This window comes from Psammomys obesus, unplaced genomic scaffold (assembly GCF_907164565.1).
Source record: "Psammomys obesus unplaced genomic scaffold, mPsaObe1.curated_primary_1811, whole genome shotgun sequence".
Lineage (NCBI taxonomy): Eukaryota > Metazoa > Chordata > Mammalia > Rodentia > Muridae > Psammomys > Psammomys obesus.
Window position 1 is genome coordinate 2390583 of NW_026596240.1, and position 71554 is coordinate 2462136.

The window sequence follows — 71554 nt, forward strand, 5'->3', positions numbered from 1 at the left end:
TATGTGGGTATTCTGCCAAATATATATTTTTTAATATGCTCATCGTGTGAAGCTTTGCACAAGGCATTCTGGACTGCACTCTCCATTTCACTTCCATGCTCACTGGGGTTATAGGTATTCAGCAGCCAGACCAGCTTTAACCTCTTACAAACCTTCGCAGCTCAAACAGTTTGCCCTTCTGTGACTGAAGATGTGTGTGTGTGCGGAAGAGACAAACAGAGACAGTGGAAGGGGTCTCTTCCTATGTAGCTCAGGCTGTCCTTGCACTCCTAATCTGCCTGCTTCAGTTTCCCAGATTCTGGGATTACAGTCATGCTGCGCTGTGCCTGATGTGTGAGTGAAAGCTTTTAAGTAGGATGACACAGCAAATACTTTCAAGTTCTTGTTCCCATCTCATGGAAACACAAATCCAGAGGTCAGAATCTAGGGAGAAAGTCAGGAATACATTTTACATGGCCTGAACTCTTTGCAGGCCCCACAGCTGGCAAGTGGGGGCTACTGTGGAAGGTGTGCAAAGTCCACGGAGGATTCCTGTTTAGTGGGAAGGACGGATGGACGCTGTTCTGAGACTGGCTCTGAGCGTGAAGGGAAACAGTTGAGCTGAACCCGGAACTGGGCCAATGAAGAGTTTAAGTTAGCCTGGATATAACTCCATTTTGCAATAAAGAGCCATCTTGACTGGGAGCTGAATTCAGGTACCAGGAAATATCACAGAATGTACACTTGGCAGAGAACAAAGTTAACTCTCCTAGCAACAGTCTCCAGGAAATATCACAGAATAAATACTTCATAGAAAATAGAGACAATCTCCCCGACAATAATCAATAGGTTGGGAATCGAGTGGGAAAATTCTCCCCAGTGTTTCAGATATAGTTTAGAAGAAGAGCAATTGTGATTATATGCCTTAGGCAATTGTGATTATGTGCCTCAGAGGAGGTCACCTCACCCCTCTAACTTTTACATAAAGGCATGAAACCCCCTGCTCGCTGTCATGGAAACCTCCTGCTTGCAGTATTTCCCTTTAAAAACCCCTGCTCACTCAGGGCTCGGGGTCCCACTTCTCTACTGCTGCGTCAGTGAGACTTGGGTCCCAAGTTCGATTGCTCTCGTAATAAAACTCTTGTTCTTGCATCAAGTCGTCTCCTGGTGGTCTCTGAGGGTCCCGTGATCCTGGCATTACACCATCAAACAGGCATCAGGCTTGGCAATATGCAAAGTTTCACTTTTGACTGAAAAGAAAAGAAAAAAAAAACCCGTGAGTGGGAAGGGAGGCTCCCCTTCTACACAGACAGTGCTGGCGCCATGCAGCACAGCCTCACTCAGTCTTGTTCCGCCTCTTCTTGGTACCATCTGTTGTCAGATACTAACCCTAGCTCCAGTGACATAACATAAACCCAGAGCCCAGAAGACCATGCAAATCCCTTCTTCATTGTCCTGATCAGCAGCCCTTAGATGACCAATTTTTGCCGCCAAAGGAGTGGGAGAAATAAGGAAGCCTCCCCCCAAAGGTGTCAGTAATGTTAGCCTCCCCCCTCACTGGACAGTCACAGGAGTCTTTCCACTCCCATCCCAGGGCAGGTGTGCTGAGGTGTCAGAGGAGGCCAAGCGTGAACCAGACACTTTCAGCACAGTAAGGGGACAACTCCCACCTCCTGGGAATTCATAACTTTTCCTGAAAATCTATAATTTGTTTTGCTTCCTGTAAACCTAGTATTACTTCAAAATGAAAAGGTTTTTTTTTTTTTTTCACTCCTAAACTTTGTTGTCTTTTTTTTTTTTCAACCCATCAAAGTTAAGCTAGGTGACTGTGTATGCTGAGAAGGGGGAGTAGAGGGGAGAGAGGAGAGAGAGAGAATTCAAATGGGCTTGAATTTAGTTGATTCACTCTTGGAGTTGTGCTGTGGCTCAGTCTGCCTTTCTCTGAGGCCGTACTTGAGATGAAAAACAATCTTCCCCCTTTCAAATTCATCTCCTCTTTGTTCTCCCAATGTTGAAGCTCTGTCTGGGTTGAGGTGTTAGTGATTTGTGTCACAGGGTGTTCCTCTTCTACACCTGAGGCCAAGAATACCAGCGCTTTCTCTTTCCCTTTGTTTGATATCTGGATTGGTGATAGAGACAGCAAAGCCTGAGGGCTTAGGCTGCTTTCTGAACCCCAGAGGCCACAGATTCTCTTGGCTGCAAACAGGTTTTTGGTTTTTTGTTTTTTCCCTAGTGTGCATGAAACACTGTTGATAAAGCAGTTACTAGCTATTATTTTTCTTAAATAGCTTATTTTATTTATTTATTTGTTTTGGAAAGTGAGTCTAGATGATTTTTTCATTCTCATTCCATGTGGTGGACATTCTGGAAGAGTACACACAGAAACTTTAGTGTACCCGTTTCATAGGAGGAACATACTCCGTAATGTGAATAGGTTTTTTCCCTCCACTTACTTTTTTTTTTTTTTTTAACTTTCCCACACTATTAGTATTTACTTCTCTGTTCCTCACCAACTTCCTTCTTTTTTGGCGGGGTGGGGGTGGTGGTGGAGGTGGGGGATGGGGAGGAAGTTTGTATGTATATATCTGTGAGAGTATGTGTTTGTGTCTTCACTATGGTGAAAGGGAAGGGATCTTGTATAAACTGATGACATGACCACTTCATGGGGTTAAGGGGAAGGTTTTACTGTACATAGAGAGAGAAAATATACAGAGGCATCTGGAAGGGTCCAGGGCAGACAGAGAAAGAATCAGGCAGAGCAAGAGTCAGACAGAGCGTAGCCAGCAGACTGGACATGGCCAGGGCTACCTGCAAGAGACGAGAGTAGCAGAGGCTAGAGAACGCATAGCAGGAGAAGCAGGAAAGGGAAATGAAGAAGGGTGTAAGAAGGATGAAAAGCTGGGGCTGGGAAGCCCGTGAGCTGGAGGGAGTTTGGATCAAGGAGGCAGCGGGCAGCGCTGGCATGCTGTAGTTCCCACTCCACTCCCTCTCCCTTATCGGCATGGTTATCAGGTATCAGACCTGTGGCCTGAGAGAGAAATCAGCAGGAACGGCTAGACGGTGGTGAGACCTCAGGTGGCTGTGAATGCAGGCTCCATTGAGCAGCCCATTTAACTGTGGGGGAGGGGACACAAAAGCTATTTAGACCTTTGGGGGTGGGTAGAGGCTTTCAGGGTGAGTGTACATCACTGGCCAGAGCCAAGGTGCCTGGGATGCCTTATTTGCATGAAGAGGAATTCCAGGTGCTTGTTGTGACCTTATAAGGAGACAGAAAGTTTAACCTGTAACCTGTTTGCTGGGCTACATGACCACTGCAAGGGTGGCAGAGGTGGGGAGGCTACGTGGGCCAGGGTATGCAGGCCCAGAATAGGGAAAGAACTGTCCTACTCCTACCAGTCTCAAGACGAGATTTTTTGGGGTTTGGACATGCCTCCACCTCACTCTTGTTCCAGGCTGGCTCCTTGGTCCACAGGATTTTAGCATGGTCTTTGAAATACTGAAAGGAACCACAAGTATATGTTAACTGGGGAGTCATTTACCTTATCATAGGTATATGTTAGTTGGAGAGCCATAGATGTCTTTTGCCAGAGGAGAGGGGACATGGCGCCTTTTGGTAGACGGGAACTGGCTTCCTAAATTCTCAGAGTGTTTTTGTCTAATCTCTGGAAATCCTCTTGTGGTCCCAGCTGAGCTGAGCCTAGACTCAATTTTGGACACTCAGTGGACCTGCCCTTTTTAGGAGTACCCTTTGGGCCTGAGAAATCTGAAATCCTGGCAGAATCGGGGCTTATAGTAAAAACCAAGGTAAGATATAGAATCCTTTTATTGTTCTTACATGTAAAGACCTGGAATCTTTTAACCAGTCAGAAAGTTCATCTGACCTGATTACAAACTTCATTCTTATGCTTACCTTAGAGCTCTTTCTCCTTTTTCATAGCATGAGCTATAGCAACACACTCAGGCTGGGGAGGGATCAAGCTCCCTTTCTTTCTCCTCACTTTTTTTTCTCCTGACCTCACCCTATCACCCTCAGAGCCTCCAGGAGGATGGTGAAGTTAGGATAAGCCTGCTTGGTCAGTGCTGTTCATGGTCCTTTTGGTCTATACTCAGAGTGCCACCTCTCCCTGTGAACTTAAGGGTTTTTCATCTTTGATTCCCCTGCGTAAGAAGCTTCATCTGCACATCACCTTCACATGAGTTGTGCGCTCTTTGGCTGGCCTCTAGAAAGCATCTGTTTGATGTTATTCCTTGTTTTTTGAGGCATGGTCTTTCTCGTTGACCTTGAGATTACCAGCGGGGCTAGGCCGGCTGATCAGCAAGCCCCACTTATCTTACCTGCCTGGGTCCCTGGGCTATCTAGACTCTGGTTCTTGACACCGAGCAGTGTCAGGTATGGGTTCATCTCATGGAATGGGCCTTAAGTCAAATCAAACATCAGTTGGTTTCTCCCGTAAGGTTTGTGCCACCATTGCTCTAGAATATTTTTCAGGTAGAACACACTGTAGATCTAAGGTTTTATGGTTGGTTTGGTGTTTACTTTTCTCTTTTGGTAGCCTGCATAGTACTTTTCTGTGTCATAGTGTTCTGCCCAGTTCATGAACCCCAAAAGACCAGGAATAAACAGACTCCACTGTAAATACATGAGATTCTTTTTATTGTAAATTACAAGCTGCAGCCGAGCACTCCATGCTCAGGTTAGTTGGGTGATTTAAAGATTCTGGTCCTTCCCAGCATGCCCAAGGCAGGGGCAATTCCTGCCTGGCAAGCATCTATTGGTCAAATGCTACATTTTGAATTGATTGGCTATAGGAAGGTCCCCAGACCATTAATGATCTGGTGTCCCTCCCTAGGGGGATGGGCCAGTTTCCTATCTGTCACTGACACCTTAAGTACCGTTGGGTCTGCTGGATCATATGATCCAAATGGTAGCACAGCCCACACACAAGGCTGGGCCTGTTGAGGAGCCTTCTCCTGTTCCAGGCCCCACACAAACCATGAGCTTCCCAAGTGAGTTGGTAATATGGGCTGTGAGGAGTGTGCTGTGTCTAAAATTCAAATAGGCCCAGGAAACACTGTGCTTCTTTCTGATGGTGGGAGGGGTCAGGTGCAATAACATATCTTTCACCTTAGAAGAAATATCTCTGCGTGCCCCACACCGCTGGACTCCTACAATTTTTGCTAAGGCAGAAGGCCCTTGAATTAGATGTGTTACCAATGAGTTCAAACTGGCTGTTACCCTTACTCACTTAGTCCAGTCAATATGGTGCACACACACAAGACATAGACTTATTTACTTTACCCTGATTTTACATCCTGATTGCAGCTTCCCTTCCTTCCTCTCTTCTCAGTCCCTCTCTCTTCCCTCTCCTCCCCTTATTGTCCCTTTCTCCTCAGAAAAGGGAAGGCCTCCCATTGCCATCAACCTCCTGTGGCATATCAAGTTGAGCAGGGCTAGGCACATCTTCTCCTATTGAGACTAGACCAGACAACCCAGTTAGGGAAAGGGATCTAGAGGCAGGCAACAGAGTGAGCGTCAGCCCCTGCTCCTGACATTAGAGTCCCACATGAAGAACAAGATAAACAACTGTGACATATGTGCAGAGGGCCTAGTTCCCTTCCATGCATGTGCTCTGGTTGGCACATCAGTCTCTGTGGGCCCCTATGGACCTAGACTAGTTAATTTTGTAGGTTTTCTTGTGGTGTTCTTGACCTCTCTGGCTCCTTCCATCCTTTCTTCCCCTCTTTCACAGGATATTTTTTAAAATATACATTTTGTTAAATAAACGGAACAAAATATTTAGTTATTAAGTAAGTACTTAGTAAAAAATTTCCTCTTTAAAACCAGTGTTCAATCTGGGTGTGGTGGTACATGCCTTTAAACCCAGCACTCAGGAGGATAAGGCAGGTGGATCTTTATGAGTTTGAGGCCAGCCTGGTCTACAAAACAAGTTCCAGCAAAGGTAGGCCAGTTATACAGAGAAACCCTGTCTCTAAAACAAACAAACAAAATAAAACAAAACAAAAAACCAAACCAAACCAAACCTAACTTTACCACAAGGTTAAGTTAAATCTCAAGACAAATGAGGAGCTTGTAGACATGTCTGAGACTGTTACAAGTATTAACTACGACCTTAGTGAACTAGAATAACTTTATTGGTGATAATGATAAGAAACCTTAGGTTTTAGACAAGAAATCTTGTGTTTTGGCCTCAGGACTCAAAGAATAGATTGTTTCAATTGGGCAAAACTCATATTTGATCTCGAATTGTAGTCTTTAGGATTTTAGAAAGAGGCAGTGAGTCAGTTCAACAAAAAGATTCCTGCTTGAGGAAACTGTCAGCTATGGGGCTTTAAGGCCACAGTCTCCTTTCTTTTGCTGGGCCACTCACTAGTGCGAATTCGGTCCCTATTACCAGAGTTAATTACTGGGAAGGAAAGGGAGGTGTTATCTTCTCTGTATCAGGAGAGGAAAATGCAGGTGCGGGCCCACTGTCTGCTGTATGGCATTGCTGATGGAGCCTCCCCTAGGTATTAGTCACTGCTTTCCTTGGGTGTCCACGCCACAGTTTAAGTCTCACCCTATCACTTCCCTTTCTGCACGCGGCCTACTCTAAAACTACATTTCCCACAACACCACGCGTCGACCGGGCCTCGCGTGGCCTGTCCGCAAGTTTGCCATTATTCTTATGGGTAACCAAACCCATATTTTGGGAAGAATAGAGCTATTGTCTGCTTTTTAAACGGTGTTCATCTATTATTTTTCCGCCCGTGACTTTCTCTGTTTGAGAAGAGACTCCGAGAAGAGCAATATAGTCAGTCGACTTCTCTGGACACCTTTCTCCGCGAGCCTTGGCTCATGCCAAGGTCCCTGGGGCCTGGGAGTGTCATTGGGGGATGACCGCGGCGTTAGTAGCTGCAGCTGCGACCGCGACCATGGTCTCCGGCAGCAGCGGCCTCGCTGCTGCCCGCCTGCTGTCGCGCACCTTCCTCCGTGAGTCGTGCCAGGGCTCTTCCTCCATGTTTCCGCAGGCCTAGGGCTCCCTGTCCTGGACCCGGGGGTGGCCCCGGGAGGAGCGAGGAGCCACGGGGCCAGACCCTAGTGGCAGCTCTCTGGGTGGAGGAGGCTTTGTCCAGTGGGGCCGCGGATCAGGGCAGGGCGTCTTGCAGACCCGGGAACTTATTCTGGTCCCCGCGGTAATGAGTGGTGGGGTGAGGTGGCGTCTAGGCTGGCCCGTACTTGGAGCCGAAGGTGAAGAGGTCCAGGATGGACTCTGCTAGGAGAGTGAGCGTCCTGGTTGAAGAGGCTGTATCCTGTTACTGAAGGGTCCTGCACTTGGAGTGCAGGCACAGCTTGACCGTTGTGTCGAGTAGTAGTAGGGCCAACGGAAAGGCGGTTATGCACCCGGAGTCAGCACCGCCCTGTAGGCGCGGAGTAGCTTAGGGTTAGCAGGCATTTACTCCTTAGGAGGCTCTGTGAACACTTCCATGTCTGAGGTCTTATCTTCGGGAGTTGCTACTCTTTCAGTAGTGCTGACTCTAGAAAATTATTGCTGCGTCCAAAGTCTCAGATATGTTAGAACACAACGTTGGGACCAGTAACGTCCTGTTTGAAGTCTGGCTAATCCGTTCATATTTGTATAATAGTCCTTTAAAAAATGACTTTTTGACAAGTGTCGTGGCCCACGCTTTTAATCCCAGCTCTTAGGAGGCAGAGGCAGACAGGTGGATATTTTTGAGTTTGAGGCCAGCCTGGTCTACAAAGTGAGTTCCAGGACAGTCAGGCCTGCATAGGGAAACCTGTCTTAAAAACCAAACCAAACCAAACCAGGCCTACGTAGGGGAAACCTGTCTTAAAACCAAACCAAACCAAACCAATAGCACCATATTGCAATGAGTCTGAGAGAGTGTGGTTTGTAAAGCACAGCGTTGACCTGCCTATCACTAACAGGAGAAATGATTGCCAATTAAAGTTGTCAGATATATCCAGATTTAAGAGCTGTTAGCAAGTGATGAGTGGTTTGGTTTCATTGTGCAGAAAAAAATGAGTCAATTTACAACTCATGAATAAATATTCAAGTAACTCTATTCCTTGTTATGTGTTGTTTCTGTTTCTTCTTGCATAAAATAGTAGGTGGGCCTTAATTCCTTTCTTGAATATCCTGAAAATGTTCAAGGATAAGTGTTCATCCAGAAGCTGTTTTTTGCCAAGCCTTTGAGGACAAAGGTCTGACTTGATAACTTTGCCAAATAGGAAAGAGTTGAGCACATTTGGGAAAGTTTTCTGGAGCTCTTCCTTGAGTGATTAAAAGGATACTTGAATGTGTTGTAGATAGAAGGGCAGAAAGAAATTAGCTATGCCAGTGATTACTGTGGTCAGTAGAGTTTAAAAACTAATGTGTTGGTTATGGGCCTAATCTAGCTTAATTGGAATAGTTTGTGGGTTAAGACGTGGGACGCCTGATGTGCACGTCAGCCAGTGGGTTAGGAACATCCAGCAAAGGGTGGCTAACCGGTGTACCGGTGTAAGTAGCTGCTGAGGTGCTCCCTGTAGATCTGTTGTGTAACAGTTTCCTCTGCAATTAAAACATCCCATCCTGCAGGAAGCTTTTAAAAAGGAAAACAAACATCTCTAAATAGGTCCAGGAAGTCTCTAAAACTGACCAGATTCACTAGACCGGTCCCTGTCAGAGTAAGCAATCAAAGCTGAGCCCCTTAGACAGAAAGAAGCCAAGCTGCCAAGAAGACTCTCAGGCCTGACCAGCTGCTTGGAAGAAGCAGAAACAAGCCAAGCTGCTTGGAAGAGATTTAGACCAACCGGGGTACCAGAAAAGGGCACTGCCCAGCCTGTTCAGCTGCCTGCAGACTGTGCAGTGTGCTCCAGGTTCCTAGCTTTGTGGGCTGTCACTCGTGCTCTGGTGGACGTTGGTGATGCAGCTGTCTTTGAGTCATTTCTGCTCAAGTCAGTAACCCCAGTACAACGTATTGGTTCGCTAAGCTGGACTTCGTTGTTATTTGTACTTTGGTCTGTTTTGAGCTCCGTGTGTGGGGTATGTAGATGTGTGTGTTGCATCTCCCCGGGAGAAGTTTTGTCACACAACAAGCACAACAAGGCCTCTTCATGCGGGGATCACAATAGCCTTTGTATATAAAGCTTTGCTTAGGACGGGTTTGGGTGTGCCCCAAGAGTTCACATGCTAGGAGTCTCCAGTGTGCTAACAGGTGAGGTGGTAGAACTTTTAAGAGGAGTAACGGAAGGTGTTTAGATCACCCCAACAGTGTGCCTAGAAGAAGTCCGTCAGGGTTTCTCCTCCTAGAGTGAGTTACCAAGCATGGCTGTCGCGTGGACTTGGCTAGCACCTTGGCATCCTGTTATTTCCCATGTTGCTCTTCTACCATGTGGTAGTACAGGCAAAGCGGTCCTCACCGCAGGCTGGACAGATAAGGCTCAGTTTGTGAGCTGGACAAATGGTTTTCTCTGTAATTAGTTTCTTTGATAATCCAGCTGCAGGTGGGCCAGAACAGTTAGTAAGTTTACATTATTGAATTCATCATAACGTATACCTGGATAAAGGAGACAGTGACATAGTTTTCAGGGTTGACTTGAAGAGTGTTGTCACGAATAGAGTCAGGTCATTGGTTAGGGGTACTGGTCATCAAAGGTTTGAGTCTCACCTGACAGCCATTCTTCGCTATGTATTGCAACATTAATGACACCAGCCATCTTGTAAGTGGTGTAGGTGCTACCTGTAGGAGAAAGGACTGGCTCTGTGGATGTCTGACAAACCTGACTGTGGAAAACAGCTTTCTCAGTACCTGGTCCCTTCGTTTGGCATCTTACTTATTTCAGTCTATCCTTTTGTAGCTCTGAGCTTCTTTGCTAAACATTTGGTTCTGTTATAGAGTCAGGAGGCTTCTGTGCGAAGGATCCAAGTCTTGTCTTAAGCTCTCATGGCCTCTAGCACCTGGTGGATAGCTGCCACACTGACTTCTTACAGAAGTTTGCTGTGCTCAGTCTGCAGCAGTGATCATAAGGATAGCAAGAGGAGATGAGGGATGCCGCACATACTGTACCGGAGCCGTTTTACATGCTGTATGCAAACTTACTTAATCGCACATTAGCGGGTGAGGCACATGCTTATCTGTATTTTTACAGTGAGATTACCCCACACGAATGTTTGTCTATGTAGTGAATGCCACATAGTACACAGTGTAGCAGGAGGTTAGTTTATTCGTGTATAGTAGAATGTACGCAAGGACAGACCAGTGAGAGGGCTCAGTGGGTAAAAGCACTTACACACAAGTCACACGACCTCAGTCCCATCCGTGGAACCCATATGAAGGCTTAAGGAGAGAGCTGACCCTACAGTGTTATTCTCTGACCTCCCATGCTGGTCCATCCATCCACCCTTCTCTCTCTCTCTCTCTCTCTCTCTCTCTCTCTCTGAATGTTGGACTTGCTTGATTGTGAAGTGTGAACTTTCTATTTTCTAAAAGGGCAGTGGTCCTCAACTGTCCTAATGCTGCAAACCCTTAACGCAGTTTTTCGGGTTGTGGTGACCCCAACTGTAAAATTATTTTCATTGCTATTTCATAACTAATTTTGCTACTTTTGTGAATCATAATGTAAATACCTGTGTTTTCTGATGGTTTTAGGTGACCCTTGTGAAATGGTCGTTCAATCCACAAAGAGGTCCTGACCCACAGGTTGAGAACCACTGCTTTAGGGGAAGAAATATCTTTGTGCTTATAGAGGATTTCAGGAATGTACCAGGCAATTTGATGCCTAATCCACAGGCATCATCTTAATACCATTCACTCACTGTGAGCAGCTGTTAGCCCATTTACAGACAGAAAGACTAAGGTTAAGAAGATCAAAGCAATGCCCTGGCTTGTATTGCTGGAGACCAGCAGACCATAAACACTAGCTCAGGCCTGTCTGGCTTCTGAGAGTGATCTCAGCTGCTTCTGGGAACAGTACCAAGGCTATGTTGGCCAAGCCTGTGGAGGTGGCCCATAGCTCTCACCATCAGCATATTCTTGGTGGCCGTCTTTAGGCTGTTCTCCTGGCCTGCAGTTTAATTTAGTGTGTTCGTTTTCTCTGTGTCGGTAAAGTTCAGTCTCTCATTGCTCTATCATCGTCATCTGCTGTGGTTCTTGTTTATGGCCTTTCTCAGTGTGTCTGCGATCTGAGTAACATCCCTGGGCTCTGCTGCACAGTGCAGTGGGGTCAGCCTCATGGGCCTGGAAGCCCTGTCATGATGTCTCTTGGCTGTTCCCTGTGCCAGCTGCAGAGTGCCCCCACAGCCCTTGCTCAGCATAGTCTGGTTCAGGAGTGCGGCTGTCTGTTACATGCAAACACTTTCCCAGAGGATCAGGCTAAAGCTGGTCCGTGCTTCTTCAGTGGTGGGTGGCACCTGAGGTCTGAAGACCAGGAAGTGTAAAAGTGTGCAGGGTAGGCGCTGAGAAATACACGCGGAGAAAGCTTTGTTCTGGAGCCAACTTTCATGGGCTCCTCTGATGTAGGTAGAAGGCCTTGCTGCTTTGAAGAGGCCAGGATGGGCCATAGAGAAGACAGCGTAAGTGGCTCTGTGGAGGTTTAGAAGGCGCTGCATTGTTGTGAGGCATGCATGGTTCTTTGCTCTGGCTGTTGACGTAGGAGTTGGGTGTTGTAGCTACTTAGATTTCTCAGTCTTCCTTGAGATGGGTTGCCAGAAATGACTTAGGAATGTGACTTTTTATTTGTTCATTTTCATATTTCTCTTATCTACTTTGGAGCTCACTTTATTTTCTCTGTTTTATATGTGAGTTTTGAATCCTGCATCAGAAGGGCTCAAAGTAAGTCAGATTTATTCCAGGACTTAGAATTCTCTGCATTGCTCTAACTGAGGAATAAACTACAGAGTAACTCTCACATTCCCAAAGTGTGCCTCATAGCTCACCTGTGTTCACAGGGGTTCACACTGGAGTGAGGTGCTGCTCATAGCAAACTTAGAAGGAATGATTTCAGATCCTTAAATTTGATTCCCAGGTTCCTTTGTGGGGAATGAAAACTACAAATTTCAGCTTTTCTTTCTCAGTTCAGAAAGTGCTAGAAGACTGTGCTTCTCGGTAGCGAAGGGGGTGCTGGGAAGAGAGCAGGCCCCTTTGTTTTTTTCTGGTTTGTGCCCGCGGTGCATGATGCACCTGTCGATTTAAAAAGTAGTATTAAGTTGGTTCATTACAGCCTTGCTTTTACATTAGAAGATTTTTTCTTTAAAAAAAATGAGTTACTAAATTCAAATCATGCTTCAGCAGTGTGGGGAAATTATAATATGTCATATTTTCTTTACTTCTCAGTGCAACAGAATGGGATACGACACGGGTCTTATACGGCTTCCCGGAAAAATATCTATATTGATAAAAATACGAAGGTTATTTGCCAGGGCTTCACAGGCAAGCAGGTATGTGCATCTACATTTTCATTTAAAGTGCAGACCAAAGATGTAAAATTCATCCTCTACTTTCAATAACATAAATAATAATATATGATCGACACAGAATTATACTGTACACTAAGGGGCTGTGTGTTAGGAGGAAGTCAGGTGGTGTCGTGAGTCTGTAAGATGAACACTGTTTCATCTTAGCTTGAGAATGCACAGGAACGACCGTTTCGGGCAGCCCCTCCCCCCTCTTTCAGCAAGTACAAGACTCCTGGTTTTCCTCCAGCAGATTACTGTTTCTTTGAATAGCAACAGGTGAATAAACTATAAATAGGTAAATAAACTACAAAGAGAAGCTTGTGTTAAACATGGAATCCATACCTCAGTGTGGAGAAATGCACAGATACAGAAATGTTCTTGCAAAGTGTGGGCAGATGAACCATCATGTGACTTCTCCCATCGAGTGCTTTCTCTGGGGCAAGTGGTCTTTGAAGCAGTCAGAGGGCAAGCTTGCCCTTATGTATCTGAACTGGTTCTCATTCTTTTCTAGTCACACGTTTCCTTCTCCCTACTTCTGCCATAGAATGTGCCCATGATTTGATTCTGCAGTAAAACCATCATGAGTCTCCTTTCCCTCTTTCCAGTCATTCTGCTCACCAGGAATCCTCTGAAAACTTGGCATATGTCCTTCCAGATGAAAACTACAGGTACCCCAGTTTTCTAAGGAATGAGATGGTAAACATCAGTCTTTGTTTTCAGTTCAGAAAAAGCTACACAGGTGTCAGTGAAGAGACAATCCTGAAGAGGACAGGGTTTGTGTTTGCTTTGCAGAGTTGTTTCTGTGGACCCTGTGTCTCATTCAAAAAACACGTGCGAATATTTTGTATTTACATAATGCGTTTTAACAGCATTTGTCCTGTAGAACTGCTCTAATGCAATTCCCAAAGGTAGGTGCAGGCCCAGGCCCCCAGGTAGCTTGCCAAGCCTTTAATCTGCAGGGCGGCAGCAGAGGGCCGGCCAGACACTACAAGCACCGTGTCCACACACAGGTGTCCTCACAGGACGGTCACAGAGGTACGGGGTGCATCTGCCACCTTCTCTCCAAGCACAGCTGACTCTGGCGTATGTCATGCTAGCACATAGTCACAGTCTTTTTTAATGTTCTTAGCAGCTTTATTTGTTTATTTTATTTTTTGATTTTTATTATTAGTTACATTTTATTAACCATAATCACATTCTTGTGGAAGTTCATTACACTTGATTTTTTCCTGTTCATTGAACTATATGACATTCTTGTGACGCTGTAATCTCTGATATCTTTGTAAGAGCTGTGCTTCATGTATAAATAGTATTTGGAACTGACTCTGAGTTAGGAAGCTTTCTAAATTAGGTAATGATTTATTCAAGTCTTTGATTCCAGGGTTAGTTTTGCTATTCTTTCTTTTCTTTTCCTCTCTTTCTCTGAAAGAGCCTCACTGGGTAGCCCTGCTGGCTTTGAGCACATAGAGCTCTGCCTATGCCTCCTGAGTGCTAGTTTTGGGGTCTTTTAGTTCCTTCCAATTAAGCTGTTTCTCACCCACTTTCCTTGTGCTTGCACTTTTAGTAATTGTAAGTCTTTTTTTTCTTTTAATTTTTTTAATTTATTACAGTTTATTCACTTTGTAGCCCCTTTCCTCATTCCCTCCCACCCCTGCCCTCCCTCCCTCTTCTTTCATACCCCTTCCCCAGTCCACTGTTAGGGGAAGTTCTCCTCCCCTTCCACCTGACCCTAGCCTATCAGATCTCATCAGGAGTGGCTGCAATGTCCTCCTCTGTGGCCTGGTGAGGCTACCACCCAAGGGGGAGGTGATCAAAGAGCCAGCTACTGAGTTCATGTCAGAGACAGTCCCTGTTCCTGTTACTAGGGAATCCACTTGGATACTGAGCTGCCATGGGCTACATCTGTGCAGGGCTTCTAGGTTATCTCTATGCATGGTCCTTGGTTGGAATATCAGTCTCAGAAAAGACCCCTTTGCCCAGGTTTTTTGGTTCTGTTGCTCTCTTTGTGGAGATCCTGTCTTCTCGAACTCAAGAAGTAAAACAGCAACAAATCAAGTTATCCAATTAAAAAATGGAGTACAGAGATAAACAGAATTCTCAATAGAGGAATGTCAAATGGCAGAGAAACACTTAAAGAAATGTTTAATATCCTTAGTCATCAGGGAAATGCAAATCAAATTTACCCTGAGATTTTACCTTACACCCGTCAGAATGGCTAAGATCAAAAACTCAAGTGACAATACATGCTGGAGAGGATGTGGAGAAAGGGGAACCCTCCTCCATTGCTGGTGGGAATGTAAACTTGTACAACTACTTTGGAAATCAATCTGGTGCTATCTCAGACAATTAGGAATAGTGCTACCTTAAGATTCAGCTATACCACTCCTAGGCATATATCCAGAAGATGCTCAAGTATACAATAAGGACATTTGCTCAACCATGTTTATAGAAGCTTTATTCATAATAGCCAGAATCAGGAAACAACCCATATGTCCCTCAACTGAGGAATGGAAATAGAAATTGTGGTACATTTACACAATGGAATACTACTCAGCAATTAAAAACAAGGAAATCATGAAATTTGTAGACAAATGGTGGGATCTAGAAAAGATCATCCTTAGTGAGGTATCCCAGAAGCAGAAAGACACACATGGTATATACTCACTTGTAAGAGGATATTAGACATATAATATAGGATAAACATACTAAAATCTGTACACCTGAAGAAGCTAAGCAAGGAGGACCCTGGGTAAGATGATCATCCTCACTCAGTAAGGCAAATGGGACGGATATCCGGAGAAGGAGAAAGCAGGGAATAGGACAGGAGCCTACCACAGAGGGCCTCTGAAAGACTCTACCCAGCAGGGTATTAAAGACCTGGAAGGGACATTATTATTTGTAAATTAGATTTTTGTTATTCTGTCTCCTTTGGGGTCTTTTTTCCCCTTCTGTCTTGGTCATTTGTCACTTTAGATCAGCTGGTCTGCAGCTTGTACATGGATTAGCACTGTTTTAACAGAGTGCAAAGCACTGAATTGTGGCTCTTTCTAAAACTCCATCATTTAGCGTCAAACTGGTTGCTTAATTTGCTGAGGGCTGTGTTTGCTAGTATAAAAACTTTAATTGAAGCTGGGCGTGGTGGCGTACGCCTTCGATCACAGCAGTTGGGAGGCAGAGACAGGTGGATCTCCGTGAGTTTGATGCTAGCCTGGCCTTCAAAGCAAGTTCCAGGACAGCTAGGACAGACAGTGAAACCCTGTCTTGAAAATAAATATGCAAAAAAACTAATAAAAAACAAAAACCTTAAATGAAAAATTTCTAAAGTCCTTAAAGTCATAGTTTTTATGCATTAAATAATTAAGAACTTGAGTAGTTGGCTTAGCATTTTTAGGTTCCTATAGAATGACCACATAAACCTTTTCACTGTTGATTGGTCATTGTTGAGTATATGCTATATATAAAATGTGTTGAATTACAATAAACACATATTACCATAAACACAGTAGACAGAAATCACTACCTTTGTGGAATGTACCTCCCAGTTGAGAGGAGGAAATACATCAACAAAATCCGTGAGTAAGTTGTGTGGTGCACTAGAAAGTATAATCACTGTGGAGGAACAGACCAGGGGAAGGAGGAGGAGTCGGATGTATGTGGAGCCATGTGGTTGGTGTGGGGAGAAGGCTTAATGTCAGCTGGTTAGGGAAGGTTTTCTTTCCAAGTTAGGATCCAAGAGAGATGTGTGCAGGAACCACTAGATGCCTAGGTAGCCGTATTTTATGCACAGTGACTCCTCCAGGCCATCACGGGGGTGGACAGGCAGGCAGGCTGGCGGCATGTAGGCGCCATGGACGCTGCAGTCAGATATTCACAACAGTAAAAGAGGGCTGACAGGTTTGCTGTGAGGACACAGGGTACGTATGATGTATTGACTGTTCTTGTCCATGGTTAATGAACTGGAAAGAGATGGAAGGATTCTCCTCAGGCTTTATAGGGTATCACTTGCTGCTGTGGGGAACAGACTTGAAGGGAGCAAAGACAATAAGCCACTAGGAATTGAGGTGACATCAGCCAACACAGTTTTCAGCAATAGGTAGGAGAGAGAGCGGCTGTTTTGAGAATGGAGTGGTGAGATTTACTGATGGCTCTAAATTCAGGGTTTAAGAGGGAGAAGAATCTAGTGTGACCTCATACTTTTAGTCTGAATGTCTGTGGGAGTGGAATTGCCATCAACAGATGGAGCAGGGTTGAGGTATGTTCAGTCAGACACCTACTTCCTTTGTAGGGAGAGGTGTTAGGTAGGCAGTGAGTGTGTGATCGTAGGCAGAGGTCTTGGTTAGTTGTGTGACGAGTGTGAATGGCAAGCGTCAGCACATAGAGTCTACCTGCTGCCTTGGTAAGGGTGGCATCCCGGAAGGCATTGGCTGAGATAAAGAGAAGAAGAGAGGAGAACAGGAGGAAACAGGCATGAATGTTAGTGGAAAAGCATCTCCCAATCTCCAGAGCCATTGCTCTTGTTACAGCTGGGTGGGCTTGGGGGAGGGTGTGGTGTGGCCTGTCAGGGGAAGAGTTTGGGAATACTGTTCAATATGGTGCCAGATGGCCTCCCATGACAAGGAAGGCCCTTGTCCCAAAGGTCAGGAAGGCTGTCAGAGAAAGTGGGTTACAGGGAATGCAGGAAGTGGCAGGGAAGTCGGAAAGACCCAGTGAGGCTTCACTGATCCTTAATTAAAGTAACAACAGTGAGCAAAGCTTTGGGCTTTCTCTAGTTACTATTTGTGTGTGTGTATGTGTGTATGTGTCACAGTGGGTGGTGGTGAATTAGATTAAACCAAGTTGTGCTTTTGCTGTATATGTAATTTAAAGTGAAAGAGCCAGAGTTGGACAGATACGATTCGTAATGGATCTGAAATTGGTCCAAGTGGGGTACAAGAGATGAGGAATAGGGAAAATGGGATGGTTTTTCAAGCCAGCAACAGGGTTTTTCAGTCAGCAGCCAGTTACAGAGAAGGGACTAGAATCGGACTCTTTCCTGGTTCTTCTGCCTTTGCAGAAGCCAGTTTTACTTGAGGGTTGATGGCGGTGCTTGCCAAGCGGGTGAGAGGGCGTGGCTTGGGCTGTTGCCCAGGAGCACTCGCTGTGCTTTTCTCTTCCCAAGTTGCTGAGGTTGCCCTTCCCAACTGCCTCTGTCTGCCTCTTTTATGGGTATTGTGCTTTTTCTTCACAGGGCACCTTTCATAGCCAGCAGGCCTTGGACTACGGCACCCAACTCGTGGGAGGAACCACGCCAGGGAAGGGTGGCAAGACACACCTGGGCTTACCCGTCTTTGATACTGTGAAGGAAGTAAGTAATGGTTTCTGAGAAAAAGCAAGGCAAAGACAGGCATTCAGTGGGTAGAGGTCTTAGTTTTGTGCCTTCCACGTTGCTTTCTGGATATCTAGTAACCTAGAGAAATTGGGACTGTGGTAAAATCCAGCAGTGGGTTTTCCTAAAGATGTGTATAGTTATCACATATAACTATGGGGCTGTGGCCTGGCTTCTGTCAGCAGCTGTGTGAGAAACTGTTTCGAGTGCACACTGTGAGCGGTGCTGGGTGCCTCATGCACAGTGCCCGGCCGGGCTTCCCGTACCCTCCACAGCAGGTGCCTTTACACGGAGGTCCAGGATGCTGCTGCTGCAGACCCCGAGGCTTCTGCCCTAGGTCTCCCAGCCAAGAACGGGCACTTAGAGTGTTGTGTGCCAAAGACAGTATTTAGATCTGCTTTCTTCACCAGTTGCTGTTTCTTTAAAGTGATTTTGCCCCAGAAAGTTTAAAATGTAGAAAAAGTTACAAATATGGGATTTTAGGTGAATCAGTCTTTTTTATTTTTTCCCCCTCTCAGTTTTTAGGCTTTGTAAACCAATAGTTTTGTTGAATCAGGTTATGTGTTATTCATTGTGACACAGGCAGATGGAATTTGGAGATGCTGTAAGGTCCTTGACAGATACTGTTCCTTTCCCATTCAGCTCTTACAAAGAACTTTCTGAATGAGTAAGAATAATATTGATTTTGCATTTGGCTCCCCTGTGCACAGGACTTGTTGCCTGTGTCTGGAAGTGTTTGTAGTCGTAAGATAGGAGAATTTGGGGATTTGTTTTTCAGTAAAATGTGACATGCCTATGATCTGTTGGTTCTGACCTTGATTTCCATCTTTTCCTTAGCTCCCTTTTATTATTGCTTTCCCCTGCCCCCAAGTCTTGTCATTAACCCAATACAGTCTTGAACACACGATCCTCTAATTCAGTGCTTTTAAACCTTCCTAGTGCTGCGACCCTTTAATACAGTCCCTCATGTTGTGGTGACTCCTATCCATAAAATTATTTTCGTTGCTGCTTTGTAACTGTAATTTTGCTACTGTCATGAATTGTAATATTTGTGTTTTTCCATGGTTTTAAGACTAATCCTGTGAAAGGGTCATTTGGTCCCCAAAGGAGCTATGGCCCACAGATTGAGAACTGCTGCTCTAACTGGTGTCTGAGGCCTGAGGGCTGGGATATCTGCAGGCATGTACCGCCACAACAGACCTACTGTTACATCTTTCTAACTAATAAATGACTTCTAATCCTTCACCTGATTGTAGGTAAACTGTCAGTGGGCTCTGACTTTGTTATCTGGACACTGGTGAGATGACACTGCTTATTGGGAACATAGTGGTCAAAACTCAGTCTCTGGCAGCATGAACTCATTCAGGGCGGATTCTTCAAGACACTGTCTTTTACTTGTGCTTTTTCCTCTACTTCACCTATATATTCTGCATTATAGTTTGTATAAAATCCTTTGGTACAGCCTTCCAAAAACATTTTGATTCCTGTCTTGATTACAGAGAGTGGCCTGCTGTAGCTGCAATGAGCAGATGTTTCAGAATCAGAATCCTGATATACTCAAGATTAAATATTAGCTCTGCCCCTTTCTGACTATGTGACTTTGTAGTTATTTACTATATTTTGTTTGGTGGTTTGTTTTTGAGAAAGTATGTAGCTCTGGCTGTCCGGGAACTTGCTATGTAGATTAATCTGGCCCTGAACTTAGAGATCTGTCTGCCTCTGGAGTGCTGGAATTAAAGGCATGTACTACCATATCTATGTCTTGATCCCAACATCTTCTTTTCTTTTAAAAAATTCTTTGGCAATTTCATTCACATACACAGTTAAAATATATGTATATACACATATATACACATACACAGGTGTGGGTATGTGTATATATGTTAGTCATTCTCACGCCCCATCTTTCTCACTGAATGGAGCTCTTCTTCCCCAGGAATTTCCCTCCTGCTTTGAGTCTTCATGTTTGTGACACACTTAGGTTTTTTGGAGTGGCTTGCCTGTGCCTGGTTTGGAGGCTACTTGAGCAAGGACAACTTGCCAGTGGCTATAACACTGAAGAAAATGACATCCATTCCTGCCACAAACATTAACTACTGTTAGTCCTTCGGGGAGGAGGCCTCCTGAGCCCCTCCCCCAGGCTTCAGAATCCTGATTTGTAAACTGGAATACTCTGGTTCAGGAGTCTCCGGAAACCTGGCTGATTCCCGCTCAAGTCTTCACAGGCCTGTTGTGGAATAGGTGCTGCTGCTCTTGTAATCAGAGCACTTGTTGTCTCTGTGGCTATGGGACTTCCATTAGAGTAGGAGGCATGGCCACTCAGAAAGGTGGATGGAGAGCTGGGCTTGGTGGTATACACCTTTAATCCCAGCAGAGGCAGGTGGATCTCTGTGAGTTCTGGCCAGCCTGGTCTGCATTGGGAGTTCCAGGACAGCCAGGGCTCTATAGAGAGACCCTGCCTCAGAAAAACAGCAATAACAAAATCCTGAAACAAAAGATGAGTCGAAGAATGCATATGTGCCAAGGCCACATATAGAGCAGGTTATGGCCACATAGAGAGCAGTGGTCAGAGGGACACTGTAAATGGCCATGCATTGCATGGGTGACACACGTGTAATGCTTATTTAATCCACTTCTTTGTTTGTGTATGCACTTGGTTTGATTTATTGGTTCCTATTAAGTATGCATGAAGTGAGAAATATAACGAAGGACACCCCAGTTTGGCATGGGGGACTGGCCAGCAGTGGGCTTGAGAGCACTTGCTGCTCTTGTAGAAGATCTGAGTTTGGTCACTTTCCGGCACCCACACTGGACTCCTGACAACTGCCTGTAACTCAAGTTTCAGGGGCTCCAGCGTGCTCTTCTGACCTCTGAGGGCACCTGTATGATGTCAGCGTGAGCACACATGCATACACACACACACACACACACACACACACACACACACACACACACACCATAAAGATAAATCTATAACACTACTTTTACTGTTTGTTGATGATATTTACCATAGATTTAAAACAAATGCCTGAAGGCCAGATTCTGACCACTTGGGCTCCCTGGCCTTGGGTCTTCTAAGGAGGAGCAGAGTTTGGATCCTCTTAGTGAGACTGGGAAGAAGAGTGAAGCTGTGCAGTCTCAGGGAGGAAGAGCACAGGTGCACGTCGGGCAGTGTCTGAGGTTTTCTGTCCTTTGATCGGGTGAGATGTACAGAAGCTTTTATTCACAGTGGCCTTCGGAGAGGACCGAGAAGACTGTGTCCTGAACTACAGAATGGAGGCAGTGAGGAGAGCCTGACTGTGGCCCCTTCCTAGACAATATTCCAGTTAGACTGTTAAATATATTTCCCTGTGACTCAGTCAGCTGTGATTCACGTTTCAGGCCAAGGAGAAAACAGGCGCGACAGCGTCCGTCATTTATGTCCCTCCTCCTTTTGCTGCTGCTGCCATTGATGAAGCGATTGACGCGGAAATTTCCTTGGTTGTGTGCATAACGGAAGGTATCCCACAGCAGGATATGGTACGCGTCAGGCACAAACTGACACGCCAGGGAAAGACGAGGCTAATTGGGCCAAACTGCCCCGGAATCATCAATGTGAGTGCAAAATCTGAAGGAAGCCTGTATTTAGCATTTCATGAAGTGAAATGGTCAAATTAGTTAAAATGTGTGTGTGTGTGTGTGTGTGTGTGTGTGTGTGTGTGTGTGTGTGTATGTATGTGTGTGTATCTGACTTAGGAGTTAGAATTTTTCTTTCGAACTTTTCTGAAAGCGTAATTTACTTTCCTCCAGCCTGGAGAGTGCAAAATTGGCATCATGCCTGCCCATATTCACAAGAAAGGAAAAGTAGGTGAGTAAATTTGTTCCTCTCTGATAGATTAAAAAACAAAAATTCCATTATTCTGTGCTTTCTGTGTCTGTGGTGAACACTGGCCTCTTGCTCAGCAGCTGTCTGCTCTATGCAGCTTTACAGCTGTTGTTTATCCATTTTCTTAGTGGTCATTTGGGCTATTTTCAAGTTTGAGCATTAGGAATAAGACTAAAATATAGGCCTTGCTATGGATACACTTTGATTTCTATTGGGCAAAATTGACAAGAACACAAGTTAAGTATGTTTGACTTTTAAAGAAGTTGCCAGATAGTTGTCGGAGATGACTATGCCATTTTGTATTTAGTGAGGGTAGAGTCCCAGTTACCTGTCCTCCTTCAGGGCTCTTCAGCAGACTCGTTCTTGTTCTTTTGGGGATGCATTGGCTTTTATTGTGGTGTCCATGACGGCTGAGCTTGAAGAGCACCTTCTCATGTCTTTACTCTTGATCAGGAGGCTGCACGTGGAAGAGCACGCACAGAGACAGGAGTCTGCTTGGCTTTTAGTGACTGTCCTTTCCCTACTGGCCAGGGTCAGACCTCACAGTCTTACTCAGCTGGCCAGTCTGAAAAGAATCAGCACATGGGAATTAAAGGAGGAAGAAAGGGCCACCACTCCAGGCCATCCAGTTCCTAGACTGGACTACAGCTCTGGGCCTGTGTGTAAACCAAGGTTTTCCTGGGTGGGCAGGATTAAACATAAAAACATTTTCAAGGTGGGAAAGATAAAAGGACTTTAATTCTTTGTCCTAAACACAAAGTTTATTAGATTTGTTTGAAAGGATTCATATCTGACATTTCCTATGTATCCCTCTCCTTCCTTCCTTCCTTCCTTCCTTCCTTCCTTCCTTCCTTCCTTCCTTCCTTCCTTCCTTCCTTCCTTCCTTTCTTTTCCAAGACAGAGTTTCTCTGTGTAGCCTTCGTTGTCTGGGGGCACACTCTGTAGACCAGGCTGGCCTCAAACTCACAGAGATCTGCTTGCTTCTACCTCCTAAGACTTACTTTGCTTGCATGGATGTAACAGACTTTCTCAAAATGCCTTGGGAAAACTGTACTGTTACTTAGTTGGTCCCTGAAGGAAATGGCCAATCAACATATCAAAGTTAGTTGCGCTAGGCTTCAATCTGGACTCTCAGCTATACTGTTTCTCCATAGTAATAGTTGGTGACAGTGTTGACTGATCTCTACCTATGGCCATAACTATTAATGCTAAGTTAAACATCACAACCTAATTCTGCAGACTACATCATCAATGATGTCCTATTGTGATAATTGTGTTTACTTAGCATTAATAGTTATGGCTGTAGGTAGAGATGGTTGGCTGATGGTCATGGCTAGCTGAGGTCATGGTTAGCTGATGGTTGTGGTTTTTGTTTTAGTCAGACAAGAATTCTCCTAGCCCTAGTAGGAGTGTGTGACTGTTTGGACAAAGTCTTATGCAGGAGATTCAGAACAGCAACCCATGGATATGTCCAAGCTCTTCAAGCTTCAGAGTAATGCTCTGAATGTTTTAGTTAACTTAAAATTTTGATATTTTGTAACAACTAAAGTTAGTTATTCTTGTATGGAATTAGGAATCTCTGTTCTGCATGGTAGATCTGTAAAGTAAGTACTGCATGGATTGCTGCATGGGACTAGTTGTCTTTGGGCAGCACAGGGGAGCATAGGCGAGCCTGATGAGCTGCTGTTCTTTTCCCATAGACCTTGGTTATGAAGTTAGGCATTCTTAACACAGGTTTGATGCAATAAGGAAGTTAGGTGGGAGACTGGCTGAATCCAGAGGAAATGTGCCTATATGGTGTGAAAATTCTTGGAAAAATAGCTGTGGGGAGGGTAGATAGTGTTTCTAAATATAATTAATGCTGTTTTTATGGTTTAGTGATAGAGTACCTAAAGCCAATTCGTTTCACTGCCCTAAGCAGGATTATGTCTACCAAGTTTATATTAATATTATCCTCTCCATAAAAATTCTCAGAAGAGGGATTTTAAGGTTTTCTTGTTTATTTGTCTTGGCATTAGTTTCAGAGTCAGAAAACAACCCTAACTAATGCCATCCTTCCTTTTTTGTCTTCATCATTTGGAGATAGTGTTGATCTCGGTGGCAAAGCATGACATGACTTTGTTTACCCCATTACCGTCTGGCAGTGCGCCATCCCCACTCTGACAGTCTCGCTCTTCCTTTTAAGGCATTATATCCAGATCCGGCACGCTGACCTACGAAGCAGTTCACCAGACAACCCAAGTTGGACTGGGGCAGTCCTTGTGTATTGGTGAGTGCTTTGGCTCGGTAGAGGGTCAGCCTCGAGGAAGGCAAAGGACATTGATTTATATTCCCTTGGAATGGAGAGAAAGAACATTGGAGACCTTGGATGGAGGTCAAGTCAAATGTGGCCTTGTGACCTATGGCCTGAATTCTCTCCACTCAGCAAGAGGCCAACATGTCAGCGACAGGGAGGGGTGAGGCCTGGGGTAGAGGGTTCAAAGTAGAAATGTAGAGAACAGCATTGTAGGAAGCAGGGAACAGGATGAGCTCAGAAGCTTGTCCCGTGCCAAGGACATCAGGTGGTTGATAAATAGGCTTTGATACCATTTTAGTAGGAAAATATTATGATCTCATGTTTAGTTTGCTGAAGTGGCGCTTTCTGTGTTTCTCAAGAGGACTCTAGGTTGAGGAGTGCACAGTATAGGACAGGCGCCTGTGGCATGGGCATTGTGCCGAAAGCATCACTTACTTCACATGCTGTGAAGAAATGGCTCTTATATTTGGCATTCTGTTACCACACTTATGTTCTGTGCTTTAGTCACTGAATCCTTTGTCTCACCACCTCTCTCTGGGAGCCCCGGCGCACGTCTGAGCTGAGGCTGCGGTGTGCAGCTCACTGGGCAGAAAGTCAGGGCTGAGGATGGTAACGTGCCGTAGGGCTTCTCTGTGTGCCACACAAGACTGTCTTGACACTTTAAAAAGTCAGAGCAGGGTTTACATTTTGAATTTACCTGACTTTTTGTTCTTTTTTTGCCAAAAACTAGACAAGCTTCTTATTTTTAAATTTTCAAATCCTCAAAATACCACTTAAAAGCCTTTCAAAAATATCTCTTTATAATAAAAAATAATAGAATAGAGCCCTGGAATATTCTTATTACCACCTAAACAAGTAAACTCAAATTGACAACATGAATTGAGCCCTTCTATTTTCAGGACACAATGTTAGGCATAAGATCATGGCATGATGGGGAATCAGAACTGGTTCTGAAATAGACTTGTCAATTCCATCTTCTTGAAGCTCAGTTCTTCCCTTGTAAATGGAGGGAAATGACGCCATTTCACAGAGCTTGGGGATTCACCAGTGGCTGGTAAAAGCAGACAACAGGAGTTGACACCTAGGAGCCACCTAATCAGTAATGTTTCCTTTTCTCACCCTCATTGCGCAAAGCATTGCTATCCTCAATAAGTTTATAACTTAAAAAATAAAACATTGGCAGGCAGAGAGTAGGGAACATTTGTTTGATTGCTATCCAAGTTCTCATTCTTAAATGTCATGTAATCAGAGCAGAGCCTTGGTGCAGGCTCTGCCATTTCCCAGCTGGAATCTACAGGAAGATGGCAAGGGAACCTTTCACCCTGTTGCTCACTGATAGTGTGTCTTCAAACTTAGGAGTTTTTCCGCAGCACACTTGTAAAGAATTTCTCTGTGTGAAGAAATGTGTTCATTGTTAAGCTTTTCCTATGCTGTATGTAAAGCAAATAGCTCTGTCTTTCTGAGCATTGTTTTCAAGTTTGTTAAGGACACACTGAAAGAAATAGAAGCAAGAACAAGTGTTAAGACACACTCATTCCCTAAACACCCATTTTCTTTCAAGGCATGCTTCTAAGTGTGAAATGGTATTATGGGTTATGTAGAGAGGACTGGTTTTGTAAAGATGGGCAACTAATCACCATTTCCATGCATGTGGTATTGTAAAAAGAAACAGGTATCATTTTGTTATTTTTGGGTGTTGAAAAGTGATGCTCCATCTGAAAATATTGAAGGGGTATACAGAATAAAAACTAAGAATATTTCTTAATATAAATTCCTTGGTTCATCTGTACATTTTTTATTGACCTTCTCAGGCATTGGAGGTGACCCTTTTAATGGGACAAATTTTATTGATTGCCTTGAAGTCTTCCTGAATGATCCTGCCACAGAAGGTATTGTACTGATTGGTGAAATTGGTGGTCATGCTGAAGAACATGCTTCTGAATTTCTGAAGGAACACAATTCAGTAAGTCTGTGTTTGGAAGACTATAGCTCTCTGCTCCTGACTGACACTGGGGCTTGTTTTAGAAATTACCCTTCTTTTTTTAAATGGATTAATTTTTCAAGAAAACATGAAAGCTAACTTTAAACCTAGTATTTTTATTCTGTCACACATCGAATTCTAGCTTCGAGCTCATCCTGTTTCCTGCTTCCTACAATGCTGTTCTCTACATTTCTACTTTGAACCCTCTACCCCAGGCCTCACCCCTCACTGTCACTAACGTGTTAGCCTCTTCCCAAGTGGAGAGAATTCAGGCCATAGGCCACAAGCCCTCACTTGACTTGACCTACATCCGAGGCCCTGGTGTTCTTTTTCTCCATTCCAAGGGAATATAAATGAATGTCCTTTGTCTTTCTCAAGGCTGACCCTCTACAGAGCTTTTCTTTTAATCCTTCTCTGTGCTTTTGCCTCCTCCTAAGCTAGAAAGCCCTCTACACCAAAGATCAAGTAGAAAGCTTTCTGTATGCTCCAGGGGAAGTTTTCCTGTTGCCTGTGCCTTAGAGTTAAATATGTGACAGAGCAGTGTGCTGTTGTATTGCCATGCCATTTAGCTAAGGGGACCAAGCTCCTTTGTTGGGCTTTGTTAAGTCACAGGGGTGAGGGAGGAGAGGCCCCAATGCTGGAAGCAGGCTGTTGTGTAGGTCACCCTGGCTGTGCCCTGGTAAATGTGACTGAGAGCTGTGGGCATAAGACCTCAAGTGTGCCTTCACTGCTAATGAGTGGTGTGAAGTGGTCTTCAGGAGGCCAGGCAAAAGGGGACATGGGGACTGGAGAGGCAGCTCAGAGGTTAAGAGCACTTGCTGCTCTTGCAGAGGACCCACATGGTGGCTTACAATCATCTGCAAATTTAGGTCTAGGGGATCTGGTACCCTCCTCTGGTCTCCACAGGTACAAGACACATAATTAGTGAACATGTATACATGCAGGCAAAACACTTATACTAAAAATAAAAGAGGGGGATAACCCCCCTTGCTTGTGAGAGAAACAACATTCTGAGGAGTGAATGAATGAAAAGCCAGACAATAACAACAACAACGCCCTGAGCGAATGAATGAAGTGCCAGAAGACAAATAGAGAATATGGCAGTGTTAAAGGAGCCAGTAAGGTCAACTGTAAGCCTGGTGCACAGTGTTCTTCACTTGTTTGTGCTTTCAGGAGCTTTCAAGGGCTGCTTTTAGTGTTCTTGATCTTCTGTGGAGGTCTGCAGTGCCATGAAGTTATAAGCTGACAACAGCTATCCCCTCACTTCTGCGTCTCTTTCCTTATCCTTCACACCCTAACGACCCCACGCCACCCTGTTTCTTGTTTTGTTTCTGTTGAGAACATTCCTTAGCTTTGCTGTTTTGGTTCTTTCATTGCCACAGCGTGCTGGAGTGTGTGTGAGGGCTAGAGTCTGAATGATGCTGTAACAGGGAAGCAGTGTCAGTGAACCCAGCTGTCACTGTTCTGAGGTTTCACTGAGCTGTCACTGTAGAGGGGGCCTCGTAGACCTCACACTTCCTGTGACATCCTGTGGGGCTTTTCATAGTTGCCTCCTTGTTCCTCCTCCCCGGTCTGTTTCCTGTATCTGTTCTTAACTGTGTGATTATGTTACCTGCTCCCATCTACGGCAGACACTTCAGAGCTGTTTTCACTTTTCTCACACTCCGTGTCCACTCAGTGACAGGTCCAGATTCAGAGCTCTCACCCACAGTTCCCCATGCCCTTCTGCAGTGTGCCTCATCTTGCTCACTTGGGCTGTCCCAGTCATGCCCTCCCTGATGTCTTCACTCCTTCCCAGCCACTAGTTTCTTCCCCAGCACCTGGTGCCTTTGTCTCTAGGAAAAGCAATCAGGGTTTTCACTGCCTGTGTTACACTTTGGATGTGAAGGGTCCCTTTAAGCTCAAATGTGGAGGGCGTGGTCCCTGCTGGGTAGCACTGTAAAGATTCTGAAACTTTAGAAGAGGGGCCTAGGTAGAGGAAGCAGGCCAGTAGAGGCAAGTCCTTGTGGTGTTAACTAGCGCTGCTCCTTCTCCATGCTCTCTCTGTTTCCTGGACACAGAGATGTCAGCAGACTGCACATTGTAGACCAAATGAACCTTCTGAAACAGGGAGTGAAAATTAATCTGTCTGTCGTTTAAGTTGTCCAGTGAAGTGTGGACGTGTGAGTGAAGGCCCACTTGGCACGTGTTCTAGTTACTGGCTGTTACCTCCTTAGATCCGTGCTCCATTAATGTGCCAGGTTGCTGCTTGTCTCCTTGCATAGCCCATACAAAGCATTGATGAGTGCTGATAAATGAGGAGGATAGATTGTTGGTGGCTGCCTTTTTTTTGTTTTAAATCACTTTTATTTCATGTGCAATGGTGTTTGTCTGCATGTATGTCTGTGTGAGGGGGTCAGAAGGCCTGGACCTGGAGTTGCAGACTGTGTGAGCGGCCATGTGTGTGTGAATCCTCAGGTCCTCTGGAAGAGCAGCCGGTGCTCTTAACCTCTGAGCCGTTTTTCCACCCCACTGTTTTTAAGTTCAGAAAAGTTTTTAAGTTTAAGTGAAAACGGATTTCTCCTTAGAAAAAGATCAGATACTGTGTTACACTGTCAAATTGAATATTAAAGTGTATTAGGGTCCAACTCTGAGTTCCTTGAATAGTTTCACAAGTTTAGTGGGAAAACATGCACATTTGTTTCATTTATTATTTCTGGTTGGGTTTTACAGAGCAACTTATGTTTTTTATTTTATTTTGAGACCTGGTATGTACATGGTTCAGAGTTAAGCAGCTTAAAACAAAGATCACCCTGAGTGAGGGATCCCAGGAGCAGAAAGACACACATGGTATATACACACTTATAAGTAGATATTAGACATATAGTATAGGACAAACATACTAAAATCTGGACAAAGTGTTACATAAAAGGGACAACAGTGCCTGGCGAGGAGTAAACAGTCAGTAGTGTGTGCTGAAGGCCGAAGCAGGCAGGTGGTGAAGGACGTGGCAGTCATCCTGTGTACCGAGTGCACTGAGTCTCACAGCCAGTCCTTGTGTGTAGGCCTCTCGCATCTCTTATCACTCTCTGTCCTGTTTTCTTACCACACTTCCCTGCTGTCGGATTCTAGTTTTCTCCACTGAAGAAATCTCCACTGGCTCTTTCTTTGACATTCTAAGCTTGTAATCCTTTCCTTCCTAGTACAGCAGCATTGCCATTTAGGAGCATTAGGGAACAGATGGATAGATGTTAACACCATTCAAGTAGGAGACTCATAGTCTGCAGAAACCACTTGTGAGTGAATGAATGGCTGGAGCCTGTTTGCTTTTCATTCTGTTTCTGAGGCACTGAAGCAGTTTTGGGCTTAGGGAACTGGGGAGACTGTTCAGGGAGCTCATTGCTTAGTAGGAGGACATGGGGAGCCGAGCACACCCAGTGTGCTGTGTGAGAGAGAGAGACACATGCAAGGGGCAGAGCAGGGCCACATAAGCCAGGCACCTGGGAGATGTGGGAGGAAGAGTTGGGCTTCTTTCGCGAGGGGAGTAGTGAGGCAGTCTTAGGTGAAAAAGCTGTGTGTCTGTAAGGAAGGCGAGGAGTGCTTTGAGTCAAGTGTGGAGAAGTCAGTAGTAGTGTTCCTCTAGAGCGTGGAAGAGCCGTGGGGACCAGCACAGGCCAGCGACATCAGACCTGCAGAGCCCGCTGGAGTCACAGCAGTGGGCTAGCTCAGCTGTCTGTGGGTAAAAACAAAGTCAGTTTTACTTAAGAGTGCTCCTGGTGAGCAAAAGAGGATTGTGAGCCTTGTGATGGACGGAGAACACTCTTACGCTGCTTCTGGCAAACACTAACCACTTGGAAGAACAACTGGCAGACAGACTGGTTCTTTGGACTTGGGTGTCTGGCAGAACTTCTTCAGAATGCAGTACAAAAGCTGGCCAAATCAGAAAACCACTGCTGCTACTTGTTGCTAATGATAACATTTGAGCTTTCTAGTGAATGGTTTAGAAAATGCTTTCTGCCACCATGAGCTTAGGACCTTCTGTTTTCTGTAAAAGACTTTTGATGAGATCGATGCTGGTAGTGATGGTGGCCTGTGCTTGTTGGCACTGAATGGTGAAATAGAAGCATTTGGAACAACCTTGGGGTCATGACCCATCTGGCAAACCTCTATCTCCAAAAATATTTACATTGCAATTCATAACAGTAGCAAAATTACAGTTACGAAATAGCAATAAAAATTTTTTATGGTTGGGGTCACCACAACATTAGGAACTGTATTGAAGGGTTGCAGTCTTAGGAAGGTTGAGAACTACTGATTTGGAAGATGTGTATACCCAAAGAACTTATATTTTCCAATTTAACAGTCTGTGTTGCAAAACCACTATGGATCAAAGAATCATTGAGACACTAAGACATGAGGGGATTTCAGGACAGAGGACAGAAGTTCTTTGCTGTTGCCCAGTTTGCAGCATTGCATGTGACCTTTGAGAAGTGACCGCTTGAGGAGGCTTGTATAGTATCAGAGAGTATTCACAGACATCCTGGCGGCAGTTAAAACATGTCATTCTTTTCTGTCTGTCTGTCTGAGGCTGGATTTTCTTCTTGTACTTTAGCTAAATGAGCTTTCACAACAAGCCAGTTGCAAAAGCAATTGATTAATTTAAACAGCCAGAGTGGTAGAAATTAGTTGTAAATTCCACTTGTTTCACCAGCATGTTTTGGACACTATTTTAAAAGTTTGTTTTAACGTGAATTCACAAATATTTATAGAAGTTGGTTTTCTATTTTGTGGGTGTGGGTGCAGCTGTGCCCCACATGTTGCAACATTCATGTGGATCCACTGGTCAGCTTTATGGAGTCTCCTCCCCCTTTAGATGGGCTCCAGGGACTGAACTCACATCACCAGGCCTGCAGGGCAAGTGCCTTCGTTGGCTGAGCCGTTTCACTGGCCCTCAGTTTTAATTTTTACTATAGTGTTATTAGATATCACTACTTAGAATAGATAGCTTAGAATTTAATGCCATGGCATTGATACACACAGAGGTTGTATATTTGAATGGACCTGCTCTCCCTGCATTCATTGTGAAACCTAACCATCTATAGTCAGTGTGTTGCTGAGTGGCATCTCATGATGGATTGATATGTAAACATTTGATAATATCTGATAATATTTCTTGAACTACAGTGCAAGCCCAGAGTTTAGAAACAACTTAGAAGTTTCCTTTGTGTGAACTTTTAAAAAATTTAATGTCAAAATCTAGTAAAATGATAGTTATGTAAATGAGTCTGTGTGCTAGAATTTTTGTTTAATAAAGTCAACCTTAATCATCTTTCTTAGAGTGTAGAATTTTAGAGTGGTGAGAATTAGTGCCTTCTCCATTTCATTTCATATAAGGAAGTCCAGGTCTATACATTAGTAATGTGCCTGTCCACGGACATGCAGTCTTAGTAGGACATTGTGTCTTGTCACTCCTCATCTTTTTCTTTGAGGTCATTTATTAAGGATGAGAATGATAACAACTCCAGATGTGAAGCTGGGTAGTAAAACAAGCCAACTGATTGGTCTTGAGTCTTGCGTTATTGTCACAGGTCACAAAACTCAGTTTTCAGGTGGGTGTGTTTTTTTAGTTATCAAAGGAAGGGTTCAGGTGGGTATCTGTGGAACAGCTTATGGCGTGGTGCTGGTACTCAGCTGGTAAAAGGCTTTGCCTAGTAACTTCTGTGTTGTTGCGGAAGGCTGAGTCTCTTGGGGGAGAATATCAGTCTCTGGATTGAGTGGTGGATTTTCCCTTCCCAAGCCACTTAATGCTTGCAGAAGTTCCAGATTGGAAGTTCAGTTTGACTGGTTTACTCTTCAACTATTTACACTCTCTCTTTTCAGGGTCCAAATGCCAAGCCTGTAGTGGCCTTCATTGCTGGTATAACTGCTCCTCCTGGCAGAAGGATGGGCCACGCAGGGGCAATTATTGCTGGAGGAAAAGGTGGTGCCAAAGAGAAGATCGCCGCTCTTCAGAGTGCAGGTGTTGTTGTCAGCATGTCTCCTGCACAGCTGGGCTCCACCATGTATAAGGTGAGTACACAGTGGCTGGGTTCCTTCTCTCTCCTCAGCCTGCTGTTCTGATGCCGTGATGGAAAACCTTCCTGAGGCAAACATGTAGACCTTTGCTTTATTGTCATTGACGAGGCATGGTGTGCAAAGCATTTCAGAGGCCATGGGTGCCCTGATCTTTAGCCAGGGATGTGGAAGGGTTGTAGCCTTGTGTTTGGTGTTTGGTGCTTTCCAGGAGAGCTCTTGGGATGTAGCCATTCTGACCCCACAGTTGCCTGCTTCCAGAGGGAGGGGCTGCAATTCATTAAAGCAAACAGTAAAGAGGTGCTGGGGTTGGGCCTGAGGAAGGCGGGGCTGTGTGAGGGAGGCGGGGCTGTGTGGGGAAGGCGGGGCTGTGTGAGGAAGGCGGGGCTGTGTGGTGCCCTCCAGTGACTCACAGGTTAGAGGAGCTCATTTCGGCTGAGTGTTTGCTTCTCTCTTCTAGTAGGATACTGTGGTGCACCTCAGTTGATCTGCTCTGGTAGTCCCAGCAGTGATTCCAGAATGTCTTCTTGAATCTCAGACTGTCCCCCTGTCATTTACTGTTTTCCTCTTTATTAGAGTTTTAACCTTGAAAAAGCAAAACAAAAGGTGTATAAGACAACAGCTCATGATGACATTTGTCTCTTAACAACAGAACCCTGTGTCTTAAGCTGAAAATAGGCACAAATTATTTTCCTAGAAGGGAACAGTTTCCAGATAATTCAAGAGTTCTGCTTTGATGTGAACCCTGCCCTCGTTTTAGGGACTCTAAACCCTTATTTATCAAGTCTTTGTGTATCTTGCTTTTGAGTATCATAATTCTTAGTGGTTGAAAGAAGAGTGGAAGATTAGTAAAGTCTGAGCAAGGTGTTTGGAATGCCTTTGTAAGCCTTCCCACTTTGCTCCAGCAGGTGGCAGCCCCACTAACCTTGTTCCTTCTGTCTGGGGCGTTTGTTTGTTTCAGGGATTTCTAAGTTAAGGTTCTTGACGTTTTGTTCAAATTCTAACTAAATCAGTGTTGGATTTTATTCTCTGAGAAAGTCTTCATTGCCTTACTAAAGGGCCTGTTGAATTCGAATGCACAACCTTACAGGTTCTGATAAACAGTGACACCCACAGCAGCAGCAATTCTGCCGTGAATATGCAAGGATTGGTAAAGCCTCCCTGTTGGCTTTGGGGTTTAAAGGGAAAAGTCAAGCTCTGCTTGTTGCTTAGACTGGTGCTGGCAAAGGCTGATTTGAAAATAGCTACTTTTTGCACAAGATTCCTGTTCCTGTGCATTTACCTCTGCAGAGCTGAGGTATTAGAGGAGATGGTTTGACAATCCCTTTCCCATGAGTGTAATTTGCATTTTTCTTCTCTCCTGTTTGTGAAGGAATTTGAAAAGAGGAAGATGCTGTGAAGAACACAACAAGTTCTTTAAAGCTGTGGGAGAAATCTCATAGACATGAGAGCCAGTCCAGACTGTCAGCTACACGTCTGACACTGGCCTCTCGGTACATGGGAAATCCAGGCAAGTTTCAAAATGTTCTAAATTGAGCTATTTTCACTTACTATGTAACAGAGACAGATAATAAAGCTATCATTTGATTTGAACATGCTTGTGGAGACTTTTCATTGTTTTGGTGATGGTAGTGGGAGGTGATGGGCTGGGGAGATAGAAGGGTGTGTGTGCGCATGCACGCGTGTGCGTGCAAACAAATGCTCTGTGGAGAACATCCCAAACTTTTAGCTGAATGAGACTGTACCAACTCTGTACGACGCTTGTCTATTCTAGACATAGACCTTAGGCCTTTGACTCATAGTTAGGTCATATGTATATGTAAGTCTTCACGTCCAGTTCCCCAGGGAGTAGGAGATAAATGTATAAAGTCCCTGGCATGTAGGCATGCAATTTGTCTTCCTCAGAACCTTTCCCATCACCGCCTCCACCATTGGAGACTGGAAGCTCTTGCACTTCGGAATGGAGAGTGCTTATTAAAGTGCTTCACCCTGGCTGGGCACAGGGCCGCCTCCTCTCCTTCTAGAGCCTCGTCCCACCTTGAGGTTTGGACATTCGCTACAAGAAGCAAGAAAGCCATTGGCTATGCAGCCTTGTGTTTAAAAAAGCTTGTTAGCTGGAAATTCCACTGGGAATTTGTCTTTAAATATGACATGCCCAATCCTAACTAACGTTCTGGCGTGGGAAAAGACAAACTCTTCTCAAGTTGGGTAACCACCCTGAAAATAAGCAGTAACTTAAAAAGTTGGGAGAAGCTCATGAAGGCAGGTAGGCTAGGGGCACTCTTCCTAGACAGGGTACCTAGAAGCTGGAAAGGGAAGGCAAGCACCCCGGGGGTGAGGGAAGCTGGTTGTACAAGGGCAGGAAGGAGTGCCGATTTGGAGGTGTTTGGGAAGCAAGGGTACTATGATCTGAGCGCATGTGACTGCCTGGGCTGCTGCTGAGGGCACAGAGCCTGTGAAGACCATGGGAGTCTCCCCAGGCCTAGTGGATGTGCTGTGAACAGCTGTGGAGTATGGTAGGTCATTCCTTTAGGCATGAGTTTCATCACCTTGAACATGGACAGTGACTCATTGCATGGGACAGCTGTTAGAATGAATGACACAGTGTAGGCTGAAACAGGCGTGCTCTATAGCCCTGGCAGGTTCCAACACTGACAGTATTGCCCAGGCTGGTGTACGGCTAGTGTCAGACCTCCTGCCTTAGTGCTGTGAGTTCTGGGATTACAAGGAATCGCTCCGATACCCAGCCTTAATAGTGTCTTTTAATGAGCTAAAGTTTTAAATAAAAAGCAAGAATCTTTTTCTTTTTTTAACTGATTTTTCATCTTGAGTACTGTGTTTCTGTACCATGTTCACAGTAATAGTCTTGCTTTCTCAAAAATCTTATAATTTAAAAGCCTATACATTTAGCACACATCACTCTTAGGCTGATGTGTCCGAATAGCATGAGGTAGAAGCCAACACTGACTTATTCTTTATAGTTCCTTGCCTGGCCTGGTGTTGACAGCTCTGGCCTCCTTCTTGGCACATCTTGACTATTCCTTATCTCTCAGTGGACGTCCCCAACCCCAAATAGACTGCAGTCTCATCTTGAGCTCTCCATAACTCACCCTTTATTTTCATTGTTAAAGATAGATTTTTAATAATGTGTATGTGTGGATATTTGCATTTGAGTGCAAGATGCCCACAGAGGCAGAAGAGGGCATCTGATCAGCCGGACTGGAGTTATAGGCAGCTGTGAGCTGCCTACAGGCTCCCACAACTCATTTTTTTTCTTTTAACTTTTTTTTTTTTAATTACACATCATGCAATCCCACTGATTTCCCAGTCCTTCCATATTCACTCTCCGACCTTTAACCTCCTGCTCCAAAATAAAAAAACTTAAAAAAATAACAACCGTTGCTGACTCCTCTGGCTATAATCTGAGCGCATCCACTCTGTCATTTGAAGCTGTCTCTCACACCCATCACAGCTGTTGTGTCTCCAGTTTTGCTGCTCATGTACCATTCCACTCCTCTGCGTTTTCCACTTCTCTGTCACATACTTACTCATCATAGTGGCATTAGAAGCCATGGTGTGTCACGCAGTATACCCAAACAGTTTTTGCCCAAACAGCTTTACTTACAAAAGTTCATTGCAATGAATCGTTGGTCTGGTTCAAGGCATCTGGCTTGTGCTATACATCAATCCTGGACCCTTACTCAGACTTCTCTTGTATATTCTGCTGTTGCCCTAAGTTATGGAGATCCTGTGGCTTCGGTTTTGAAGGCCTGGCACTTCTCATCCAGCAGCTCATAGACAAGGTAGATGTTGGGGTGGGCTAACTCAAAGCCCTGAATTTTAGCGTGGGTGGTAGCTGAGTTGGTCAGCCTGCCAGCTCTCCCATGTCCTTGCACTGAGGCCAGCTTTCCCTTGACCTGTGCCACCAGGGCCAGTGTTAGGGCCTGAGAATCTTTTGAAGAAAGACCCCAGACTCAGTAAGCAAAAGCAAAGAACATTTATCCTGCAGAAACTTCCAGCATGCAGGGGCCACCACATTTGAAACATGGTGTCCCAGAAGCAGGCACACAGGCTCAGTTTAAAGGCAGTTAGGGATTTCCTAGTGTGGTGAGGTAACCTTGACATTGATTGGTTAGTGACGATCTAAGGGGCAGCTGGGCGGGGGTACCCATGATTGGATGTGCCTAGGGAATTTCCAGGGCAGGGATTGAGCCATTGTCAGTATGTCAAGCTTGAGCTGATTGGCTGCCCATAGTCAGGCCAGATGTTGAAGTTCAGACTAATTGGTTGCCCTTGGTTAGGGGTTTTTCCAGGGACTTTCCAGGAACTGTCAGAGAAACAGAAAGTCATGCCTGGTTCGGGCTGAGTTCAAATGAAGCCTGTCATGGAGTCAGGTTAGCTAAGGAGCCTAGCCAGATCGGAGCCTAGCCGTGTGGGATTCTGTAATTAGAGCTCCTCACTAGCTCTCCTGCACTGCCCAGGTGAGGGGTGGGTCCAGCTCATCATGGCCCTCATATGTCAACATGGCTTCAGGTGGCAGGCTAGACCACAGCCATCCGCATGGCCTTTGGTGGTAACACAGATCCAGGCTGCAATAGGGCCGTGGACCCAGGAGATCAGCATGGTCTCAGGTGGCAGCAGAGGCCTACAGCAGGCTGTTCCTCACTGCCATTGCGTCTCCAGTTCTGCTTCTCTTCATATAGCACAAAGCCAATCTGCTTCTCGGTCTCTTCCATCTCTCCACTACATACTTGCTCTTTGTAATGGTACCTAACTGCCCACACCTCAAGACAGTGGGGAGGCCTTTGCTACCAGTATCATTCTTGATACTGGTTGTGTGGTAGATTTTCCAAGAGAAACAATAGGATGTGCTCAAGGTAACAGTGGGCTCAGCTATACCTTTCCTTGGTCACACCGGAGTCCCAGAGGGGTCCTGACCAGGAAACTCTATCCTCCGGGCTTGCCACAGTGTTGAGGGGCTTCCCCTCCTCAACCCAAACTTCCAGTATGAGAAGCTCAGTGTCTTCCCCCTGCTCCAGCTGCTGCCAGCTCAGAAAATCACACTTTTATTTAAGTGCAGCTCTTACTGTGCCTTAGCTCCAGTTCCTCAGGGAGTCCTGGTCTTCAAGATGAAACACATCAAAAGTCTTTGACAATGTCTACTGTCACTGTCACAGGATCCCCTTGTCCTGCCTCCCTGCCTCATACCTTTTCTTTATTGTTACATCCTCACACCAGCACACCCGTGCCAGCTGCTGTGTCTCAGAGTTTGATTAAAGTCTGACCCTACCCGCCTACTAACTAGAGACCGCACAGGTAAGGGGAGCCATCACATGAGGTGCTCCCACTTCATACACCAGCTGCAAATCCTGGCATCACCATGCCACCCATGCTTAGCTTGGTTTTAGGGCAAGAATTTCTGTAACTCCCTGCAGACTAATTTGCTGGGATGACTCAACTCTGAAAGCAACAGTGCTTATGACCTCAGTTTCATCAGCCAAGTAGAAGAGAGGACTACATCAAGGTCACGAGGGTAGGATGAAGGAGCCTCTGCCCCATGAAGATGGCGCACACTCCTGGTGCTTCAATATTTGTACTGAGATGCCAGAACGGCGTAGACTTTTCTCTCAGAAAAAGAGAAGGCTGAGAATAGGATTCCTATGTATCTAGCCCTTTAGGAGTTGGAGGCAAGTGGATCAGGAGTTCAAGATCATTCTCAGCTATATAGCCTGGGCTGCATGAGACATGTTTCAGAGATATAAGAGGTTTGGGAGGGGAGGAAATGAGTAAATGTACTAAAAGTTTATCTGGAAATGTCAGTTTTCAGCTCTGGTTTCTTGTTTTGGGTCTGGTGATTCTGGGCTCCAGGGTTACAGTACAAGTCTTCTCGGAGGAATTTGTATTTAACAGTGATCTCTTGGAGAAGGAGAGATGTACCTGGGAATTACAGAGGTTGACATGTTCCTGTGCCCTCCTCTATCAAGTCATTCAGGCCACTTAAAAAAAAGAGAGGCTTTGATTTTATGACCCAGTTTGTTTATTTGGATTCCCGTGTTCTCACCTGGTTGTGAATCTTCTATTAGAATTCTCTCTCCTGGGTAGATCATTAATTAGGATGTTATCTCTCACATGGTTGAATGTTGGTTGCCCTTTGAACTTTGCTTTGGGAGCCGCTTTAGTTTGCAGCTCCCTGAGTTGCCATGGTAGGTATCTAACAGATGGTATGCTTAAATAAGAAGACCTTCAAGTCAGCAACTGTGGCCTTTCATACCTTTAGACCTTAATCAACAAGTGATATGAGCTGTTCATGGAGCTGGTGAGGCCAGTGCTGTGTGATGTCACAGGAAGGAGTGATGACCTGCACAGAGGAACACAACTCCTGCCCAGGAAAAACCCAGACATGGAGGGAGGAGAATGCATACCCTGACTAACCCACCCTTCTATTGTAGCTCTTGATTCAGAGGGCTGGCTGAACCCTACTAGAAGGCAGAGAATTACAGGCAGGTGAGATGATACCGTGCGTAGGGCAGTTTCTCAGGGGCACAGCACCCTGGCAAAGGTGGGAAAAAATCGGTTCAGATAACCAATTAGAAACTTAGAATTTCACCCCCTGACTCACATTGTCAAGAGTAGCGGCTGGTCACTCTTGGGGGAAATTTTGTATTAAGTATCAACAGAGGTAGGATTCAGGCTATGCTTGGAGCAATGCCCAGTGGCTCCAGGGAAGTGCTTATAGACACTTGCTTTTCAGGGGAGTAGAGGCTGCCTGACAGGGCCTGGTCAGGAAGTTGGGTCAATTCAATGGCTTCAAGTTCATCTTTTATTGCTTCTCAGAGCTCTGGTGGTGACTGTGGTTCCAGCTGTTTCCAGGCTGGCTCCTCCAGAAAGGAGAATTTTTTTTTTTTTCTCCTCAGAACACACAGGCAGAATGCAGCTTGTACCTGAAGCTCACCAGTGGGTAACACTGGCTAAGGACACAATTCTCCTATTGTTATTCTCAGATTTTTTTTGTCCCTGTTGGGAGAAGAGTGATCTGAAGATTGTCCTGGCCTCATGTCTCAGCTAAGACCCAAGGAACTCAAGTCTAAACTCATAAGGGAGTTGGCAGAAAATTTGAAATTTGACCCAAAATCACTTCTCCCAGCCCCTAGCCCATGCCTCACCTGGCAAGGGGCACAAGGAGGGCACAGGAGCCAACACTACAATGTGGAGCAGATGTGAAGGGAGGAGCTTAAAATAGCCAGCATTCTTGGGGATGTCACTGGCCCAAAACACGTTATTGAAATGTGTGAAGTATGCAGGGGACCTGCCCTCTTGAAATTTCCCATATTCTAGAAGTGAGTAAGTTGGCGCTGAGAGCAGAGCACAGCCAGAGCGAGCCTTCTGGCCCTGAGGTAGAGTTCAGCTGGAGGGTGAGGTGGGAATCAGGACTTTATGTTTCTCTTTATTGGCTCAGAACACAATTCTTCTTTCTAATGAGCTGAGCAGAGATGACTGAAGTGGACAGTTTACTCTGGGAGTCATGGTGGATTGAAGCGTGGTTTCATCATCATTCTCACCTTACAAAGAATTCTGCCAAGGTGACAGCTCGGCTGGTGAAGTGTTTGCTGTACAAACAGGAGGAGCTGAGTTTGACACCCAGGACCCATGTAAAAGAGTGGAACATAGTGTGTACACTGGGGAGGGGAGACATGTGGATCCCTGCGGCTCCCTAGCCAGCCAGCCTAGCCTAATGGATGAGCTCCTGGCGAAGGAAGAGGGCTGTCTCAAGAAGGTAAGGGGGGCAGCTCTCGAGGAGCAACACCCAAGGTTGACTTGTGGTTTCACATACATGTGCAGCTGCACACAGACCCTAACACGTGCATCTTCATACACATACATGTACACAGGCACACATATGCAGAGAGACACAGAGAGAGAGAGAGAGAGATGCCTCAGATCCCTATAGTTCCGGGCATGTCTTGAATCAGCTCTGCTCGATTTGAATAGAGATTTAGATATGCGAGTGATCAAAAGCCTGGTTAGGCATGCCATAACCAAAGGGAAAATTGAACTGACAGTGTGAAGGTGAGTGACTTATTCAAATCAAGGAGTCTAAGCTTTAATAACTCTTTAGTTCATTAGTATTCTGATGTGGAAAGGGGGGTATCTTCTTAGCTTTCAAATTAATGTTTCAGTATTTGAGAACTTCAGTCACAGGGGTTGAGGGTCTCTGCCTTGCAGTTGGGTTGGTGCTGTGGAAATTCTAGGCAGCTAGGGGAGGTGAAACAGTGATTTTGGTGAGTGTGTCCCCCATCACAGTGAGTGTGTTCCAGCAGTGGCAAAGGTCAAGGAGGTGTTGAGCCATGCAAGTAGCAGGTGAGAATCGTTTTTAATCAACAACTGATGCTACAGGTGACCACGCCCCGAGATAAACCTCGAGTGAACCCTCCTTCCCCTTGACCACACACCTGCTGAAAGCCTATCTTCCCCTAAGCCTACACTGCTCTCATTTCCCAACCATATTCTGTATGCCATTTGCCCCAAAGCTTTCTGGGGTGGCGCTCAGCATTTGATCTGTGCTTGGGTTCTCTGTGTTCCTCCTGGTGTTTGGCTGCTCCTGTCATTTATCTTTCCTGCAGCTGCCGTGTGCTTCAGAAGCAGACTGTTTATTACCGAAGGGCACAGCACGCATTTTATGTCTGTGTGGCTCCTACAGTCATGCCGTATACCCCCATTAAGTTCAATAAATATTAAAGGAAAATGGTCCTTTTTAGACTTCACTCGGCAGGACTCAAAGGGATTGTTTTATGCACAAAGTTCAAAAATAAGGAGCCAAACCCAGCAAAATCGTTTCCTTTTACGTTCTTCATTTTGATGATGTCTCCAAGGTATGGTTTCCTAGATTCTTTATGTCCCTAATATAGTCCAAATTACCTTATGTTTCCATTTTATCTAATAGAAAGGAGGTGACATGTAAGGGTATAGGGCCTCCGGTCACCTCTAGTCATAAACCAAAGACTGCTGGAGTAGTTGCAAAACAGGTCACACCAGAACATTTTATTAAAGACTTAAAAAACTCCATCTTGTACTAGGAAATTATATCCCATAAACTTAATTCACACTGGGAGGAATGTTTGGAAGTTCTGGAAACCTTGGAATGTAACTCAGGCAACTGGGATTAGGCAGATTAGGGCTACTCTGGGTAAAGCCAGGAAGCACCATTCTGATGCAGACACTTCTTGGAGGTCATTCAGCAGACCCCACCTTGAAACTTTCAGACAAAGGGAAGGAGAAAGGGGAAAGCAGTTGTGAATGATCCCAGTTCTGTCTAACTTATTTATACCTGTAAACTCTGCAGCTCACTCCCATGCAGGGTCCCTCAGGGTTATTCTGCTGAACTTTCATCCTGAAATCAAGTTCGCCTCTGATCCCACACCCTGCTTGGAGAGGGCACCATCGAGATGATAGTGAACATTTTGAGGATGCATCTCCCTCTCATGTGTTTCTACCTGGGAGGTTCTTACACATGTCAAGTTCAGTTGCCAGCCTGAGGTACCTCCTTGGCCAACTCTGTAACACAGCTACTGTGTGCTGATCTTGAGGAAACACTCCTAGATTTCATTTTCATGATGATGGTCTCTATCACCATTAACTTCTCAGTTCTAACTGACCTGTATTGACTTTCCCAAAGGTTTCACTTCAGTAGTGCTGGTCTCTTGTTAATCAAAGCTGAACACAACCAGAAAGTTTGAACTCAAAATTGCAAAGGGTTACAACAGAAACTTTAAACTTCCCCCTGAACTTTATGAGCCAGGCTTCCGTCATCTGCATTGATCTTGGCCTTATCTTCCAAGCTCCCACAGAATAGTTCACCAAGCTTTGAACATTCAACAGTTTTTCTAGCTCCAATTTTCAAAATCCTTCCACAATCCTCCTAAAAACAACATGGTCAGGTCTTTCACATCAAAACCCTATTCCTGGTACCATTCTCTGTCTTAGTTAGGATTATCATTGCTGTGATGAAACACCATGACCAAAGCAACTTGGGAAGGAAAAGAATATATATATATACACACACACACACATATATATATATACACACATATATATATATACATATACAAGGTCTCTCTGTGTAGCCTTGGAGGTCCTAGAACTCTATAGATCAGGCTGGCCTTGAACTCGCAGAGACCTGTCTGCCTTTCCCTTCTTAGTGCTAGGACTAAAGACAGTATCACCATCGGAATGAATATGTTCTTATTTATTTGTTTATAATGATCTTTTGCTGTTTTATTTGAGATTATTTTGTTTTCTAAAGAGGTAAGTATGTGGGGGGGCATGTGCATGTGATCATGCATGTACAGGTGTGAAAATGCTCAGAAGCTCAGAGGGTGTCAGAACTCCTGGAGTTGGAGTTACAAGTGAGCCACTTGATACGGGTTCTGGGAACTGAACCCAGACCTCTGGAACAACAGCTGTATTCTAATCACTGACCAATCTTTCTAGCCCTGGAGGAAAGGGTTTATTTGGCTTATGCTTCCACATCACGGTTCATCATGGAAGGAAGTCAGGACAAGAAGTCAAAAAGGGAAGGAACCTACAGGCAGGAACTGGTGCCAAGTCCATGGAGGAATACTGTTTACTGTCTCGCTCAGCCTGCTGTCCTATTAAACCAACCTAGGCCTGGCACCGCCCACAATGGGGTAGGCCCTCCTCCATCAGTCACTAATTAAGAAAATGTAGGCCTGCCCAGTCTTATGGAGGAATTTCCTCAGTTGAAGCTCCTTGCTCTCTGATGGCTCTAGCTTGAGTTAACATTACACAAGTCAGCACACATACCATTCCATAATTGGAAATAGAGAGCAAGGAAATATTGCATACCTGCTTGCTCTTAGCTCAGTTTATTCACTCTTACACAGTGAGGATCCTCTTCATGGGACTGGTGCCACCACAGTTGGCAGGTCTCACGTCAATTCATATAATCAAGACAGTCCTCTATCAACATGTCCATAGGCCAATTTGATACTCAGAGTCCCTCACTGAGACGCTCCTTCCAGGTGATTCTGGATTGTGATAAGTTGATTAAAACTAACCATTAAAATTTGTATTCATCAAATGAGATGAATGGAAAGATATTCATTGGATTCTTGGGAAGGCTATATGAGCGATATTTTTAAAATACTCAGACACAGTAGCAGGTGCCTGCCAGCACTCAGCAGTGATATCTGATGCTAATAAATTTAAATGTAAGTTCTCTGAATACTTTATATATCTACACTAGGGGTCTTGGCCTCAGGGTGCATTTCTTTTCCAGTGTTTCTATCTCAAGTTTCTAATATGTGTGTCACTGAATGAAATGGATAGGGGGCCTCTACCTATAGTGAGATATATGATTGTGGGAGTAAAACTTTTAGAAGGAGTCTACTGAGAAATCTGCAGAGAACCTTGTACTTACTTTATATTTCTGTGGATTTTAAATATAGTGTGCACCAGTCACTTGAAGACCTTGTTATAACAGATGTCTGGGCTCCACTGCTGAGTTTTTGATTCAGTAGATTTGGCAGACAGCTTCCCTAATGGCCTCCGATAATTCCTTCTCCTCTGTTCATGTCCTTGAGCATGGATGGGACCTAGTGGTTCGCTCACTTTTAATGGATAGAATATAGTGGAAGTTGTTGAATGTCACTTCCAAGACTAAACAGCATCATGATTCCGATGCTGGTTTCTTTGAGGAAAGCCAGCTGTCTGTTGTGAGTTACTCTATAGTTGCTCTATATAGTTACTCTCTCCTCTACGGCTGGCAAAGACAGGAGGCCTGCTGCCAGTCATGCTAATGAACTTCATCCTTGAGATGACCACTAGCACACACCGAAACTGCTACCGTATGACAGAAGCTGTACTAAGGGCATTCAGGTGGAGCTGTGCCTCAGTTCCCACCTGTCTTGGTTTAAATGAAAACTGCCCCCATAGGCTCATATATTTGCATGCTCAGTCACCAGTTGATGAAAGGCTTGGAAAGGATTAGGAGGTGGGGCCTTGTTGTAGAGGCATGCCACTGGAGGTGAGCTTGGAGGTTTCAAAAGCTCACCTCAGGCCTTGTCTTTCTGTCTGCCTGCCGCTTGTGAATCAGGATGTGACGCTCTTAGCTGCTGCTCAAGCGCCATGCTTGTCTGCTTCCTGCCGTGATGACAATGGACTCTCTGAAACTGTAAGCAAGCCACAACTAAATGCTTTCTTTTATAAGAGTTGCCTTGGTCATGGTGTCTCTTCACAGCAATAGAGCAGTAATTAACACACGATCCCATGGCAGCTATGAGATTAAAATGTTTTAAACTACCCAGTTTGGGGAGTAAACTTTTGCCTAGCAGTAGATGACTAATACAGCAGTTCTGAGGCAAAGTGTCTCTCTTTACCAAGTTCCCAGATGATGTGGATACTGCTGGCTTGGAGCAGCCAATGAGAGAGCAGCTTAGGGGTAGCGAGGTGTCACTCAAACAGACTTCTCAGATGTAGGGCAGGTAAACAGCCATCTACCTGCTCACTCTGCTTTCTGTGTCCTCCCCGCCAGCTGCAAACTCTGACTGCATTCACTGGTCCTTCTGTGGACCAGCCTTCTCCAGTTATTACCATCAGGATCTGGGGCGCTTCCTGAGTGTTTGCTTTCTGTGTGGCTCATACTGTCTATCTCAGTTAAACGTTAACTTAAGAACATCTTTTAAATTTGATATCTCACGGAATCCTTTAGGAAGTGAATGGAACAGATACTATTAACATTTCAGACACAAGAAAGTAGAGTTAGCAGAGGGTAAAGCAGTTGCTTGACTGTACAAGGAAGTAGAGTGGTAATGGGATTTGAATTCATGTCTTCCGACTCTACATAATCAACACTGTCTAATTTTACCCTTCTCACAATATCTTTCTTTTGGGAGCAGATAACTTCTTAAGCTAGACAGTGATAAATATGAGGAAGGCAGTCTTGAGTTTCAGTTTTGAAGGGTATATGGCAGTTGTGTGTCTTTTCCTGGGAGGCAGGAACAAATGTCTTCTGATCATCTCAGTAGGGCACTAATGATGGACCAAAGGAAGGGTTCCACCCATGTCTGGCTTAGTGAACCTGTTGTTAGTTTGCTGGGGTGTGGGGGAGGGGCTACTTCCAGGAGCATGGGTGACTCAGAGGCTGTCTTTAGTGTGGTGGGAAGCTCTTGAAAGCTGAATTCCTGGAGTTCTCTGCCCAGCGTTCAGGAAGCGCTCTTGGCTGGTCTGTTCCACAGCAATGGCTACTGTTCAGATAACCTTGGGGAGGGCCCTTGAGAATTGCATAACTCTCTGAGCACTGGAACCTTTAAGTTTTTTCAGCCTTATGAGCCAGCCTCTGCCAGGAGAGCATGTTTCAGTTCATAGGCAATTACTTCAGAAAAATGGCTTGGAAACATGGAGAATAAAGCCAGAAGGTACAGAGCCAAAATGACTTCTTTAGTCTCTCCTGTGCCTTTTTGGGCTGTTTTTCTTTACCTCTCTACTCTGTTTTCCCTCTTCTTCCATTCACCCACAAACTTTTCGCCTCTCTCCCAACCCCCAGAACTTCAGCATACATTTGGCAGCATAACTTTGTTTTCATTCTGCAATGACTCTTCACTTCAGGAATGTATGTCTAATTGACTAAAAATTTGTCCCTCAGTTCCAATGATCAAGACAAGGACCATCTGTTTGGCTACCCAGGATTAGAACTCCTTGGACATCCTCTGCTCTTTATCACCTAACCCTGACCCTGTAGCAGATGGATACATGTCTGGAAACCCACTCGGGAGTACCATTGTGAAAGTCAGAGGTTGGCAAGCTTTTTCCCTCAAGGGCTAGATAGTAGGTAATGTAGGATGCTTACTGTCGACACCACTCCAATCTGCTATCACAGGGCCTAAGCAGCATGGCCAACACCTCATGAATAGGTGTGGTATGTTCTAATCAAACTGTTTCCATAAACAGGACTGGACTAAGTTTGACACCCAAAGCTTAGTGTGATGACTCTCTTACCATATGAAATTTGGGGAACATATTCGAGCAAATTACTCTTCAAGACAGAAGTGACAATCATTTTCCTCTCTGCCTTCATCAAAGCATTAACTTGGTCAGGGCTCAACATTGCTTCCTAACAATTGTTGTATAACAGTTATCAAAGTGCAAAGAAGAAACATTTAGGGCCCTTTTTTTTTTTTTTTGTCATTATATAAGTTCAACCACTCTGTAGCCAGAATGCATCCTCCTTTTTCTTCACAGAAGGCAATGCCTGTGGTACATGCTGTACACAGTGGGGACTCTCTCTTTTTCTTCTCATTTTCAAGGTTAATTCTCAAAGAATTTCATATAATGTATTTTGATCGTATTCACCCCTTATGACACTTTTTCCAGATCCATCCTTTTACCTACTCATTCAATTTTGTGTCCTTTCCTATTTTCAAACCCATCAAATACAATTTGTGTTGCCCAATTCTTCCTGGGCATGAGTCTTTCTCCAGAGCATGATGGGTTTACCAGGAGTTGCACCATTAAAGAAAACCTGACTCAGGGCTGGAGAAATGGCTCAGTGGTCAAGAGCATTGTCTACTCTTCCAGAGATCCCGAGTTTAATTCCCAGCAACCAGGTGGTAGCTTACAACCATCTATACTGGGATCTGATGCCTGCTTCTGGCATGCAGGTGTGCATGCAGATAGAGCACTCATATGGCTTAAATAAATAAAAGAAAAAGAAGAACTGACTCTTTCTCTTCTAGCAGCTACTCACCAAAGCACCTTAGCTATGGTTGGGTCTTTGTTCTGGGATTATGTTTGGCTTGATCTTGTGAAGGTCTTATGCATGCCGTCACGACTGCTGTATGTTTACACGAGCAACAGCCCCATTGTGTTTAGAAAACATTATTTTGTTGTAGCCATTAACTGCCTTTGGCTCTTAAGTCTATCTGCCTTCTTTGCCTCCTTCTGCCTGCAATGATCTATCAGCCATGGGAGGAAGACATGTCATATATATTCTATTTAGGGCTGTTCATACCATAGTCTCTTAGCCTCTGCACTTTGGCCCATTCTGAGTTTATTAATTAATTAATATCCATCTACTGCAAAAAGCAGCTTCTCTGATGAGGGGTGAAAGATGCACTGATCTATGGGTGTAACAGCAAATCATTAGCTATCAGTTTAGTACTATGCTTTTTCAAAATATTAATTTTACTTTTTATTAATGTGTCTATATAGATATATTGTGTATGTGCATGCGTGCAGGTGTTCAAAGAGGCCAGAAGAAGGTGTTGGAACAGCTGGAGCCATAGTTATAGTTATTATAAACCATTTGGTATAGACTGTGGGAACTAAACTCAGGGCTGCTGCAAGAGCACCAAGTGCCTTTGACCACTAGGCCATCTTTTGAGCTCCTATTTTGTCTTGAGACAAGGTTTCATTATATAGGTCAGTCTGGCCTCAAACTTGCTATTCTCCTCATTCAGTCTGTGCTGGGATGAAAGCCATGCACCACCAAACTTTGTTCATTCGGGGGAGTCTTCACTGAATAAATGTCTCATGATTTGCTGGACCTATAGCTATCAGGATTGTTTATGATAATGCTAATCTGGGGTGAGAGGCATTCTAAACTGGGCCGAGTGGGTGCTGCTGAGTGAGGAAAGAATGTCTTACATTAAATTACTAGGTGTGGTGGTTTTGATGAGAATGGCCCCTACAGGCTTATATCTTTGAATATTTGGTCCCCAGTTGGTAGGAGTGCCTGTCAACGATTAGAAGGTTGTGGCCTGTGTTGCTGGGTGTAGACTTCGAGGTTTCAAAAGCTCATGCAAGATGCAGTTTCCTTGTCTCTCTTTCTCTCTGTTTCTGTCTCTATCTCCCTGTCTCTGTCTCTTTGTCTCTATATCTCTGTCTCTCTGTCTATGTATCTTTGTCTCTGCCTGTCTTTGTCTCTCTCTTTCTCTGCCTCTGACTTTCAGTTCTGGGTGTAAGCTCTCAGCCACTGCTCCAGCACCATGCCTACTTGCCTACCTGCTTCCTGCCATGCTTACCACTGCTATGGGGGCTCTGCTGGATAAGGTTGCCATCTGAGGTCTATGGATAGCCATTTATTTGCTTTCAGTGTACAATGACAGACTCCCTTTTCTCAGCAGGGATCTAAAAACTCCTCTCATCTGGGTGTACCCAGGTCTTGTAAGGTGTATCACATAGCCCTCAGGGCAGATAACAGATAGACCCTTTCCTGATGTAAAAACCACTCCATCAAGCATCTGGAAATTCCTAGAAATGCCCCACCCTGCTAAGAATCTTAGTCTAGCCTGACCTTCAATGGGTGACATAGGATAATTAAGGACTGTATTCTCCTTCCTGTGGTAGAACCATGTTACCATGCATGGAAAACGCACTGTACCACTACATGTAAATCAAGTATCTGTGACCCCCTGGTCCCAGCGAATAAAGCATGTTCACCCTCGAAATCCCTCCCACTGCCCAAAGGTTTATAAATCTCTGATTTCAAATAAACATTCTGGGGTGCATGCACGCTGCTGACTGACCTCGTAATACTATCGGCCTTCCACCATGACTGCCTGAGCTTTGCCATTCACATCCGGCAGGCTGCGTCTCACTGGGCCTGGGCCTTGCCAGGCCTATGCCTCAGCTGCAAGCCGACCAGGCATTGACTTCTGCCTGCACCGCTGCCATGCTCAGCTCAGTAGCTTAACCAAGAGCTGTAACACTTGGGTATTGCCATAGGCTTTGGAACTCCCGAACTTCCATTGCTACTGGTGGTCTCATGCTAAAAGAGCTAACCTGTAACGCTATGTAGAAAACTTTTTAACATCCCAGCCTAGCGTACCCTAAAGGGCTCTAGCTGCCCCTTTGAGAAACAAAACACCCCCTCGTTTCCCCACCACCCCATTCTCCACCTGGAAGCCAAATTCCAGGCTGCCCTACTGAGCTCCAGGACCTCACGAATGAAGAATGGCAACTGCTTCTGTAATACAATACAACACACCGAGTAATTTACAAGCAGAAATTTATGTATTCCCTGCTCATAGTTAAGGATTCTGCTTGTTTAGCTGAGGGCCCAGTCTGCTTTCACATGGTACTGGGATTACCTTTCCTCTGGAGGGGTCACAACCCTGTATTTTCATGGCAGAAGAAAGGGAACAATGTTGCTAGCTTCCTCAGCATTTTATAAAGCACACTGATCCTATTCATGTGAGTAGAGCTTTCATGATCCGCCCACTCAAAGCAGTGGCTCTCAACCTCTTTAATGCTGTGACCCTTCCCAACCATACAATTATTTTTGTTGCTACTTCACAACTGTAACTTTACTAATGTTTTAAATTGTAATATAAATACCTGATATGCAGCGTATCTGATATGCGGCCTCTGTGAAAGTGTTTCTGACCTGTGAAGGGGTCATGACCCACAGGCTTCTGAGAACCACTGACCTCAGGTACTCACCACTTCTTCATACAGGCACACTGGGAATTACGCTTGTGTTCATTACAGATTTCTTTTTAAAAAATCATCTGTTTGTGTGTGGATCTATACACATAAGGCTGGTGGAGGCCGGAAGAGGGCAATGGGTTTCACGGCTCTGGAGTTACACACTGTAGTGAGCTGTTCAAGGATGTAGGTGCTGGAAGGGAAACTCAGGTTCTTGGAAGAACGGTATGTGCTCTTAACTCCCGAGCATGGCACCAGCCCTGGGATTAATTTTAACACAAACACACACACAAATCGAAATTAGATAAACACCTAAACCGTAACAAATTCCATTGTGTAAGCTTCAGCTTCCTTGAGGATGTCACATCCTCATGTCTTTCTGAGTGCTACAAGCGTTCACTGACTCCCTGTGTTTCGGCTCAGTAGGTGATCCAGTTTCCTCAAAGCAGAACAGTCCATGCGATGTTAGAAAGAAGCTAACACTGTGGAGCCTAAGGGGCTGCAGAGATGTTGCCACCCCAGCATCTGTGGCAGAGGTCATCTTGTCCAGCTTCAGCTTTGTAGGCACTGAGGAGCCGGGAATCTAATTTGCTGGTGAAGATCACCAGAGCAGGGGCCCTTGGTACCAGTGGGCGACTCTCTCACCGCATTTTCCTGATCCCAGGAGATTAGATGGGCACATTCTACACCGTGCTTTCAGGCATTCCTGCGAGGCCAGCTCCATGATTCTGTTGCTTTTTAGTCATTTGGTAACGAGTCTTAAATAATTTTAGATTTAAAGGTACTAAAGTGAATTCTATGGCATGCTCTGAACCTAGACACATGTAGAAACTGGTACCAGATGGTCACCCGGGGGTGGGACTCTGAGGCAGCTTCCTGGCTTGGTTGAGTCTGAAGCCGTCAGGATCTGAGAACTTAAGCAGTTAGGAGGTAGCAGTTAGTGGTGAGTAAGAGAAGGGTTCCTAGCAGATCCTGGCAAGGAGAGAAAAGGATACTTCAGTCCCAAGGTCCTCCAGAGTAGCATGCTGATTAGAACGACATCTGTCACACAGAGTGTAGTGGCATTGCAAAGCCACAGAGATGTGCTGGCTACCTACCATGACATATGAGAAGTTGACAAACGACTTGGATTTTGAATTTTTCATTCTGAGGCTCAGCCAGAGAATTAATGTTCCTTCTGCCTTAAAATAATCTCTGGTTCTTTTTTTTTTTTTTTTTTTTTTTTTTTAACAGCCTGATAGTCTATTGCTGTGGAGGTGATATAATCAAAATCAGCCTCAGATTCTGGTGTATTTGAATTTGTGCATGAGTATGTGCTTGTGTCTGTGCGTGTTTTTCTATGTGTGTCTGTGAGTGTGTGTGTCTATGAGTGGATATGTCTGTGAGAATGTGCATGCATATGTACCTTTGTGTGTGTATGTGTGTATGTTGCGTGTGTATGTACAGGTGATCATTACCAAACAGATGGAACTCACCGAGAAATGAGAAAACATGTGAAGGTCAAGCATTTATGGGCTTCAGAGGAAGCTAAAGTTGAGAATGACACCTATGGGATGATTTAGATGAGCTGGAGGTCATGCAACCCCAAAATCTACTGTCTCCTTGGCACCAGAAGCTGATATCCCCTATACCTACCCTCTTTTCTTCTTTCTCTCTGTCTTCTTGAGAAAGAGTCTCCCAGCCTGGCCTTAAACCCACAGAGATCCACCTGCCTCTGCCTCCCTGAGTGCTGAGATTACAGGGTGCATTCGTTTTTTTTTTTAAACTCTGTTTTATTTGGGGAATTAAATCTCTCCCTTCCATCAACCTTTTAACTCTAGGTAAGGAGAGAGAAGGTTAGTGGGGAGATGGGGGTCAGACCCCCTTACTTCTCCCAGCTGTTTAGGGATGATGGGTTCTTCTGGGGCTCTATACCAATCTCTGTCAATAGCAAATGCAGCAAGCAGTCTCTAAGCGGCAGGCTGTTACCAGAGGTCAAAGACCACGCCGCAGAAGGCAATTAGCTGTGAACAAACTAAAGCCCAAACTAAAACTTGGTATTAAAACAAAAAAACATATTTCCATAACATCACTGAGTTTTTAAAGAAACCAAAACTCGAATTACATTCTGCAATTATAGGTGTCTTCCATCATGGCAAACTCCTCGTATGAGAATGGTGAGGCAGAATAGATAATTGAAGCACACGCCTCCACGCTACATGAGAGAGTATGGTCCTGGAGCCATCGGATATTCTGGCAGCTTCCCAACCCCTCAGCTTCCTTTCCATCTGTCAGAGGCTCCCTCAGAGGGTGATACCTGCTGTGAAGTTTGTAAAGTTGAGGGCACTCTCCTGGTGGTCCGCCGGTCACCTACTATCATAAAGTAGCCTACTTGAATAGATGTGATGGGCTCTGTCCTTTGAACCGCGCCCAGAGACAGAAGGCTTATAAATTATTTCATCATCGGCTTTTCACACTTTAGCTCAAATCACATTATTAAACTTTTTTTAAGGGCCTTAAAGGGCCTATTTATAGGCTCAGTAGAAATGACCCATAACGGCTCTAGGAGGGAGGCAGATAGACTATGCTTGAATTCCTCCTGAAATGTTTCTTAGCTCATTCCATTTTGAACAAACTATAAGATTTTTTTCCCACAGTCAACTGGAATCTGTTGGTAATTCGTGTCGATTGATAGAGTTTCCTGTTAGCTCTAACCTAGAATTCTTCTACACATTCCATCCGTACTTCGGCTGCCGGATTCTTCAACACTGTGTACAGCCAAGAGAGGAAGTGGGAAGGGGTTCAGCAATGGTCTTCATGGGAACTATAGAGGGTGTCTGAATTGATAACGTCCCAGAGCAGGGGATCTTAAAGAAGAAAGAGTTTATTTTGGGATGGGGTTACAGAGGGATAGAGCACATCACAGGGGAGGGTGGGGGATGGGAAACAGGGAAGGGGACAATGACAGCAGGCAGGCCTGGTGGCTGGGACAGGAAGGTAAGAGCTCACATCCTCCAAGGTACTTACAAAGCAGAGACAGTGAACTGAAAGTAGTATGGGAATATCCACTCTCAAAGCCTGCCCCCTCACCTCCCCCCGTGATTATTTCCTCCATTGAGACCAAACCTCCTGAACCTCCTCAAACAGTACCACCAAGTGAGGTCCAAGTGCTTGCGCCTGCTGGGCGAATTTCTCATCCAGACCTTGAGGTCTGTGATAAACATGTTCCTGCTCAATAAGAGCTTGACTGCCGTCAGGTGCTTCTTTTTCCAGCCCACTGGAATGTTCTGTTTTCACAGCAGTTTATCATTCATTTATTAGTTCATTTATCCCAGGGTAAATGAATAGTCTTTGAGTCATGCCCTTCTTGGAATGAATTTTTATTATTTTGAATATTTATTAATAAATTATGTATCATATAAATATTTATTAAATCACATTTTTTCCATTTCTCATACTACCTATTATCAAATAGTTGTTTGTATTCTCAGTGTGTGCATTTCTCTGCTAAAAAGAAAATACCAAGAAAGAAATGATATTATCTTTTATATGTTTTTAATTTTTTTCCTTTATTCATTTTTATTGTATGAATGTTTTACCTGCATGTCTGTATGCTCAACATGTGTGTGCCTGGTCCCTGTGGGAAGTCAGAAGAGGACATCAGATCTCTTGGAACAGGAGCTATGGGCAGCTGTGGACCACAGCTACCCATATCATTTCTCCAGCTACCCGCCACCCCCCGCTTTTGTTTTTTCAACACAGGGTTTCTCTGTGTGGCCCTGGCTGTCCTGGAACTCACTCTGGAAACCAGACTGGCCTTGAATTCAGAGGCTCATCTGCCTCGCCTCCCAGGTGATAGAATTAAAGGCCTGCACTACCACACCACGTGGTGTTACCCTTTTGAAGAGACTGATTTATTTTTATGTTTACGTGTATGCATGTTTGCCTGCAGAGTGAATGCACACCACATGATACAGTGCCCACAGGGTCCAAAGGAGGGTGGCAGATCTGGAGAACCGTGAGTCTCCCTGTGAGGGCTCGACACCTAACCTGGATTTTCCAGAAGAGCAACCAATGCTCTTAACCATGGACGCATCTCTCTCTCCCCAAGACATTATTTATTTTAATCCTTGTTGTATCTTTGGAATCTAGTTCAGTTCATTAAACAAAGTTGACTCTTATTTCTGTCTTTGTCTCTGCACCTATCCTTCCAGATATATATGTGTATATATATACATACATATATCTATATACATAAACATAATTATATACATAATGCATAATTATAATGTGTAATTATACATATAATATATATAATTATATGTATATAAAATGTGAATGGATGTTTATAGATACAGAAAGAGGAGGTGAAGGAGTAGAAGAGAGGTAGAAGAGAGACTTATTTTCTCTTGCTGCAGAAACCATAGTAACTGAATACAATATGTTTTCGTTTCACAGGTTTTTTGTTTGTTTGTTTGTTTGTGTGTGCATGGCTTCCTGCATGTAGTCTGTGCTAGGTCATATCTGGAGGCTCCTCTGGGTCTATATCCAATCCCAGGTCATGTTGAGTCTTTGGCAGAATTTATTTTCTTTCAGTACAACCTGAGGGCCACAGCTTCTTAGTCTGTTAGTGGCAGGAGGCAGCTTTCAGTGTCTCTAGGCAACCCCAGACCACGTGATCCTCCCATCAGCAATTCACACATGGCAGTTGGCTTCAGGGTGCGGAGGACCTCTCCATCCAGGCTGTTAAATTAGAGCCTGATGTAATGTAAGTTTTGTGCTTATGCATGTACACATGTGTGTGGAGGCCTGAGGCTGATATTAATTCTGTACCACACACACACACACACACACACACACACACACACACACACACACACTTCATTCACATAATATGTATATAATATGTATTATATAATACATATAAATAATATGTATATAGTATATAGGTATATCTATATGCAATATATAATACATGCATTATATACACATACGTGATATATATGTTGGATGAATGAAGTGTCTTAAGCAGTAATTTTTTAAACGTTTTATTGACTGTATGTGAGTTTCACATCATGCAGCCCAGTCCTGCTCATCTTTCCTCCTGATATCTGCCCTTTGCCTTTGCAACCTCCCCCAAAATAACACACACACACACACACACACACACACACACACACACACACACACCCCAAAATAAAAAACAACAACAACAAACAAACCTTTGCCATCAGGGCCAGCTCCACTGTGTTGCCAAGTGTGATGTGAGGCCTGCTCTTCAAGCACTATAGCCAGTGAGAGTCTAGCTCTCCAGTTCTCATGACCCCAGGGCCAGTCCTTCCGGATACTGCAGGTAACAAAGGGGGAGGGGGAGGGCGTCACCACCTGACTGACGCTAACTCATGGCAGAGGACTGGCTGGGCCAACTCTATTATCTGCCTCCCCTCACCCCCACTGGGCCAGTTTTACTGTGCTGCATCAGGTGAGGGACAGAGACAACTCACAGGCTCTCATGACCCCAGGGCCAGTTCTTCCAAATGCCTCAGGTGGTGAGGGGTGGTGTTGGGGGAGGGGATAGGGTGAGGTAGCTTCATGTCTATACCCAGGCCACCTCAGGGCACATGAGTGATGGGGCTAGCTCTCTCTCTGTCCTCAGGGCTGGCTCACCTGAGCTATCTTGACCAGAGCAAGCCCTACTCTGCTGTGCTGTCCAGGTGAGGTGTGGGGCCTGCTCTCCTGAGTGCTGCAGCTGGTGAGGGGCAGTGCAGCTGGTGAGGGGCAGTGCAGCTGGTGAGGGGCAGGGCCAATTCACTGCTCTCACAACCTCGAAGTCAGCTCTTCTGACCACCTCCGCCTGCCTCCGGTAGTAAGGGTGGAGGGGTGAGTGGCAGGGTCAGCTCTCCAGCTCTCGCCCTCAGGGCTGGCTCACTTGCTTTCCCCCATTACGGTCAGCTCTGATGCTCTGTCCAGGCAGGGTACAGGACCGGCTCTCCTGAGTGCTGCAGCTGGTGAGGGGCATGGGGAGCTCTCCAGGGCTCATGACCGGAGCTGGCAGGGGTCGGGGGAGGGAGCACCACCCTGCAACCATGCCACCTCATGGCAGAGGAGTGGTGGGGTTAGCTCTCCGATACTACACTCACACCATACTTCCACTGTGCTGCCTGGGTGGGGCACAGGGCCAGCTCTCGCTAGCGCTGCCAGCAGTGAGAGATGAGGCCGCCTCTCCAGAGTGCCACATGCAGTGACAGACGGCCAGCAACACACAGCCTTGAACATCCATGTGGTCCCCAGCCGAGGCCCCAATCAGGAAGTCCCCATGCTCTGTAGTGGTAATATGAGCCATGGACATCTAGGCTGACCTCTGCTGTTGCATAGCCACAGAATCCAGACATGGCCCCTGGCTTGGGCTGGGACTTTACCATGGCCCCAGGTGGCAGGCTCACCACTCAGAACAGGCCACCCCTCTCCACCCTGGAGTCTCCAGTTCCATCTCTCTTCATAATACTGAAGCTGCTCCATTTCTCTTTTTCTCCTATCTGACCACATACTCACACACTGTGGTGGCTCCTGCTGCAGGCTGGGCACGTGGCTGGTGGCCCCCAGGGTGACATCCTCCACCCGTGCTGCATGGTGTATCAGAAGGGGGGTACTTATGGCCCACCTGTGTTGTACACTGCAGGGGCATGGATTTGATTGGTTTGATTTTTATGAGCCCTAGGCATGAGACAGCTTTGACCAGTAAGCCAGGCATCAAGGTAGGATGAACAAAGGACTGCCATTTGCTCTGCTCCTGACTAATAAAAGCACACCACCATCAACAAGGTGTCTCTTTGCCCATTGCCAGGGGATCCTTACATATGTTTAAAAACAGGGTCTGTCATTGAATTGATTTGGCTAGAGTGCATGGCCAGAAAGTTCCAGGAGTCCTTCTGTCTCCTCCTCCCCAGTGCTGGGATTACAGGCATATGTGCCAGTGTCCAGTTTTGTTTCTTGTTTCTGTGTGTAGACCAGGCTGCCCTCAAACTCAGAGATCCCTCCCTCTGCCTCCCTGAGTGCTGGGATTATAGGCGTGTGCCACCGGGCCAGGCTAGTGCCCAGCTTTTTATATGGGTGCTATGGAATCTAAATTCAGATCCTCATGCGTGCCTGGCAAACACTTCACCAATTGAGCCCTCTCCCCAGCCCCATATCATGTGACTTAGTCAGACTCCGAGTCCCACCTTGTTGGCACTATGGTGTGTAGAAGCCTGTCAGGAATTTGCACCTGAGGGGAGAGGATTACAGATACGACTTACTAAGGCCAACCTTGGAGTGTATCTTCCACAGGGGCCCAGGAATAAACAAAAGCAGTTAGTCAAGGGGAGGGGAGGAGAGTGAAGGAGGGAGAGGGAGGGGCCAATTTGTTTTTCAGGTGCTTTCTACTTTTTATAGACTCTGCCTTCTACTCCACAGGCTGCATATCCCGGCGTTCACAGATAGCCTGGGAGGCCCCAGGTGGATGGATATCAGAAGTTCCTGGGGCTAGAATCTGTGACTTGGTGAATGATCCACGCCATTTGCAGTCTCTCTCTGGACTCCAATTTCTCTCCAGTGAAGAGGAAGTTCAAGAGAGATTGAGGCTGCCTGTGGGTCCCTGGCTGATGGCTAATTAAGAAGTAAGAGGCTTTCTTAACAAGATGAATCAAATTCTAAGTTGGAGAGATGGCAATGAATGATGCTGCAGGAATTACCTGAGGCTGGGCTTCTGAAGAGTTTCATTTAGCGACCAATGAGCCTGAACTGCTCAGGGAAATGACAGCAGCTCCAAAAGTAGGCTTCACTTCATACAGAGAGGTGTTTCCTTATTGCTTATCTTTCTTCCAAGTGGTTGAATAACTGGAATTTTAGTTCTTGCCGTAGTAAAACAGAAAGAGGCTTGCAGGCAAAGGCTGTGGGGACATAGCTAAGACTGCAGCTCATATGCATTTGAAAATCATAGGATAAAAGAACTGATCACTGTATTTGCATTTAAGGAAACTGCCAAAGACCTAATATATTCCAGTGAATCTAAGGCCTCATCAATTGTAAGAGACCCATCATTTCTATGTCAGAGTGGATGGAAATTAAATAAGGCCAAGCTACTGATTGTAAGACACAGTCATTTCAGAGATATTAATATATACCAGAAAATGTGCTCAGTGTGATTGGCTTCCTATAGCAGCTGTAGGAATTGGTGCTGGAAATGGTGCTATGTCAAGAAGCTCTGATTCTCAGCAGAGCCCGAGGCTGAGAAACCTCAGGATATGACACTGATTACTCCATGGTTACTAGAAAATGAAATGTTTTTAGAGTCAGACATGTCCTTAGAGGCCATCTAACCCGACCTCCCCATGAGAAAAGATACCAAATCTCCCTCTTTGATGGATTGTTTTCTGGATTCTGCCCAAATATTTTGAGTGTGGCATCACTCAATTTTCAGTGTTCTTTATCAGATAGTGAGGGCCCAAGTTAAGGTGAACTGCTGCTTTTTCTAGTTTTGTGGCTGTAACAAATACCAAGAGCAGCTATGGAGAATAAAGGTTTATTTCTCTTACAGTTCCAGGCTGTAGTATGTCACTGAGGGGAAGTCAAGGCAGGAACTCAAAGTCAAACTTGAAGCAAGCAGACTTGCTATTCCATGCAGCATATAAACAATCAAGGAACTCACTCACAGCCAAAGAAAGGCAACAGCAATAATGGAGGATGCTGCCTGCTGGATGGCAGGCAGCTCTCTGATACAGTTTAGAACCACCTATGTAAAGAATGTTCTCCTCAGCAGCCTGTGTCCTACCTCAACTAATAATCCAGATAACTACATATAGACATGTCAACAGGCCGATGTGATCTAGGCAAGTTTTAATTCAAATTGTCTTGCAAGATTGAGTTAAGTTCCCTGATAAAATTAACAAGGACATTTATTGACCTAGACTTGACTGGGTGGAAGAAAACTTGGATGATTAATAGGGGAGGGTAAGTGTTGGAGATGGAGAGATGGCTCAGAGGTTAAGAGCACTGGCTACTCTTGTAGAGGATCTGGGTTAGAATCTCATCACTAACATGGTACTCACACAACCATTTATTATTCCATTTCCAGGGGATCCAATGCCATTTTCTTGCCTTTGTGGGCACTAGGCAAAAAGGTGGTTCAAAGACATACATGCAGGCAAACACTTATACACATAACACAAAATAATAAAAAAATAAGGTAGGTGTTACTGTGGAATGAGAAAATGAGAGTCCTATAGAGAGAAGCCATGCCAAGGAGAGGGCAATGAGGCTTGCAGCATGTGCCAATGGTATAATCTCGATGTATTCATCCTACCACCCATTCGAGGAGCATGCCTATCATGTGCCAAGGTCCAAGAAAATGAGGGATACAAGTTACCACTGTCTACTCTTCAGAGCTCACAGGGTGAAGCATCAGGAGCTTCCCTGAGATAAAGAGAGCAGCAAGGATACTCCTCAGGGAGTCAGGACCAAGCTCTTGGGATAGTACCAAAGTCGTTTATCCTCATGACCAAACTTTACAAGTATTTGGTTGCATCCCCACATGGAGACCTTATGCAATCCCAGCCCCATCATCAATGTTGCTGCATTGGTACAGGTGTATCCTGGTAAAAACGTGTTTCCGAAACCTGGTCTTGTTGAAGTTTCAGTGAACAGATCTCAGAACTCTTGGCCAGTGTCAGCCGTTTCTGTGGGGAGATCACAGTCATTTCTTAACTAGCATCATTCAAGTCTTGTACTCATGTCGCCTGCCCTCCGCTGAGGTCAATATCTGCAAATGATTTGCTGCTATCAATTGCAGATACACAGAGGAAGCACTCCTCATGTGCTGCATTTGACCGGGTGTCTCCAGTAGTTCACCTTTTATTCCCCCGCTAAGAGTAGTCTACGGTAGGATACAGTCACCCCACAAGGGAGCTGGGGGTTAGCTGGATAGCCTTTGCCAATGCTCTTTTCCCAGAACCACCTGCCCTAGCCACATTGGTTTATACTCAGTCATTTTTTCCCCTGGCCTGAACTCAAGCTTGGTTGCCTCCACTTCAGATGCGTTTGGATATCAACCAGGAGAAACTCAATATTCAAACTCTTAAGGGAGCTATTCATAGGTGTCTATGCTTAAATCCAATTTTAGAAGAGTATTAAGTAGATTTTTTTCCCCCAAGGTCAGTGTCAATGTGTTGTTGATGGTCGTGGGGAAAGCTAAATGAGAAAACCTATTTTCTTTTCAGTTTGAAAGGTGATATATATTTTTTAATCCTAAATGGATTTAAGGATATAAATAGAATAATATCTAAATTCAGTGCAGCATTCAATGTTGTTTTCTAATTCATATTCTTCAATATCAACTTTTCTTGTTTATCGTTGCACTTTTTTACTCTTCATTTTCAATAGGATTTCTACATCACAATAACTTGAAGTTTAAACATTTCATTAATTAAAAAATTTTTATTTGTTTGTTTGTACTACAACACAGGGTACCCAGAGGATAACTTCTGGTAGTTGCATTTCTCCTTCTATTATATAGATTTGAGGCATTGAACTCAATTTGTTAGGCTTAGCAGCAAATACCTTTAACCACTGAGCCATCCTGCTGCCTGTAAGCATTTCATCTTAAATTAATACTCTATTTTTATTTCTTTTGCTTTGTTTCATCTTCATGTTCTTGAGCCTTTTACATTGTTTTTAAATATTTTAACCCTTTCCTAAGTAAAAGAAGACTAAAAAAGATTTAAACAACATTACACAAGAAAATGAAGGCACAGGGGATCTGGAGAGACGGCTCAGCGGTGAAGAGCACTGATGCCCTTGCAGAGACATGCTACACTTCCTAGCACTCCTATGGTGGCTCACAACCGTCTCTAACTCCAGTTACAGGCACTCTAACTCCCTCTCCTGGCCTCTGTGGGCACTGCAAGCATGTGGTACACAAACATTCATGCACACACAATAAAAATCAAATTAAAAAAGAAAACACAATTCTTTAAATCTTCTAATTTTAGTTTGTTATGATAATAATATCACAAATACCTGGAGCTTATGGAGTAGAGTGCCAGCTTGCCTGGAGCCCTTGTTCACCCTTCCTGGGCTCTTCCTCTCCGCTCACTCTCAGAAGCAGTTGCTGAGTTCATTGTTTACTATGCTCCTGGATCTCTTCTTGTTTTAATTTCCAGTTGATTTGAAAAAAAAAATGTATGTTATTCTGCATATTTAAACATAACAAATCAGTGTTATCACTCTGTGTGAATCGTTCTCTGATTTATATGATTTTCCTTATACAAATGTATTCAGGTACATTTGTACCAAATAAAATTGCAGGTCAATGCATGTAGGGCAAAGCCCCTGTAGCATGGCTGGGCTTACCCGCTGGGAGAGGAGCCGTCAGCAGCTGACGGCTGCTGAGGGAGGTGTAGTCACCACCCTTCGGGACATGGCCATGGTACTTTGGCCTTGCTGCAATGGACTGGCCCATGGCAGTGCTCACGGGTGGTACTCATTAGACTCAAGGGCTAACGCTACTAATCAAAAAGGGACATGAAGCTGGGAGGGAGATAACATGGTGGAGAAAGGTAGTAGTAGTGGATATGGCCACAGTGCATTGTATCAATGTATGAAAATTTCAAAGAACAAATAAAATATTTAAAAAATGCGTGACTTGTACTCATGCTAAAATTAAAACATACTCCATTTTAACAGAAGTACATTATTCCAAAACACATCAGTTCATTAGCATCCTCCTCATAATGGGTGTTTATGTTATTTTTCAATATTTTTGGCTTTTTAAATGTTATTAGAGAAAATGTAATTAAGATGCTATGCACATATCTTTATGAGCACATAGGTGAGTTCGAAGGGGACTCTGGTTGGGGGATGAGCTGTGTCCTTCCAAAATCCATATGTGGAAATACAAGCTCTCAGTATCTCAGAACGTGAGTAGAACTAGGTCTTATAAAGAGCCGATTGTTAAAGAGCTTGGGGTGGGCCCAACCTGATGACTAGTATCTTTAAAAGAGAAGGAGGGCAGGACACACGGACACACTGAGAGACGCCAGCAACGACCGCACCCACCCCAGCACTGGCATTCATGTGACATTCCCAGTGACCACCATATGGACCTGCCCCAGGCCACCTGTGAGAGAAAGAGGCTTCCAGAACACAAAATCTGGGGACGCGTCGGCCTTGTACTTCTGGTTTCCAGACTGAAAGAAGATTAATTTCTGCTTTTAAACCATCCCACGTATGGTGTTTGGCTGTGTCAGCGTCGGTAAATCAAAATTCTCAGTTTGTAGTGACCTTGTTGGCTGAGAGATATTTGGAAGCTTTGGCTGCTTACATCCTTCTAAATGGTGGAAACATTAAATTCTCTGAGTGTCTTCTGGCTTTTCAGCCTTCTTGATGCCATAGGAAGGTCTGATACGGCATTACACCATGGTTTTAAATTTCACCAGACTTTTAGTGTATTCCAACAATTTTCCTGAGGTAGGTTTTCATTCTGTAGTCTAGGATGGCCTTGAACTTGTAGTAATCCTTCTATTTCAGCTTCCCAAGTGCTGCGATTATAGGCTTGAGGCACCATAACTAACTTGAGTTCAAGATTTTTCAAATATATACTAGCCAGTGGCTTTACATTTTGTTGTGCACTTTTATGTACATGCTTCTTTCTACTTAATTTTCAAAAATTGCTGGAAACAGCATGTGTTAATGTCATAGTTTAGGTTTTTTTTATTTCATTGTTTCAAAAAAAATTTTTTTTACAAAGTGATGCTTTTGTTTTCATTTTAGGTACTGAAGGAGCTGCTAAAATTCTATTCTTTCATAGCAGTTTTGTTGAATTTTAGTGCATTTATATATTGCTTTATAGATTTTGAAGCTGCAGATATATGTTTTCTTTTCTCTTCTATATTGCCGATTGGTTTTAGTGAAACTTATAATTCAGAATTTCTTCTAGTTATGTTTAGCAACTATGCTATTGTATTTGTATGCAATTTGTTGATCTTAGTTATTGTTTTTTGTACTTCTTAAAAAATACATTCTATCTATGCATCATCTAATCTGTCACCCCTTCCTTCCTTCCTTCCTTCCTTCCTTCCTTCCTTCCTTCCTTCCCTCCCTCCCTCCCTCCCTTCCTTTCTTTCCTCCCTCCCTTCCTTCTTTCCTTTCTTTCCGTGTGTGGTGCCATAGCATACATTGGTGGTCTGTGAACTTGTGGGAGTCAATTCTCTCCGTTCACCATGTGGGTCCTAGGGATCAAATTCAGGTCATCAGGCTTGGAGCACCTTACCCTCTGAGCTAAAGTAAACTATCTAAACTTTATTAAATGCCTTTCAAACACATGTATACACACACACACACACACACACACACACATCTCAATCTGATACAGAATCTTGGCTCCCTTTATGATAATCTGTAAATATTATTTTTGGATAAAATCCTAAAAATGACTAATGATGCTGGTCATTTATACATAAACACCCATTTAAAAAGTAAAACAAATAAGTAGGGAAAGAGTAGAAATGGGACAGTGATAATTATTTCCAAAGCTTGTATACAGTAAAATAATGGTACAGGAATAAAATAACTTCTCATACCAAGAGAAGGTGCAGAGAGGGGAGACAGGAAATGGGGGCTTAAGTAGTCTCTGCATTGCTCTGTAGGCCAGGAGGTGCTTCTCACTGCTGAGGTGCAGGCTGTCTTCCAGTGGTTAATTTCTCAGTTTGCGCTCAGTACGTCCTGTTCGCGTGAACAGCCACAGTTAGTAATGGCTGCAAGCGCAGGCTACTGAGTGTGGGTTTAGCACAGAAGCAGCACATCCACTCACGCCAGAGAGGGAACCCACTACAGAGCAAAGTAACGGTGCCATGAGAGTAACAGGGTAGCCGATGACATTTTCCCGGGGTTAGTTACAGGTGTGGGCACGACTCAGAGGCAGCTGCTCACCCAGAGCCCATCAACCAGCGGTGGCTGCTCAGTAAGCTGCACGCTCGAGCTCCCTGCTGGGCTTGTGCGCAGCCTGACAGGACCAGGCAGCTGTTTAGCGTTTCCATAACCTCAGGGAGGAAGGATTGTTATCTTGTTAATCAGCTTTCCCACACAGGAGAAGTTTGTTGGCCTGCTGAATCTCACAAATAGCCCTTCTCCCTCCTGGAGGGAATCTTTCAATGCAGAGGAAACCGATGGTGGCTGAGAGGGGTCAGATGGCCTGGGTTTGGCTTTCAGCATCACTATCTGCTAAGTACCTGTTGCTTGGCAACCTGCTCAGCCACCGTGTGTTTCATCGGAAGCTAAGGCTCACTACGGTAGCCACTTCATATAGGATTATTAAGAGGATTAAACAAGATAATCCATTTAAAGAATTTATCACACTGCCTGACTTAATAAATGTTTGCCAACGCCACTCTTTGTTGCAGTATTAGAGGAAAACCAAAGGAAAAAAATCCTCTCTCTTTTTCTCTTCATTGAACCCAAGGACCAATTATGGTTTAAAAAACCAAAGCAAACCAACCAACCAAACAAACAAACAAAAACCAGGGATGCCAGGATGTTAGGTGCTGGATGTAGTGTTATGCATACAAAGATAATAGTTTTTAATATTTGAAAAATTACATGGCTCTATATTACAAAATTTAACACCATTCCACTAAGTAAGACACAGTTTCCAATGCTCTGAACACACACAAAGTACTGTGGAATTTCTACAACAGGGTCAAGGCATTTTTTTTTAATTTTATTTTTTTCTTATCAGTTACATTTTATTAACTCTGTATCCCAGCCGTGTCCCGATCCCTCATTCCCTCCCAATCCCGCCCTCCCTCCCTCATCTCCACCATGCCCCATGGCAAGTCCACTGATAGGGGGGACCTCCTCCCCATTCATCTGATCCTGTTTTATCAGGTATCTTCAGGACTGGCTGCAAAGCTCTCCTCTGTGGCCTAACAGGACTGCTCCTCCCTTGGGGGGTGGGGAGGTCAAAGAGCCAGTCATTGAGTTCCTGTTAGAAATAGTCCTTGTTCCCCTCACTATGGGAAACCAATTGGTTACTGAGCTACCACAGGCTACATCTGAGCAGAGGTTCTAGGTTATATCCATACATGGTCCTTGGTTGGATGTCAGTCTCTGAAAAAACCCTGTGCCCAGATATATTTGGTCCTTGTGGAGCTCCTATCCTTTCCCCATCATACTAACTCCCCTTCTTTCATATGATTCCCTGTACTCTGCCGAAGGTTTGGTCATGAGTCTTTGTATCTGCTTTGAAAACACTGCTAGGTAGAGTCTTTCAGATGCGCTCAGTAGACTCCGGTCATACGTTCAATGCACATCCCATCTGTCTTTCTAAACAAGGATTGATCATCTTACCCCATGTCCGCTCTCTTGATTATCTTTTTTAGGTGTATAGATTTCATTATGTTTATCATATCTTATAGGTCTATATAAGTGAATATATACCGTGTTTGTCTTTCTCCTGGGATATTTCACTCAGAATGATATTTTCTAGATCCCACCATTTACCTGCAAATTTCATGATTTCCTCCTTTTTGATTGCTGAGTAGTATTCCATTGTGTAAAAATACCACAATTTCTGTACCCATTCCTCCGTTGATGGACATCTGAGTTGTTTCCAGGTTCTGGCTATTACAAATAAAGCTGCTATAAACACGGTTGAGCAAGTATCCCTTTTGTGTACTTGAGCAAACTTTGGGTATATACCTAGCAGTGGTATAGCTGGGTCTTGAGGAAGCACTATTTCTAATTGTCTTAGAAAGCGCCAGATAGATTTCCAGAGTGGTTGTACCAGTTTACATTCCCACCAGCAGTGGAGGAGGGTTCCCCCTTCTCCACAACCTCTCCAGCATGTGTTGTCACTTGAGTTTTTCATCTTGGCCATTCTGATGGGTGTAAGGTGAAATCTCTGGGTCGTTTTGATTTGCATTTTCCTGATGCCTAATGAGGTTGAGCATTTCTTTAAGTGTTTCTCTGCCATTCGATATTCCTCTGTCGAGAATTCTCTGTTTAGCTCTGTTCCCCATTTTTTAATTGGATTAGTTGGTTTGCTGCTTTTCAGCTTCTTTAGTTCTTTGTATATACTGGATATTAGTCCTCTGTCAGTAAAGGGTTAGTGAAGATTCTTTCCCAATTTGTAGGCAGTCATTTTGTTTTGATGACAGTGTCCTTTGCTTTACAGAAGCTTTTCAGTTTCATGAGGTCCCATTTATTGATTGTTGCTCTTAGAGCCTGTGCTGTTGATGTTCTGTTCAGGAAGTTGTCTCCTGTGCCAATGAGTTCTAGGCTGTTCCCCACTTTTTCTTCTAACAGATTTAGAGTATCTGGTTTTATGTTGAGGTCTTTGATCCACTTGGACTTTAGTTTTGTGCAGGGTGATAAATATGGATCTATTTTCATTTTTCTGCATGTAGACATCCAGTTGGACCAGCACCATTTGTTGAAGATGCTGTCTTTTTTTCCATTGAATGGTTTTGGCTTCTTTGTCAAAAATCAAGTATTCATAGGTGTGTGGGTTTATTTCTGGGTCTTCTATGTGGTTCCATTGATCCTCCTTTCTGTTTTTATGACAATACCATGCAGTTTTTATTACTATTGCTCTGTAGTACAACTTGAGATCAGGGACGGAGATATCTCCAGCTGATTTGTTGTTGTACAGGATTGTTTTGGAGATTCTGGGTTTTTTGTTTCTCCATGTGAAGCTGAGAATCTTTTTTTCAAGGTTTGTAAAGAATTGTGTTGGTATTTTGATGGGAATTGCATTGAATCTGTAGATTGCTTTTGGCAGGATGGTCATTTTCACAATGTTAATCCTACCAATCCATGAGCATGGGAGATCGTTCCATCTTCTGATATCTTCTTCAATTTCTTTCTTCAGAGACTTGAAGTTTTTCTCAAACAGGTCTTTCACTTGCTTGGTTAGTGTCACCCCAAGGTACTTTATGTTATTAGTGGCTATTGTGAAGGGTGTTGTTTCCCTAATTTCTTTCTCGGCCCTTTTGTCTTTGGTATACAGGAGGGCTTCTGATTTTTTTGAGTTGATTTTGTATCCTGCCACTTTGCTGAAGGTGTTTATCAGCTGGAGGAGTTCTCTGGTTGAATTTTGGGGGTCGCTCATGTATACTATCATATCATCGGGTCAAGGCATTTTAACTAAAATATTCCCGCATAACTGACTTTTGGGCAGTGTCCTAGTTTCATTCATGTGATGAAATACTCTGATGGAAAGCAACATAGAGGAGAAAGGACTTATTTTTAGACCACAGTTTTAGGTTATAGCCATTAACATGGGAGAGTCAAGGCAGGAAGCTGAAGCAACTAAGAACGGGGAGAGAATACGTGTTCGTGGCTGTCTTGGATGGACTATTATCAATAGCTTTCTTCAAGCTGGACTCCATGGCTTTATCTTCCTGAGGCAGCTGTATCCCAAGTCCAACTGTCAACTTCTTGATGGCAGGGAGTTTGTCTCTACTATTGTTCTCCGGCTCCAACAAAGTACTTATCCCCATTCTTATCTATCGAATAAGTTAATAAAGTTAACAAAAGTACCCACACTACAAAGAAATCATAAACATCCTTCTCACTTCTGATACCTGTTTTGAGAAATCTTGGAACCTTCAGGAGATGGGGCCTCCATGGAGAAAATGAGTCCCAGGGATGCTGGTATAATGTTCTTTTGGAATGTATACACCTTACCCTTGTTCATTCAAATGCTAATTTCTCTCCCCCACTCTCTGGTTTCAATCTGGATATTGCATTATGATACTTATTCTAAGCATCACCTGTGTCATCTTTGTGTAAACAGGCCAAAATAAAACAACCAGCCACAATGTTGAGAAATGGAGAGGAAGGAGTAGGAGGGAGGGGGGAAGAGCGAGAGGACAGGAAGGAGTGGGAGGCAGAGGAGGAGGAAGAGGAACAGAACTGGGAGAGAGAAATAGGAGGAGAGGTCTTGGAACAACGTGGGTAATGAACCAGACCTAAGATTTCACAAAAAGCAAGTATAATGTGGGAAATCTAAATGTCAGGAAACTATGAGGGCTTGGAGGTTTAGGATGGAGTAACTATTGCCCAGCATTGTGTTCTAGGTTAACTAAATAAATCATAGTCTCTGTGTGGTGATTTGGTTATACAGCTGTTTAGGATTAACAGCAGCGTTACTAAAATATATATCAATAGTAAATATTTATGCCTTAATAAACACAGGGATATAGAGGTATAGGCAGGGGTAGGGGCTACAGAGCATCCGGAACTCTGTTTGGTGATTCCCCAGGCAATGTGATCAGCTGCCTCACTGTATTAGTTACTTCCCTGTTGCTGTGATAAAATACTGTGACTAAAAGCAACTTAGTGAGAAAGGGTTTATTTTGACTTATGGTTCCAGAGGAATAGAGTCCGTCATGGTAGGAGAAAAGCATAGAAATAGGGTATGCATGGCAGTGGCAGCGGGAATCTGGCCAGTCACACTTTCGTACACATGCAGAAAGCAGAGAGAGGTGAGGACGTGGCTCAGGCTGTAAAAACCTCAAAGCTGTACTCTCAAATGTGCTTCTTCTAGCACCCTAAAGGACCCCATAACCACCCCAAAGAGTACCGCCAGCTGGGGCCCAAGTGTTCAGAAACGTTAGTGCATTCATCACTCAAACAGCATACTCACAGTTGCACTGTCACAGCTGTTCCCACTGCCATGGCTGCTACCACACCTTCCCTGCCATGCAGCTGGGAGCCAGAACAAAGCCTTCTCCCCTTAGTTGTGTCTATGGGTGTTCTGTCACAGGGGTTGTTAGGTCCAACATGAGCCTAATTTTCAGAAGCGATGAAGAGAACTCAGGAGACCAGAACTTATCGTTGCAAAATCGCAAGAGGTTTGTTTTTACCATTGCGCAATGGGGTCACCCCTGCCGGTCAGCAAAGAGTGGCCCCGGGAGACAAAGGCCTTGGGTTTTTAAAAGATAAAGCGTGGAAATTTTGAAGTTGCAGTCTTGGCAATTTAGGATTGGATGAGGAAGCTGTAAAGTAAGATAATTGGTTAGTCTTAGGTGCTCAAGCTTGTCCAGTCCTGCCAAGTGTGGATGCAGCTGTAATTAAAGGTGGGGGTGGTTAGCTCATCCTTGAAGATCAGGGCTTCGGGCTTTTGGCTGGAGGTCAGGAGCTACTCAGAAGAAGGATTGAGGCCATCTGGGTTGGTTGCTAGGAGACTCTATCTCGGAGACAAGGGTCTGGTCATTCTTTTTGCTGAGTGAAGGTCATTGCTTGCTCACTTTTTTTTTATATCTGTCCTCACAGATAGGGTCACATTCCTCTGTTCTCTGGAAAGATACTAAGAGGCTTTAGCTTAACCTGGATCTAAAACTCATCACTATAGGCTTTAGAAGACATACAGTTTACAAAGTTAGTCTGATCCTTTCAGGGTGAGAAAAGTCACCAGTACGCTTGCCTTTCCAGCTACCTCGTGAATTTCACGTGGGGGGTGGCCATGCTTTAATACTGGATTGGTGCCATCTTGGTCCTGAGCATAACAGTGAGTCCCTCACCATGAGGTTGGAGAGATGGCTCCATGTTAGGACCACTTGCCCATCTCGCAGAGGACCCAAGTTCAATTTCTAGGACCCATGTTGTGTGGCTCACAGCCCCCCGTAACTAGGTCCAGGGGTTCCACTACTCTGTTTTGCATATGAGAACAAGCACACATGGGCACATGTAAACACACAGCCACAGCTCACACCCAGAAATAAAAACAAATACATCTTTAGATACAATCCCAAACCAGAAAGGTTGCTGAAGAGGAGCTGGGAAGTGGAATGGAAAGATGAGGTAAAGAGCTACAGAATGCTATTGTAGCCATGAACTCAGCGTAATTGTAATTACTGGCACTGGGCCCACGCAAGACTGGTCTTGTCACTCAGCAGTCATGGAAGGGGAGGGTCTTGTGGGGCACCTCAATTTTCCTCTGAATTATTGGTTATTGACAGGCTTTGAGAAGAGGGAAGCTCTGTCTTTGCTGTGTCCCCACTGCTGAGTTGACCAGGATGGATGTACATTCTGAATGGATGTACATTCTGGGGATTTGAGCTCAGGTCCTCAGGTGTGTTCAGGAAGCACACTTATTCTCCAAGTCATCTCCCTCAGCCCTTATTTTATTATTTTTTACCCTTTGGTTTTTCGAGATAGGGTTTCTCTCTGTAGGCTTGTCTGTTCTGGACTTGCTTTATAGATCAGGTTGGCCTTGAACTCACAGCCATCTTAGCCTCTGCCTCCCTGAGTGTTGGGATTTCAGGCATGCACCGCTGCTCCAGGCCCCTGTTTTCTTCTTTAGATACAGCGTCATGCATCCCAGGATGGCCTTCTGCTCACCATATGGCTAAGGTTTCGTTTGCTGTGATGAAACATCGTGACCAAAAAGCAAGTTGGGGAGGAAAGGTTACATCTCCACATTGCTGTTTGTTGGGGTCATTCTGATGCTAGCACCAAAATCAGCTTAAATTTATCCTTGTTGTGTAAACCTATCCTTACTGTGTAAACATGCCTAAGTCATTATATCTGATTGGTTGATTAAACAGCCTATACCGGGCAGGGCAGAATGGGGTAGGTGTGGGTATGGTTTCCGGGATTTTGGGTTCAAGAGAATCATGAGAAACGGAGGGACAAGAAGAGAGAAATAATGAGTATGCCACGATGGATTAGTGTGGAGAAGAAACCACATGAGAGAAAATACTCCAACAATGGCGTGAAAAGGCCCAGATGAAGAATATAAGCAAGGACCATGGGATTGTGCATGGAAGGTAGACCAGATGAGGCTGATTAAGGTGGAAGGCATGGGGGTGTGTGTGCTGGGAAATGGATGGCGAGGTTATTGAGACAGTGTATTTGAAATATCTGCCCAGCCCAAGGTAAATAAGACAATTATAAATCTATCAGGTATCTGTGTTTCATTATTTGTGATAGCGGGTTAAATAATACTGCCATGATAATCTTAGGGCTAATAATAAACATTATGTAGCCCAACACTCAGTTTTTCCTTAATTGCTACAACAGCTGTTCATCACCAAAGGAAGTCAGGATGGGAACTCACCAAGCAGGCTCCTGGAGGCAGGAGCCGATGCAAAGGCCATGGAGGGGTGTTGCTTACTGACTTGCTTCCCATGGCTTGCTCAGTCTGCTTACTTTTAGAACGCAGAACCACCAGCCCAGGGATGGCATCACCTGCAATGGGCTGGGCCCTCCTCCATTGATCACTAATTGAAAAAAATGCCTCTCAGGTGGCTCTCATGGAGGCATTTCCTCAACTGAGTCTTCTTTCTTGATACTCTAGCTTATGTCAAATTGACATGCAAAATCAGTTAAAGGTACAGGAACCTTTAACTCTTGATTCTTCTGCCTCTATGTCTGGAGTGCTAGGATTTTAGGCGTGTGCCAGGTTTGCACCAAGCATGGCTTATGCTGAGCTGTATTGGACCTAGAACCTTGTGGGTAATCACTCTACCAATTGAGCTATAACCCCGGCTCCTATTGTTGTTCTTTTAATTGACATACACATTGCACATATTCATGAGGTAAAGCAAGGTGTGTCTTTTTGCACATACTTTGGCTAATGATTAACTTGGGGTATTTAGAATATGTGTTACCCTGAAGCATTTAGTATTTCTTTTCAGCTATTTTGAAATATGTAATATCAGAAGCTGTGGAGTTTGGAGGCATATGGAAATGGGAAGAGGATGGGCTGATTTTAAACTGTTACAATGCTAGAGCAGATCATGACTTAGCTATGTGGTAGCGAGAAAGATGTGTAGCTGATATCAGGAATTGAAATTTAAGTCAGAAGTGAGCTTGTGCTCATCCTGTGTTTCCACCATTCACTCGTGGTGTGACCTGGAGGGCCGTATTCAGTATCTCTGCGCCATTCCTCACGTGTGACACTGAAATCTCAGATGTACCAAGTACACAGGGAGGACTGCTGGAAGGAAGGAGTGAGTTCTGTCCAGAGGGCTTAGAACAGTGGATGACATCTGAAGTGGGCCGCCCACCTGATGGTTGAAGCAAACCAGTGAACTCGAAGCTGGAGGTTTGCAGGGATGTGATCCAGGACGGGCTCACAGGAGAACACAGAACGGGCAAG

At 44.6% G+C, this 71554-nt stretch overlaps 1 protein-coding gene and 1 non-coding gene across 2 annotated transcripts; one reads left to right on the forward strand and one right to left on the reverse strand.

Annotated features, from left to right (window-relative positions):
* The first annotated feature begins 6709 nt into the window (after nt 1-6709).
* Suclg1 (succinate-CoA ligase GDP/ADP-forming subunit alpha) lies at nt 6710-33588 on the forward strand. The gene is made up of 9 exons (XM_055596387.1): nt 6710-6970; nt 12316-12419; nt 17665-17781; nt 21184-21396; nt 21592-21649; nt 23853-23936; nt 25775-25926; nt 31804-31992; nt 33368-33588. The coding sequence occupies exons 1-9, from the start codon at nt 6874-6876 to the stop codon at nt 33392-33394; spliced, it is 1041 nt and encodes a 346-aa protein (XP_055452362.1). The 5' UTR covers nt 6710-6873; the 3' UTR covers nt 33395-33588.
* Nucleotides 33589-56121: 22533 nt separating this feature from the next.
* On the reverse strand, nt 56122-56265 carry LOC129668481 (small nucleolar RNA SNORA48). The gene has a single exon (XR_008718920.1). It is a non-coding gene; the product is annotated as a small nucleolar RNA SNORA48 (small nucleolar RNA).
* Between the last annotated feature and the right edge of the window lie 15289 nt (nt 56266-71554).

Bases quoted from the DNA above. Each gene is read 5' to 3' on its own strand.
- Suclg1 (XM_055596387.1), top strand. From the start codon at position 6,874: ATGACCGCGGCGTTAGTAGCTGCAGCTGCGACCGCGACCATGGTCTCC. The intron at 25,927-31,803 runs GTAAGTCTGTGT...CTCTCTTTTCAG, and splicing joins TTCTGAAGGAACACAATTCA to GGTCCAAATGCCAAGCCTGT. The intron at 31,993-33,367 runs GTGAGTACACAG...CTGTTTGTGAAG, and splicing joins TGGGCTCCACCATGTATAAG to GAATTTGAAAAGAGGAAGAT.